This window comes from Mercenaria mercenaria, chromosome 8 (genome assembly GCF_021730395.1).
Source record: "Mercenaria mercenaria strain notata chromosome 8, MADL_Memer_1, whole genome shotgun sequence".
NCBI lineage: Eukaryota > Metazoa > Mollusca > Bivalvia > Venerida > Veneridae > Mercenaria > Mercenaria mercenaria.
Genome location: NC_069368.1, coordinates 76,464,200 through 76,536,288, shown reverse-complemented (window position 1 = coordinate 76,536,288; position 72,089 = coordinate 76,464,200). Strand labels below are relative to the sequence as shown.

At 34.0% G+C, this 72,089-nt stretch overlaps 1 protein-coding gene across 5 annotated transcripts; it reads right to left on the bottom strand.

The window, feature by feature from the left end:
* Positions 1–43,446: 43,446 nt before the first annotated feature.
* Positions 43,447–56,023, bottom strand: LOC123566635 (uncharacterized). Of its 5 annotated transcripts, XM_053550217.1 has the most exons (11): positions 55,427–55,445; positions 54,973–55,090; positions 51,334–51,554; positions 50,621–50,711; positions 49,880–49,951; positions 49,076–49,138; positions 47,406–47,462; positions 46,580–46,660; positions 45,714–45,779; positions 44,126–44,206; positions 43,447–43,561 (listed from the first exon to the last, which is right to left on the bottom strand). In XM_053550217.1, the coding sequence occupies exons 3-11, from the start codon at positions 51,438–51,440 to the stop codon at positions 43,550–43,552; spliced, it is 630 nt and encodes a 209-aa protein (XP_053406192.1). In that variant the 5' UTR covers positions 51,441–51,554; positions 54,973–55,090; positions 55,427–55,445; the 3' UTR covers positions 43,447–43,549. The 5 variants fall into 5 exon arrangements, with proteins under 5 accessions (XP_053406192.1, XP_053406191.1, XP_053406195.1 ...); XM_053550216.1 differs by lacking the exon at positions 55,427–55,445 and having other exon boundaries at positions 54,973–55,416; XM_053550220.1 differs by lacking the exons at positions 50,621–50,711; positions 51,334–51,554 and having other exon boundaries at positions 55,427–56,023.
* Positions 56,024–72,089: the final 16,066 nt, after the last annotated feature.

Here is a 72,089-nt window from a genome sequence, read left to right as displayed (position 1 = left end):
AATAAAAACTATTGATAAACCTAATCAATTACTATACAAAATTCAAATAAAATGTATGCCCATTGAAGACATAAAAGCAGAAACCAAATGGAAAGATGTTTTTGAAAATCGTGACATTAACTGGAAGCGTATATATACAGTACCGCTTACAACTACTTTTGATACAACACTTCGAAGTTTTCAGTATAGCTTCTTAATGCGTTTGTTACCAAGAAACAAATATTTTAATATACATGGAAACTGGTCTCCAGTAATCTATGTGATTTTTGCAATATGAATATTGAAACAACAGAGCATCTGTATTGGGAGTGCCAGCTCGTGCAGGCTTTATGGAATAGACTTAACATTTTTTTCGAAACTAAAAATATCCCCTATACGGTCAATTTTGAAGATGTTTGTTTTGGCTGTATAGGAAATACTAAAATGAAAAGTGCAATAAATTTTGTTATTATATTATGTAAGTTTTTCATTTTTAGAATGAAATATAGGAAGATAATTCCAATTTTTAAACAGTTTCTTGACTATTTATATTTGCGTATTTCCCTGGAAAAAGAAATAGAATAGCTTTAATGAAAGACAGATTAGAGAAACATGAATCCAAATGGTCTTTTTTAACTGAAATTCAGCCAACCCAAAATTGCATTCTTTCTTAACATAAATCGAATGCAAATTTTCAATTTAAATGGAAACGATTCCCCCCTTTTTTTTCTTCTCTTATTTATCCCCTTCCATTTTCATCAATCAGCATCACATCTTTCATTTAAAAAAAATCCTTCTACATACACATGGAATATTATATTTGAATCGATACATATTTGATAAACATGATTGAATAACTGAAATTTATATTTATTCATTGCGTTGTTTGCATTTTATTGCATTGCTTTTGTATACTGGATGATAGCCTGTGTATGTTGTTGTTTCATGTATGTAAAGGAATAAACGGGGTTACCCATATGGGGCCTCCAAAAAAAAAAAAAAAAAAAAAAAATAAATTAAGAATTCACGATTTCAAGAATTGAACTTCAAGAAATCATGAATTGACGAATTCAAAAATTCACGAAATTCGGAATCATGAATTTGCCAAATCGTGAATTATTGAATTTCAAGAAAACATGAATTATCGATTTCTCGATTTCAAGAATTCCCGTTTTTTGCGTGAAATTTGGAACTTGTGAATTATTGACCTTCAAAAATTAATAAATTCAAGAAATCACGAATTTTTGCGTGAAATTTGGAAATCACTGAACTTCGATAATTCACGATTTCATGAAATAGCCAATCAGGAATTTACGGTTTTTGCGTGAAATTTAGAAATCGTGACTTTGAGAAATCGTGAATAATTGACCTTCAAGATTTCACGATTTCAAGAATTCACGATTGAAAAAAATTAACAATTTTTGTGTGAAATTTGGAAATCGTGAATTTGTGATTTATTGAACTTGAAGAACTCATGAATTTACGATTTCTCGATTTCAAGAATTCCCGTTTTATGCGTGAAATTTGGAAATCGTGAATTATTGAATTTCAAAAATTAATAAATTCAAGAATTCACGACTTTTTGCGTGAAATTTTGAAATCATTGAACTTCAAGAATTCACGATTTCAAGAAATGACCAATCAGCAATTTACGATTTTTGCGTGAAATTTGGAAATCGTGAATTATTCACCTTCAAGATTTCACGATTTCAAGAATTCACTATTTCCAAGTTCAGTTTTTCAAAAGTTCTTGTCACCAGCGGTTTTTCATAATAATTCTTGAAATTGAGATTTTTTTTCTTAAAATGTAAATTACTGAAATATTGAATTATTGAATAAGTGAAATATTGAATTTTTGAAATGAGATATGAGAATCCTGAATTGATGAAGTTGTGAATTATTGCAAATCGTAAATTCAAGATTTTTGCTTGAAATTTTGAAATCGTGAACTTGTGAAATCGAGAAATAGTAAATTTTAAGATTTCAAGAATTTACGAATTCAAAATTTCACTGAATACATGATTTCAAGAATTCACGATTTTTGTGTGAAATTTGGATAAAGACAATTTGTGAAATCTTGAATTATTGAACTTCAAAATTTCACGATTTTAAGAATTCACAAATTCCAAAAAAATCACAATTTTTGCGTGAAATTTGGAATTGGTGAATTATTGAACTTCAAGATTTCTAGATTTCATGATTTCTAAATTTTTGGTAAAATTTGGCAATCGTAAATTTGTGAATTATATATTGAACTTCAATAATTCATGAATTCACGATTTTTGCGTGAAAAAATGTACGTTATCTTTATACCGTGTACACGAGGTGCGAACTTGAATGTGCAAACGAGACACTACAAATTGATAAAAGACGCACACTTTACAAAAAGGAGCTTCCCGAGCTGGTCGCGAGATAATATCTAGAGTGAATGAGGTACTACAAGTTGATATCTCGTCACTGCAAGATGAAAAAATACATTAATAACCTCGGAGTATCCTTAAGATGGTATTTAGACATAATTACGTGTCAGTTGTGACATCCAATTTTAGTGAACATGTTAGAATTAGATTTACTTAAACGTTTTGTCTTTATTGAAATTTAGTGAAGAAAAAAGGGCAAAATTTAATGGGTCTGGAAATCGGACTCACGATGAACAAGTTTAATACGAATGCCGTAACTGCACTAGGCTAACGAGAAATCGCTGACTGCATTGTTAACCTTCTAAGTGTACTGACTTCATTTGATGTATGTTTTATTTCAAAACTTCACAATGGTGCGATACCTATACGAGTGCGCTATCTTGAAAATCACGTGATGTTTGCTAACGAAAATCCGTTTTTTTATGAATTGGGAAACCCTTATCAGAAATTGTAGTTTTTGATTTCTTTTGGTTTTTTTATAATGAAAACAACAGAGTGATTTGTCATGTTATCATGTCGGTGCGGCTAACCCACAACAATATCATAGGTGGTAGAACAATATTTTCATATACAACGACACGAGATCTCAAAAAAAAAATATGTGAAATTACCGACCTTTATCCTTTATTTGTCATTTTTTATCGTGCAAAAAATCTGTTGAGCTGCCGTGTTATCGTGCATTCGACACGCCAACACTGCAGCACATCAAAACGACAAAGAGGTGTCGTGCTGTCGAGTCAGCCGGACTTTAACACAGTAATACGAGATTCCTTTTGAAAACTAGTTTCGGAAGGAGGTCACAAGTTGAGCTGAAAGGTAAAATATGACATTTCATGTCAGAAGCGTAAAGGTTAGCATAACTTTCAAAAATATTTAAGGCGTCGACTCGAAACTTGGTTGCAGAAATCACATAGATTACTGGAGACCAGTTTACATGTATATAAATATTTGTTTGTTGGTAACAAACGCATTAAGTGGTTTTGAGACAAATTGCACAGCGCAAGAGCCGGTCGGTATATCAGTGTCACAAATTGAGCTCGTCAAATTGGATTGCTTGTATTGTGTTCGAAGAATACTTCAAACTATCAAGAGTATTGACATAAGATAAAGGACCCGTAATGCCAATCTGCAAAAAAACATATTCTCCATATACGATTTCAGCATTCTTCCATTTTTTTACGGAAAGTATTTATGTCAGTCTTTATTACTATAACGGTCATTAATAAGCAGATACTTATGAAGTTTATCAACTTTGAAGTTATATACTATTTTTAGTCAGTTTTTTTATTCAGAAAGTAGACAAGGTCCATAATAATAACTTTTATTGTTCAAACCTATAAACCAACACAATAATGGCAATATCTATGTAGCTAGATGCTTTGTACATGATAAATCAATTTGAAATTGTTTATTTTTTCCAATAATAATTACTTTGCTAATAGTCATTGTGTTGAGTAGGTTTGATGACATACGCTATTTTCAATTGAGTATCTATTGAACGTAATAACAAAGACGCAATTGCGTATAAATATTTGCTCATTTCATTTATTAAAAAAGGAAGTAAAAACTACTCATTTCCAATGAATTATTAGCATTATCCCATCAATGGTGAGACAATCTGTGGCAAGATTCTATCGCTTATCAATTTAAATGTGCCATCACAAAAACTTAAAATCAATACAGTTCCTGCTAGTTTTGTGTTTCATAATCATCACTAAAATTTATAAAAAAAATAAATAAAAAATAAACTTCCTTTAAAATAATTGCAAAAAAATGCCATGGCAAAATCTTGCCTCGGCAAAGTTGCCATGACAGAACCTTGCCATGTCAGAATATTACCAAATGTAAAAAATGAGTTATTGATATGGAACATTATATTTCTACCTATACACTCGTTTGGAACTCGTTAAAATAATTATTTTTAGAAAATGAATACAACTTGCCATGGCAATTTTGTCATGGCAAAATGATTAATTTTCCATGACAAAAGACCGTTTCGCCATGGCAAATGAAATATTCTCGTACTTATTTACAAAATCTAATAATGACATTATATCAAAACATACTAACTTTAAAATCAGTGAGTTAATGTAACAATTTTCATTTTTGTAAAACGCATATAAGTATGGGCTGAATTTGCCTAATACCGGCGTGACATAAAGAAAACGGCGGCTATCTTTTAGCGAAATATTGTGAAAGATGGAAATTAATAGTTAATGTCAAGAAAACAAAAGTCATAATAATTATTTACAAAAAGGAGGGTGGTTAAACCGAGTTGTTAAATTTCTATGGTAAAGAGTTAGAGATTGTCAATAAATTCAAATATTTTTTGTGTTTTATTCACTAGTGGTGGTTTTGTTAATAGCACAGATATAATGTTAGCAGGCTAAGCCTTAAAAGCAATTTTAAAGATGAACAAAATATCTTTATAAGTTCACTAATATCAAACAAAATCATTCTTTAGACCTTTCGACAAGCTGGTGATGCCGGTATCGATTTTATTTCTATGGAAGTATGGAGATATAATAAAGGGATCCAAGATGAACGCACGTATTAACATTTTTGTAAAAAAGTTATTAGGAAATTAGCAAATAAAACAAAAAACATTAATCCTGTGTATAATTATTTACTAAGATATATTGAATCGCACCCTAGGACAGTGATTGAGTTTTGCAAGTTAAACAATTTTAAACACAGTTTTTATACGAAGTTTGGCTCTCACAAGCAGTAGGTGAGGAGAATCTATTTTAGCAAATTTTAAACGAAAGGTTATAGATATTTTTGTACAATAATTAAACTATGATAGACATGACTCTGACAGAGCATTTTTAGAGACAATTTGTATTTTATCAGCGAATATCTAGACATGTTAAGTTTGCAAAAAAACTGGTTTTCAATTTCGCGACTTATGCATCCTCTCATAAAATGGCTATTGAAATGGGCAGGTGAGGAAAGCCAGTAAGCATCCTTTTGAGGAATGGAAATGTACATCTTATAATGTCCTTGTGGACGAATTTCATTTTGTCATTGGATGATCAATTTACGTAGACAATTTATAAAACATATTTTTGGCATAAGCTGGGTAATTTTAAGTTTTTGCAATTGTTAGTCAAAACGTAACAGAAATCTACATTTATTAAGCTTTTCAAGTGAGAAACAGGTAGTCAGAAGAAAATTAGTGTTACATACAACATAGATATTTACACCAAGCAAATTTGTATTCACGATTCTTGTCATTGCTACAATAATTATAATCTTTACTGTCATTATTTTCTTTACAATGTAAAAGGCAAAGCATTTTCATATAAATTTGTCTCTCCCACAATAAGCCATTTCTGCGTTTTTGAAACAAGGTGATTTTGGATGTATGTACATACTGGATATTAGATCGAAAATGTTTTGCCGTCTTGCCATAGTTTGATATGAAATGGATAACGTATTTATCATGCTATGCTCACAGATCTTGTAAGATTTTATGCACAGTAAAGATTCTTCATCTTCTGTATAACATCGCTTTGGAGGACATTATTTCCAGCAATTATTCAGCAGTCATGCATTTTCTGCCTTTATTCTCCTTTTTTCTGTTAAGCCTCCATATTTATGACCTAATAACTTTTTTCCAGTCGCGTGCCCGGAAAAAGATGTATGGAAAATTCGAATAACTCACTTGTCGCTTTATTTAATTATTTCATGGCGGCCCATATTACCACAAACTATAATGTACCATATTACATATTTGTCATGCCTGTTTCTTTTAAATAACAAACATCATACCATTTCTGTACATTAAGTCCCTATAATAATCTATAACATGTTTTACTTTTTCATTATATATACGTTTTGCATTCAAAATACATCTATGAAAATCACTTTACCTCCTTCATCCTTTATTCTAGCCCGCCCTCTCAGTAAGTAAGAGCGTTGGTCTAAGGATCGCGGGGACGTGAGTTTGATCCTCGGGCGGAGCATATGTTCTCCATGACTATTTGATAAACGATATTGTGTCTGAAATCATTAGTCCTCCACCTCTGATTCAAATAGGGAAGTTTGAGGTTGCTTGCGGAGAACAGGTTTATTTACACTGTCCCGTGTCTTTGGAACATGATAAGGGGTAAGAGTGAGGTTGGGTGCGCACTATAAACCGGTTAAAGCTCCCCAGTGGTGTTTTTGCCATTGACTGTTCTAAGGCGGTGCCCCACTGTGTTCCTTTGTTTATTAGTCCCCTACAGGTTGAAAACCAGTTTCGGGGACTATAGGAATGCACTTTTCCGTCATTCCGTCCGTCCGTCCGTCCGTCCGTCTGTCCGTCCGTCCGTCTGTCCGTCCGTCCGTCCGTCCGTCCGCAATTTCGTGTCCGGTCCATAACTCTGTCATCCATGAAGGGATTTTAATATTACTTGGCACAAATGTTCCCCATGATGAGACGACGTGTCATGCGCAAAACCCGGACCCCTAGCTCAAAGGTCAAGGTCACAATTGGAGGTCAAAGGTCAACAGGGCTTTTTTCCTGTCCGGTCCACAACTCTCTCATCCTTGAAGGGATTTTAGTATTACTTGGCACAAATGTTCCCCATGATGAGATGATGTGTCATGCGCAAATCCCGACCCCTAGCTCAAAGGTCAAGGTCACAATTGGAGGTCAAAAGTCAACAGGGCTTTTTTCCTGTCCGGTCCATACTCTCCCATCCATGAAGAGATTTTAATATTACTTGGCACAAATGTTCCCCATGAGGAACGACGTGTCATGCGCAAAACCTGGACCCCTACTTAAGGTCAAGGTCACAATTGGAGGTCAAAGGTCAACAAGGCTTTTTTCCTGTCCGGTCCATTACTCTCCCATCTATGAAGGGATTTTAATATTACTTGGCAGAAATGTACCTCATAATAAGACAATGTGTCATGCATAACTTTCAGACCCCTAGCTCAAAGGTCAAGGTCAAACTAAACAGTCAAATGTTAACATAGCATGAACAGGGTCTGTTTCGTGTCCGGTCCATAACTCTGACATTCATTAAGGGATTTTAATATCACGTATCACAAGTGTTCCCCATGATGAACGACGTGTCATGCGCAAATCCCGGACCCTAGCTCAAAGGTCAAGGTCACAATTGGGGGTCAAAGGTCAACAGAGTTTTTTTCCTGTCCGTCCATAACTGTGCCATCCATGAAGGGATTTTAATATTACTTGGCACAAATGCTTCCCAGATGAGACGACGTGTCATGCGCAACACCCAGTACCCTAGCTTAAAGGTCAAGTCACACTTTGAGATCAAAGGTCAAGAGGATTTTTTTTCCTGTCCGGTCTATAACTTTGTCATGCAAAGTAGGATTTAGATATCAGTTGGCACAAATATTCCCCTGGATGAGACAACATGTCATGCGCTAGAACCAGTCCCTAGGTCTAAGGTCAAGGTCATATTTAGAGGTCAAATGTCAAATCAAGAATGACTTTGTACGGAACATTCTTCTTCATGCATGGAGGGATTTTGATGTAACTTGGAACAAATGTTCACCACCATGAGGCACCCTTGGTTTAGAATTACGTCCCATGTTGTTACTATAAATAGATTTATTGTAACTTTTTTATTACTGGCGGTAGAGAAAAATCGAGACCACTTTTCTGTGGTACAGCATGCATGTTACATCCAATTTTTAGGTGTATTTTGACCTATCTCTACCTGGTAAAGGGTTTCTTGTGGACTTATATTATATAGATTTTTTTTTTTTTTTTAAAGATTAATTTCCCTTTGTTGTTACTATAAATAACTTACATGATAACATTTTTATAATCAGCCAAAAAATTCAATATGAAAACAACTGTGGTTTTTATATATGCACATTTTAATCCAAGTGTGTTGTTAAACATATTGTATATGTAGTACAATATTGTTTATACATCATTGACAGATATCAGTTCATTATGTTATACTGCAGTAGAGAAAATTAGGTGCCTTCCAGTAGGGGACTTTGTATTGCATGGCAATACTTCATTCACTTGTTCGTTTTGTCCTAATGTGTTGGCTTTGTGTGTGCGCGTGTATGTGTGTGTGTGTTTGTGGTGTATTGGCCTTGTGTGTTTGTAAACATAGTCAACTGGGTAATTTCGTATGAATTCCCCAGTTCAATTTAACAATGCCACGTTAATCCTGACCTTAAAATTAGTCATCTCTCGAAATTTGAGCCTATTCTGAGCGATAGAAATTTATACCCCGGTTTGCAGGTTTTAGTCATACACATATCTCACACACAATTAGAATTTTACCAGAGTGTGTATCCTTCGCAATTTTCTGCAGTTCCCCAGTTGACCTGTATACAACTCGTAGTACATACACACCAAGGTTTAAATCATTATCACTGATCTAACGCATGTTTTCGTCATTTTAAGCTCATGGGAGAAATAATAATGTTGATAATTAATGAATTACCAATTATATATGTTTTCACCTTCACAAGACGATATTGTATATCTGTGTTTCCGAATATCTTGTCCGGCTTATCGTTTCACCATTTCGCTGTTATTGCCATGTTAATTAAATGTTTGATAATAGAAATATTGAATTGAAAATGTTATAATATTCAGGAGCATCACTCAAAAAATATAATTTATTTATGATCTATCAATATATATTCATTTTACAAACTTTCAACTTCAAGCGGTGCTTATATATGCATTGCTTTTCCGGAAATACCTGTCAGTATTAGATCCATAAAGAATTCACAACGGTTAATGCAATATGTTGACAGATGACACCACTACAGCTATATTTAAAAATCTATAGTTGTTAAAAAGATCGTTTGAACCCGCTCAAAGAAAAGCAATATGAATGTATTGAACAAATTTTATTCGAATAAATATACTTTTTCCACTTTATTTGCATTTCGTTACCTCTTCTAAATCCTTGATATCATGTATATCTTTATTTATATTTCGTTAATTCTTCTAAATTATTGATATCATTTATTTCTTCATTTTAAGTTTACTTGTGGTAATTTATTCGGTTTACAAACGGCCTGTTAACTGTAAACTGAAATCTATGACTTGCAACTTAAATCCGGCATGAATACTTTTTTTCAATGAACTTGCTATGTATTATTTATAGGGTGCAGGTATGGGCACCAGAACAGTCACTGGTATTTCAGCGGGATTCACACGGTTCCTGTGCCCTGTTTGGGGATTGTGTGTGATTTCATAATTAAGCCAATTCTTTTTAAATTCTTCAACATTTCAAACCTTCATCTATATATAAAACAATTGAGTGGTATTGACCATATCAATAAAAGCCATCGAATAATCTTAATTATTTCCTGTATAGGTACTGCAGTACTTTAAGATTTTAAGATTTTTTCGATAGAAAATAAACTTTACACTAAATTTCTAGCGAAAACAGGTTTCGCCAATCAGTTCTTTTAATTTTGGACATATAACACTACTGATTGAACACATACTTGTTCATTCACAAAGCCAGTACCTTAGTTTTATTGAAATGCAATTATTCTATTTTTCAGCTATGTTTTATTCATGTATTTGTAAATATTCGCACTAACTTCTTTTTGGGTCTCCGCCAAATTTTTGGGCGGGTTAATTTTTGGGGGGGGGCAAAAATTTGGGGTTTTTTGGCCCCCTTTTGGGGGGGGGCATTTTTTGGGGGGGCATTTTAATATTTTTTTTTAATTTAGGTCGGGGGGTTTTTTCCTCTTTTTTTAAACTTCGCCGACAAGGTGTTTAAATTATTTTTAAAAAGGCCCAAAAGGGGTTGCATGTCTCTCAAGGCCTCTTTTTTCTTTAAAAGGGAAAAAATAATTTTCCCTACCTCTAATTTTCACTCCAACTTTTAGCAATAAAAAAACATTTTTTTTTGGGGTTCCCCCAAAAGGGAAATTTAAATTTAATACTTAAAAAAAAAAAAACCTTTTTTCCCAAAAAATTACTGTGCCTTTTAAAAAGGGCTGCTTTTTAATTTCATTACCTCCAAACATTTTTTAAATAATCACTGTCTCTTTAGTAAGGGGGAAATTATCTAGTCAACTTTAATAAACCCCCTGAAAAGGGCCGAAAATTTTTAAACCAAATTTTTTATCTAGGGAAGTGGGGTTTGTAAATTTTTAGAGACCGGGGGCAAAATTTCATAACACTATAACATTATCAAAGGGATTTTCTTACCAAAATCAAAAAAAGGGTCTAAGGATCTGCCCTCCAAAAGGGTTTTTAATACGGTTTTTAAAAAAGCCTAGATCATAACTAACTCGTGGCAATTATCTTAACAGGGAATTTTCCCAGGGTTTTTCCCCCGGCGGGGGGTTTTTTGGGGTTTTCCAGCGAATGGGCCATGAAATGATTTCCCCACGGCCACTTGGGGTTGGAACCTCCCCCCACATCCCATTTTTCCACGCCCCGGGTTAAGTTTACCCAAATATATTTTGGGGCTTTAAAACCATGTTTTGGAGCATGGTAGGGTCAAAAACCCTTTTTTTGGTTAAATTTTTCCCACGGGGTTTTTAAAAAGGGGGCTTTTTTTTACCATTCAATGCCCCTCAATTTTACAAAAATAGGGAAACCCTTCACAAACCAAGGGGAAAAATGCCATTTTAAAACCTTTTTTTAATGAACCCCTACCAAGGGAATCATTTGGATAATCGCCAATCTTTTAAACCTTTCCCGGAAAATGACCCCGGGTCCCGACAACGGTCTTTTTGTTTTTCCGACGAAAAATTCAAAAAAATAATAAAAAATAATCTTCCAAAATTCAATGGAACATTTCCCTTTTCGATAAAACCCCGCTTTGAACCGCAAAAATCTTTTCCCGGTCCCCAAAAATTGATACCGTATGGACTGATTTACCGGATTTCGTTTCACCCCACTTTTACCCCGGGGTTTTTTTGGTTTAAAAAAAAGGACTGATGATTTTTTTTTAACCCTAGCCGTAAAGTAAAATTTTGGTTCCCGGTTTATGACATGGGGTTTAACACAAAGCGAGGGCCGCGCAACCCAAGTTTTCCCCTTTGTCTAAAATGTTGCTATCTTGTATTTTTGAGAGCATTGTGGAAAAATCTTTTTTTTAAAAACACGCTAAAATGTTACAAAATCTTTTTATGATCGCCCACATATGTTTTTAACAGGGGTTAAATGCTAAAATTTTGGGCTAAATTTAAACCCCGGGGGGAGGAGAATGGGTTTGTGGGGGAGGTCCAGCCCCATGTGTTTTGGGGTAGATACCCGGGTTACAAAAATGTTTCAAAAAAGCTTTGGGATACAAAATTGTTTTTCCAAAACAGGTCCAAAATATTTGTATTTTACGCTTTTCAAATAAAATGATTATGTTTTGGGGGGTTTGCACGGTTTTATTAACGTTTGTAAAAATTATTGAACGTGAGACATAAATTTAAAAACACATAAAAACCCCCCCAAAAAAACAGTTTTAAAAAATCTATTTCTTATGCAAAAAAAAAAAAAAAAAATAAAATACAAAAAAAAAAAAAAATTTAAATAAAATTATAGGGTTTCCCCTTTTACGGACAGATATGTCCTTTTGAAATTTTTCCCGGGGGGTTCTACCGAACCGTCTATAATTTGCTGTATTTTAAAAAACAAAAACCCTTTTGTAAGCTATGGGTTTTTAAAAAATTATACAAAAAAAAATGTTCATGGGGGGGGGCCGGGGGGGAAATTTCCAAAGGTTTGGGGGCCGGGGGTTTCGGACCCCCCCCCCCCCCCCAAAAAACCAAAAAAGGGGAAGAAAGAGGGAAAAGGGAAATTTTGGGTTTTTTTGAAAAATTACTTTAAGGGAAACAAAGGGCATCCTTTTTTCCCCAATTTTTTCCAACAGGGGGCCAAAAAAAGGGGAATCATAAGGGGTATAAATTTAAATTTGGCAGTGGAAAAAGGGGTTTCTTAAAGGCCCCAAAAATCCCCCAATGCAAAAAGGGAAGGCTGTTTCCCAAAAGGTTTTCAAGGGGAGGGGGAGGGGGAGGGGCATGTTCCCGGACCCCTCTTCCCGGGGCCGACGGGGGGGGATTTAGCCGGGGGAAAACAAAGGGACCCCTGTATTGGGGAGCGCCAAACAAACAAACGAATTTTTAAACATTTTTCAAGTAGGGGGTTCGGGTGGCCCCCCCCCTTGAGAAACGGGCGGGATCCGCGCAGGGAAAGGGGGCCCCACCAAAGCGAAATTTTCGGGGGGTTTTTTTTTGGGGGGGGGCCGGGCCATTGTTTTTAAAAGGGTTATCATTCCCGCCCCTCTATATTGTAAAGTATAAAATTCAAAGTTCTGGCTTTCCAAAACCAAAGGGGGAAATTTTACAATAAAATTCCTTTTAACCCCAAAAGGGATTTTTTCCGGCTCTGATACCACCAAACAAAAAATAGGGGCTTAATTTACGCACAATTTTTTTTTCTTGGGGGGAACCGGGGCCCCGGTTTTAAAAACGCCCGTTTTAAAAATTTTTTGGGTTTGATGACATTTTGTACACAAATAAAATCAAAACCGTAGGTAATTGGGGCCCACTTAATGGGTTTTTTTGGGGGGGAACCAAGCCCAAAAAATTTGGGGGGGATTGAACTGCCCAGCGGGTAAAAAGGGAAAACAATAACATTTCCCAAGGGTCAAAAAGACAAAAGGGTTAGGGATTAAATTTAACCGATTTTTCAAATTTTATCAAAACCCCTTCTAATCGTTAATGGAAATTTAAAAAACAAAATTTTTATTGGCCGGGGCGGGGGGAAACCAAAAAGGGGGGGATTTTTTTTTGGGAAATTAAAGCTTTCAAATTTTAAGGGGGTTTATTTATTGTTTCATAAAATTATTTCATCTTTATTCGGGTAACTACCAAAAAATAAGACTTTTTCCCCTTATTCGAGACACAAAACGCTTTTTATTTAAAGGGGTTGGGGGGGGTGAAAAATACTTTTTGGGTTTTACAGGGAAATAGTTGCTTACTGGAAATAGCATTGAAATACTTCTTTTCCCGGGGAACACAAATATACCCAAAAATCATAAAAACTTTTACATAAAAATTTTTAAAATAAAAAAACATACCCAAATGCTTTTACAATACCAGGGGGAATTTATTCTTTTCCCCTTTTTCCTTGACGGGTGTTTTTTTCACGGGGCATTACTACTAAAAGCATTTATGAAAATACAACTACCTTTGTATTGTGGTAAATACGCTGTTTTCTTCTTTTTCTTTCCCCTTTTAAACCTTTGGGTTAATTAACAATAACCTTTTCGGGGATTGCCCTCTAAGTGGGTTTGTTTTAATGTAATTAAAGGGGGTTCTTTTTCCCAAAAGGGGGCCAATCCCAAAGGGAAAAAGTTTTTCCTAATGTTAAATTCAAACCTATGCCCCCTCACAATTCAAAAAGGGAGGACTGGGAAATAACACTAGAAAAGGGCCTTTTTTCTAAAAAAGATCCCAAAAAAAATTTCTTATAAAAGAAGGGCAAAACCAAAAAAGCGGTTTTTTTCTTTAGGTTTTTGGGTTAAAGAAAAATAAACGTTTTGGGCCGGGGGCAAAAAACGTTTTTCACCCAAAAAGGGGGTTTGGCAAATCATTCATAAAAGAACGTTTCCCCCCGAAGGGTTTCGGCCCCACATATAAAACCCCTAAAATAACTTTTCAAAATCGCAAAAGTCTTTTTCAAGAAAAAATTTTGGGTTAGCCTTTTCGGATAAAAAAAATTTTTGGGTCACTTTTTTTTTCCTGTTTTAAAAGGTGACATCACCCTAAAATTTAAATTCCCCTCTATAGCTCTTTGTTTTCGTCTTAATTTTAACAAAATTTTTCCCTTTCACTCCAGCGGGGGTTTCAAGGTTTTTCCTACCCCAAGGGCATTTTTAACCCAAAAATTTGAAACCTTATTTTGAAACAAAATCAGGTTTAAAACAAAGGGCCCAAGATTTTAAACCACAAAGGGGGAAGGGGGAATACATTTAAATAATACAAAAAAAGGGAACAAAACGGGGGCGGGAAAAAAGAAAAAAAAGCAAAGGGGACAGGGGGCACAAAGGGTCAAAAATCAGGTTTTTGTTTTAAAAAAATTTAAAGGAAAAAGGTCGGCTTACACAGTTTTTGGAAAGCCGTTTAAAAAAAGGGGGGGAAAAAAAGAAAAAGGGAACAACAAAATAAAATTTTATTTAAATACGAATTTTCCCAAAATTCTTGAAAGCATGCAATTGACTGAAAAGGAAATTATCAAAAAAAAGGGGGTTTTTGTGTTTCTTTTAAAATGTAAACTCGACATGCCCATTTTTTTGTTTTCCCGAACGATTGATGTACAACATGTATTAAAAGAAAAAAATATCCCTTTTGACTAAAACCCGCCCTATTTTAGGGTTTAGAGCGGGTGACTTAAAACACAAAATTTAAAGGGGGCAGGGATCGATCCCTGAAACCACCGTATCACTTCATGTGGGAAGATACAGTGTTTTAACGGAGGAGGGGTACAAGTAGTGGATTTTTTCCGGGAAACCTTTTTGGGGTACCCCCCCACCTAACATAACTGAATACTTTTAAAAATTGGCTTTAAACCCCCTTCAAACCCAAATTAAAAACCCCCTCGACTGCTTCTCATATATGTTTTAAAAGGTTTTTCCGGGCGTAAAACCATTTTAATGATATTTTACGCCCTTTGGTTAAAAATTTCCCAAAAAAAACCCCCCCTTTGCGGTTTAGAACCCGCATTTTCCCGGGTTTAAAACGAAACCCTTGGGGGTTTTTAAAAACTCAAATCCCCTTTTTTAAAAACCGGGGGGTTTGGGGCTTTTTTAACTTTTAAAAAACCTGTATGCACTTCTTTTTAAAAACCCGCACATGCGGGTTTTTTTTTATCCCCTTTCCCGGGTGATGTTTAAATTTTTAACGATCAGCCAATAAAGAATCCCTTTTAAAAATTTTTATGGCCCCGGGAAAAGCAGGGGGGGCGCCACTTTCGGGGGGGTTATTAACACCACCGGGAGGGTCTTTGCAAAACCGGGGAGTTGGCAAACTTTATTACCTTTCAAAAGTGTTTAAAAAAATTTCTATTTTTTTTGGATGGTAGTCTAAGGCCCATTGAGCAAAAATGAAAAGATTTTTTTAATATTCAAAATTATTTACGTCCCCAAAAAAAAACAAATTTAAAAAATTTTTTTCCGTCGAATAATAAATTTTTTTCGATTGGGGTATTGGTAAACGGGGGCGGAGTTTTTTTAAAAACCAGTCGGACATTTTCCCCCCTATTTCGGGGTGCGGTTTTTTCCGAAATTTTTTTCAAAAAATAAAAAGGGGATATTTAAATAAGTTTTCTGTTTACAGAAAATTTTTCTGGGTTTTGGGGGATTCAGCGTAAAAAAAAAAAATCCCCATTTTAAAAACTGGGAAAAAACCCATTGGACATTTTTAAAAGGGGAAAAAAAACAGTTTAATTTTTTGGGGGTAAAATTTAAAATTTAAAAAAATAAATACTCTTAACCTAAAATGTTTAAATTTTAATTTCTTGTTGCAATTCTTCCGCAAGTATGTTGCATTAAATAAATAAACCCAAAAAAATTTTATCTTTATCCCCTCCCCAACCCCCCCCCCCGCCCCCCCCCCCCAAAATGCCTTTTAAATTTTTCGTTTGGCTACTGCTGGGGGTTATTTTTTGCTAATTCTGCTGGAGGGGTTTTTCCCGCTTTTTTCTATTCCCGACCCTCTGTTGGGTTCGTAATTTTTACAAAAAACCCAAATTCGTCACATTTTTGGGAAAAAGTCTTAAGAATTCCTCCACCCTTAATAATATTTTTTTTAAATTTCGTTGGGACTAAAAGAAAGATTAAAAAAGGGGGGGCCCAAAATTTTAAAAATTCCCCACTTGTTAAATTTTGTACGTATTTGTCACGCAGTGGGTGAGGAATTCGTACGAAATTTTTTACCCGTTTGACGAATTCATTTGTTTGAAAATTACGGGTTTAACCAAGCTTAAAAGGATCCCTGAGATAAAAAGGGCCTTGGGCCCCTTTTTACTTTAATGGCGACTCTCAAAATTGGTCTAAAAAAGTATAAAAGGCGACCCTTTGGGCCTTTAAAACCCCCCTTTATATTTTGTTTTCAAGGTTTTAGGGAAAAATTTGTGATAACAAAAAAAAAAAATGCAGCAGGTCAGAGGGAACTCATACCTTTACATTGATATTTTGTTCGGGTTAATAACTAGATGCTTTTTACAACCGGGACCCATTATCCTTCAAGCTTTCCCCCTTTGGGGGGTCATTCCTAACCTTAAAAAAAAACTACAGTTAGGGAAAATTTCCCCACAGGGGCCCGAAAATTTTTTTTATTTACAAATAAAATTTAAATTTTTTTTTTTTGTTACTACATAATGAAAGTAATTTTTAGATGCTTAAAAAATTTTTTCCCAAAACGTAACCCGTCTTTTTTTATCTTTTCTATTTTTTTATTGGGTAATTTTGTAAAATATCCCCAAATACAAATTTGAAACTAGGCACACAAAAGGGCTACTAGTTTGGGTTTTTAAGGAAATAATTTTGCAAAATTTTGGGAAAAATATATTAACCCTATTACAAAAAACTATTCCCCCTTTCTCATGTTCATGAGGGTTTGGGGGCACAACAAATTTTTAATTCTTTAATGGGCAGAATTTTTAAACCAAATATTTTTTGGTCAAGGTGGGGGGGTAAATTTCAGTGTTTCCTTTCAATTAAACTCCCATTAAGCGGGTTAAAGGGGGGGTTTTAATTTTCATACCTCCCAAAATTAATTTTAAATTAATTTTAAAACGAGTCTGGGATTAATTTTTTTTTTGCTTGCAAAAGGGTTTTCTAAAAAATTTCATTCAACCGGGATTTACGGCAACTATTTTGTTTTTAATTTTTATCAAAAATCTCCCCTTGCGTATACTCGGGTCCATTCATATCCAAACTATTTAGGGTTTGAAAAGTTTGGGAAGACTTTTTGGGTATAAACTGGTAAATTAAATTTAAAAAATAAAATTTTTTTCCGGGTTTGACCATTTGCAAAATAAAGGGTCCTTTTAGCAAATTTTCCGTAAATATAAATATTTCTAAAAAACATACTTTAGTAAAAAATTGTGATTTGTTTAGGGGGAAAAAAATAAAATTGTTTTTTAAAGGTCTTTGGGAACCGAGTGGGTAATGCGTTTTTCAAAAATTTTTCCCTTTTCCAATGAAAACGAAACAAAAAGAATTTGATGATCCCGGATTCTGTTTTTAAAAAAGTGAACAAAAAGAGTTAATGACCCCGGGTACAGATTTTAAAAATTACAATTATCAAAACATTTCCCAAAAAATTGTCGTGGCGGTTAAAAGCTAAAGGGTATATTTATGAGAAAATCCCCCGCGGGTCCCAAATGGGTTTCCCCTGTTTTTATTTTTTAGTCTCACAAAAGTATTTTCCCAAAAAAAATTCAAGTTTTTTACAGGAGACCAGTATTGTTTTGGGCTAGTACTTTTGAAGTGCAAAAAACAAAGAAAAAAAATGAAATTTGAATTGAGACCCATCCGGGGGGGTTAAACAATAAAAAATAAACTTTTTTGGGTTTTTTAAAATTTGCGATTTATTTCTAATGACCGAAGTTATGTTTTTAGATTTGGTTTAATTCCATTTTATTTGTGTATGGTTTTGGGCTTATTTTTTTTATATAAAAATACGGTTAAGAGTTTTCAAAAAATCCTTATACAAAAAAAAATTCTGCCAAAAATTTGATTTCTCTATAGAAATTTGTTTTAACCCAAATTTTTTTTTTAAACCGGGTTCTTGTTTTAACCTTTACGCTTTTTCGCCTAACTTGGATTCGTCCTAAGCCTGTTGATGGAAAAGTGGCAATTAAAAAAACGGGTTAAATCCCTTGGGTTTCTTTCCCCGTGGGGCCCGAATTAAAAAGAATTTTCCAAATGTTTAATTAAAAATTTTAATAAAATCCAAAATTAATTCAGTATCTAAGCGGGAGTCCCGGGATAACCGGTGCCACCACCCAAAACAATATACAATACCTAACAAATAAACCCCCTTAAAGGGACAAAAGGCACGCTGAAAAAGGGAAACGTTTAGAAATGGTCAGAAACCTTGAACAGTGAACAACCTCACACTTTAGGATCTAATATTCAAGAAACACATTAACAAAGCGGTAAACAAAAAATAAAACAAGTGGGCACAAAGAACAAACTAGTTGGGCACCGTCTTGCTTTGCTTTGCGTGTTCGTGCGTGCGTACGTGCATGTATATTTGTAAGCGTGGACCTTTTAGTGCAAGAATTTGTGCAACAATTCTGCACCTCCTGTAAAAAGGATGAAGCCTCGGTGCCAATACACCTTTTAAATTCTGAAGTTAACATTAGCTGTCTCAGCATATAATAAATTAAACAATCTTCTTTAAGGTAATCAAACTATCAAATAAGGGCTGTTTAACTCGGGCAAATTCAGCATGGGTCATTTGGTTCTATTTGCCTCAGGAACACGCTCATGACCTTTCAAGATTACTTCTTTGACATCATAATTTGAGCTTTGAACTACAGACTGCACGGCCTTTGCAAGTGATAACTCTTTGTCATAGAAGACTACGATTTTCCCATTTTCGTATAGGATTTTTAGCTACTTTTTCAAAACGCATAACAGTGAGAGGAAATAAATAACGGTGACTACCGGAAATCGCTGTTAAAATTTCATATTCAATATGTATCGAACTGGAGCGAGAGCTAATCATACATAAAATATTTACAAAAATAAACGTAATAAAGGCAACTTTATGACAACTAATCATAACTTTTAGCAGCAATTACCTTACCAGCAATTAGGTACCTTATACGCTGGTACTGTATTACAGTTTATAATAGTACATGTATATTGATTACCGGACCTCTAGCCTACCCAGTACGTGTTGTTTAGAGGTCCGGAAACTGGACTTGTAGACTCCGGGTCTAGAGGTAGCCACTTGTGGATAGGGATGGGCATTTTTGAGGGGGTTTCTTACTAGTCACCATGTATTCAGTTTGACAGAAAAAAACAATTATAATCTACAAACCTTTTTAACTCTTGTACTACTTCCATGGCTTCTGACAAGTCGGTCAAAATGTTTGCACATCCGGGATTAGTCTAAATAATGAGACCTCGGGTAGACAGATTTTACATTTTAATATTTCACGCTGTCTACCTAGAGGATGGGGATATAGACCAGTCAAAAATGTATAACGATATTCAACTTGCGATTACAATTTATTTGGACTAATCCGGGATAGGCTACTGTCATTCTGTTGACATTTCTAATCAACGCGTCCATCCGGACAATGGCGCTGTCTAAAGCAACTTGAGACTGTGACACTTCTAGTGACCTATTGATCGATCCCATACAACTCGAACCCGCTCAAGGAAGTTTCCGATGTCCATTACTTTAATTTGTCATTATTTGATATAAGCTGGCTGTTTTTTGTTGTTGTTGTTGTTTTTTTTTTTTTGTTCAGTCTTTCGCAAATCGCGCTCAAATGAATAACGAGCTTTCACATTAGTTGATAGAAAAACAATACCCTTCTGTACTATACTGCATCCGATTAAAGCCGGGTAATCCGCATGATGCGGGTTAGTATTTCACGCACAAACGGTGTTACAGCGCAGCTTGCGTTTAAGGCACCGCAAGATGCGCTTTATAAACCGCATGATGCGCTTTTAAACCGCAAGATGCGGTTTTTCTGAGTTTTGGACCAGTTCGTATCCCATATTTACTAGCTAGTTCCTCGTTTCAACTATACACACGCATCCGTTTAGTTATACACGTGTACCTCTTTTAGTCTTTACACTAATTCCCCGTTTTGTTGAAACACACAGTTCCACATTTCGTCGATACACAAACACCCGGTTTGTTACACAGTTGGTTTAAACACAAAATTCCCCGTTTTAAATGTGAAAAAAACTCATTGCTTAACAATTGAAGATAATAAGGAAAATTTAAAAATAATAAGAATAAGAGTTGATAGCTGCAGAAATAAAGAATTTCCCAGTTGGTAGGTTTATAACTTAAATCCCCGATTGGTAGCGTTTACATGTATGTGTGTATGTGCGCGTATATGTGTGTGTGCGGGTGGTGTGCACGTCTGCGTGCTGTAGGTTTCGTTTTTGGGAGGCTGCGTTTTTGGTGCGTAGCATTCCCTGTTTGATATTTGTCTTTGTTTTTTTGTACCGGTACAGAATCCAGGAAAACTAGTTAGGTTAACTGCTCGCCGCTACATGACTGAAATACTGTTGAAAAATGGCGTTAAATACACTAATTCTGGTATGCCAGGTATGTGGCCTATGATAAGGTCTGCGTGTTGGCGGTAAGGGCCGATATACAAGACTGGACCATTGATAGACTTGCTTCTGTTTGTCATTATAAGCTACTGTCTAGCTACTGTGCAGTACAAAAATTACAGACGATATTTCTCACCTTTTTAGCACACCAGTCCTCTCCTTTATAACGAGTTTAGAAAGCCTGATTAAATCAGTGCTAAATAAACAAAGTGATAAGATACAACAGAGCTTTTATTATTTTTTTAATAAAACAAACTTTTTTACAATTATATCTCATCATTGCAGGATTTTTTATTGAAAAAATAAAGAGATTGCATTCAGGAACCTAGCTTTTATAGATAATGAATAATGTGTATTTTGAACAATGATATCTCTTTATTGCTGGATTTTATTATAAAGAAAATAAATTGTATTTAGGCCACACAAGGGGAATTGTATGTTCCCTAATTTTATACTATAATCAGAATTATATGCAATTAAAGACACTGATTCTGGTATGCGAAGTTTGTGGCCTATGGTGATGATAAGGTCTGCGTATTGGCGGTAAGGGCCACTATACAAGACTGGACCATTGATAGACTAGCTTCTGATTATCATAATAAGCTACTGTATAGCTACTGTGCAGTACGTAGACTGCATGTGATATTTCTCACCTTTATAGCAAACCAGTTCTTACCTTTATAATTTAAAGTTTAGAAAGCCTGATTAAATTAGGGCTAAAAGAAACAAAGTGATAAGATACAGCAGTATTTTTTTAATAAGTCAGGTTTAATTACAATAATATCTATTAAAAATGCAACCGAACGCTTCTTTAATTTCTAGTAAAGTCCAGCAATGATCATTTTTTCGGGTTTTATTTTGTTACTTAGATAAAAAGATCATAATAATTGAATAAGAAAAATGCTTGTCATTCTCTTTTTCAGTTTTAGATAATTATTGTATTTTTATTTAATAAAGGTAAGAGGATTGCTTTGCTATAAGAGTTATAATATAATTGGTCTCAACATGACTGAACAATTACAATAATAGTATATTATCAACTAACATAACTTTGTGTATATTCTAAGGAAAGCTGCATTTCAATCAATAAAATGCAAATCACAGGAAATTAACAATTATCTGTACATATCAATAAAATTTATGATCCTCTGACATGGACTACATGTCAAGTCTACAGGGGTTTTATTGACCCTTATCATACTGGACCGGACAGGATCCTGTTTATTAGGGATTAAGATGTCTGGCATTTAGGTGGGGTCATTTATATAGGCGATTTTCTTTGCCTTTAATGAAGTTTTCTTATAATTCAGTTCACATAACACATTTCACAGAGTGTCATTAGAAAGGTTTCAAGCCAAACATTCTGTTCATCCATCGTGCCCATATATTGTTCCTGTAATTATATGTAAATCTGTTAGATCCAACAACGCTTCTTTAATTTCTAATAAGATCCAGCAATGATCAATATTTCTGGTTTTGTTACTAAGACAAAAAAAATATCATAATAAAGGAATAAAAATAAACTTGTCATTTCCCTTATTAAGTTTTAAATAATTATTTTATTTTTTTTAAGAAAAAAGTTAGAGTTTTCTAAAAGGGGTGAGAATTGCTTATCATACTGTAAGAAATTTAATTGGTCAGCACATTAATGATTACACAACATGACTTAGCATTCAAAATAAATGTATTTTCAATTAAAATAAGTTTGTGTATATTCTGTAAAAAAAAAACAACAAAAAAAAAACTGCATTTCAATCAATAAAATGCAAAATACAAGAAATAACCAATTTATCTGTACATATAAAAAAAAATCATTATCCTTTGACAAAAATTAGGTTACATGTCAAGTATACAGGGGTTTTATGGACCCTTATCAGACTGGACCAGACAGGATCCTGTTTGTTGGTGATTAAAACGTCTGGTATTTGGATGGGGGTCACTTATATAGGAGATTTTCTTTGGCTTTAAACTCAAAACAAGCAAGCAAGCATCCTTTATCCTGTTTAGTATCAATGTTTTTTGTTGTCTTTTTAGCTCACCTGTCACATAGTGACAAGGTGAGCTTTTGTGATCACGCAGCGTCCGTCGTCCGTGCGTCCGTCCGTGCGTGCGTGCGTAAACTTTTGCTTGTGACCACTCTAGAGGTCACATTTTTTGTGGGATCTTTACGAAAATTGGTCAGAATGTTCAGCTTGATGATATCTAGGTCAAGTTCGAAACTGGATTACATGCCATTAAAAACTAGGTCAGTAGGTCTAAAAATAGAAAAACCTTGTGACCTCTACAGAGGCCATATATTTCAAAAGATCTTCATGAAAATTAGTCAGAACGTTCACCTTAATGATATCTAGGTCAAGCTCGAAAGTGGGTCACGTGCCGTCATAAACTAGGTCAGTAGGTCAAATAATAGAAAAACCTTGTGACCTCTCTAAAGGCCATATATATCATGAGATCTTCAGGAAAATTGGTCAGAATTTTTACCTTGATGACAGGAACTGTATGAAAATTGGTCTGAATGTTCATCCTGATGGTATCTAGGTCAAGTTTGAAACTGGGTTACGTGCGATCAAAAACTAGGTCACTATGTCTAAAAATGGAAAAACCTTTTGACCTGTCTAGAGGCCATATATTTCATGAGATCTTCATGAAAATTGGTCAGAATTTTTACCTTGATGATATCTAGGTCAAGTTTGAAAGTGGGTCACGTGCCTTCAAAAACTAGGTCAGTAGGTCAAATAATAGAAAAACCTTGTGACCTCTCTAGAGGCAATATTATTCATGGGATCTGTATGAATGTTAGTCTGAATGTACATCTTGATGATATCTAGGTCAAGTTTGAAAGTGGATCACGTGCCATCAAAAACTAGGTCAGTAGGTCAAATAATAGAAAAACCTCGTGACCTCTCTAAAGGCCACATTTTATATGGGATCTATATGAAAGTTGGTCTGAATGTTCATCTTGATGATATCTAGGTCAAGTTTGAAACAGGGTCATGTGCGGTGAAAAACTAGGTCAGTAGGTTTAAAAATAGAAAAACCTTGTGAACTCTCTAGAGGCCATACTTGTGAATGGTTCTCCATAAAAATTTGTCAGAATGTTCATCTTGATGATATCTAGGTAAAGTTTGAAAGTGAGTCACGTGCCGTTAAAAAGTAGGTCAGTAGGTCAAATAATTTAAAAAACGTTGTGACCTCTCTAGAGGCCATATTTTTCATGGAATCTGTATGAAAGTTGGTCTGAATGTTTATCTTGATGATATATAGGTCAAGTTTGAAACTGGGTCATCTGCGATTAAAAACTAGGTCAGTAGGTCTTGAAATAGGAAAACCTTGTGACCTCTCTAGAGGCCATACCCTTGAATGGATCTTCATGAAAAATGGTCAGAATGTTCACCTTAATGACATCTAGATCAAGTTTAAAACTGGGTCACGTGCCATAAAAAACTAGGTCAGTAGGTCAAATAATAAAAAAACCTTGTGACCTCTCTAGAGGCCATACTTTTCATGGGATCTGTATGAAAGTTGGTCTGAATGTTCATCTTGATGATATCTAGATCAAGTTAGTAACTGGGTCATGTGCGGTCAAAAACTAGGTCAGTAGATCTAAAATTATTAAAATTTTTACCTCTCTATAGGCCATATTTTTCAATGGATCTTCATGAACCTTGATCTAAATGTTTACCTTGATGATATCTATGTCTGTTTCGCAACTGGGTCACGTGCGGTTAAAAACTAGGTCAGTAGGTATAAAAATAGAGAAACCTTGTGATCTCTCTAGAGGCCATATTTTTCATGAGATATTCATGAAAATTAGTGAGAATGTTTACCTTGATGATATCTAGGTAAAGTTTAAAACAGGGTCACGTACCTTCGAAATCTAGGTCAATAGGTCACATAATAGAAAAACCTTGTGACCTCTCTAGAGACCACATTTTTCAATGGATCTTCATAAAAATTGGTCAGAATTTTTATCTTGATAATATCTAGGTCAAGTTCAAAACTGGGTCACATGAGCTCAAAAACTAAGTCACTATGTCAAATAATAGAAAAAACGACTTCATACTCAAAACTGGGTCATGTGGGAAGAGGTGAGCGATTCAGGACCATCATGGTCCTCTTGTTTTAAATTAGTATTGCTTGCCATTACAAATAGATTGCAAACAATAGTTACATTATTTCTTTCATTGTCAATCTCGAAATGTTTGCAACTGTAATATGCGATTATATTTATTTGAGCATTATATGAATTTTCCTCCATTTGCTACCACCAAGTCACTCTTTTATGCGGGTAACAGTATTTATAGCAAGTGGAACACATAAAAACAAGGACTAGATTCAAAAGCGAAGAAAAAGGTCCTCAAAAGAATTAAACCTCAGCCACTTTGAGCCAAAACTCTGTAACTATGGTGGTTATTAATTTAAAGCACGTTTTATGTTATCTATCAATTCTGAAACATGCTGGACACATGCAAAAGAGTGTGTATAAATAGAGACCAGACTTTACCAGTTCATAGCGAAGTTTTACCGATCAACTCTTTGAAGTATCGAGTGCTACAATTTATTACTTAAATAAGGCTTAGAATAAGATATCAAAAGATTCAAACAATGGAAACGTTGTAAATACTTGATTTTGTAATACTGAAATCTGAATTGAACATTCTTTTAAAAAGACAAAACAGCTGCATATTAAGGTTCAAAAATATCTAATATAAATTAGAGAAAAGTAGGAACTTCACAGGTCGCTAAACACGAAAAAACGAAAATGTTGCAGGCTCGGTTTGATTGAGCCTGTTCATGGACGGTAGTAGAAATGCATGCTACCGTCCACGCCCTCTAGCCCCGGGTTGAGCAGAACATGCTAAAAGTACAAAAAGCAATTTAGAGACATCCGCAGATGTATTCAAACGGCGGTGAACATGGAACATTCAATGATACACGTGTTGAGGCGTGTAATGCCATGAAGAGCGGCGTTTGGTCCCCAGATAAAGTAAAGGGTTTGCCATAAACGAGAAAACAATGGGCAGAACTATACAAACTGGAATTTAGGAAGGGGATCTGAGGTTATAGAGCCTGCGTATCACAGGAACTGTCAAAAGACAAAATTAAAGAGCAGGCACCATATCCAAGGGGCGATTTAACAATACCCAAGGCTATGAAAGCGGGAGTATTGGAACCACCCAGGCCGAAATGGTCATGTTGAGAAACTAAACAGTACCAATAACACGACATAAAAGTCTTGCTGAACGATCTGAGAAGATCGAAATATAACAGCCCTGATTGAATGTACGGGGAGACTTTTTACGGCCGCCACACGGCACAAACAACGCTGCTGTGATAATAAAATAGAGAAAAGTAGGAACTTCACAGGTCGCTCAACACGAAAAAAAAAAAAACGAAAATGTTGCAGGCTCGGTTTGATTGAGCCCGTTCATGGACGGTAGTGGAAATGCATGCTACCGTCCACGCCCTCTAGCCCAGGGTTGAGTAGAACTCAACATTTACACATGCTAAAAGTACAAAAAGCAATTTACATTAAACGTTATTTAATCGCAAATATGAACGTTTATATTTCACTACTGCCGGTTTAACCTCATATCGTATAGTGATTTATGTCATCTGTTTCAACAGGATAACGATACGCAAAATGAAAAATATGAAAAGGGTGTTTCTAATCTTGTTTCTGTGCTCAGTTGTTCTACATTTTTACATTAACATGCCATTTAATGGCTATATTTTATATTCAAAACGTGCGAATATATACTCAATGAATATAGGGCAAAATAATTTCGTAAAAAGAATATTCAACTATTCGAGTGATATGCTTAATGAAAACAAGCGGTGTTTTCGTCTTTTATGGGATTTTCCTAAAAATGGATATAGACTTGACAATCTAATTACAGACCGATGTAAACGTGTTGTTACAATAGCTAGAAGCTTAGGAAGAACTGGAAATGATATGTTTCAAATAGCTGCCATTTTTGGATTGGCATATAGGCACGATCTTATACCGTTAGTTCCTCTATCCTTTCCATTGCTTAAATATTTTGATTTGCCAAATGTAGTAAATATAACAAGTAAAACATTATACAATAGCATTACCTGTCATAGTAAAGTAGCAATATATGCCAAGTTTAACATCAAATTCGTCTTAGAATCGAACTTCACTATGGATGGAAATTTCCAATCTTGGAGATATTTTGAAAGGGAAAATAACATAATTAGAAAGATTTTGCGCTTGAAATCTAAGCATGTTATGAACGCTAAAAAGTATGTTAGAGAAGTTAATCCTCACGGACATACACAAGTTTGCATTCATATCAGAAGGGGAGATTTTAACTTACCCAACAATCTTAAAATTGGATTTACTGTCGTAGATGAACATTATATTGAAAAAGCAAAGCGTGTGTTTATGCAAAATAATTCAAACGTTTTCTTCCTTGTAGTGACAGACGATAAAGAATGGTGCAAGGAAAATTTAAATAACGTTACAATTAGTCCATTTATTAATCCTGGAGACGACATGGCATTAATGTCAGTGAGTGATCATGTTGTAATGACTAGCGGAACTTTCGGTTGGTGGGGTGCATGGCTTTCTGGTGGTGAAGTTGTATACTTTAAAGGATTTCCTCGACTTAAAAGTAAATTGGCTAAAGTCTTTAATAGATTTGACTATTATCCTGAACGTTGGATGGGAATAACATAATTTCACAAACTGTCTTCATTCAAGTTTGCCGTGCGTGTGACAGCAATAAATATAACACAATAGTTATAGGTGCCAGTATATTCATATATTAGAACGATAAGTACGTTATTTAACATAGAATAGTGTTTAAGATAATAAAAATTGAACAATAAACAATTAAACAATTTCTACAAAAGAAAATTGTCTATGTATATATATTTGATTGAATGAGATTTGTCGTTTGCATGTTGTGTTATTGTGTCCTAATAGGATAAATTTGTTTATTCTGTCTTTTCAAAAGCATTTTCTTAAGAAAGGGATTTAGTGGTGTTTCTGCAGCAAGCGCAAGCATTCACACACACACACACGCACACGCACACACACACACACACACACACACACATGTAAACGCTACCAATCGGGGATTTAAGTTATAAACCTACCAACTGGGAACTTTTTTATTTCTGCAGCTACAGTCATCATATTTCTATCAACTCTTATTCTTGTCATTTTTAAATTATCCGAGGATTTAGATTAAAGCTATCCTCAATTGTTAAGCAATGAGTTTTTTTCACATTCAAAACGGGGAATTTTGTGTTTAAACCAACTGAGGTAAATGTGTAACAAACCGGGTGTTTGTGTATCGACGAAATGTGGAAGTGTGTGTTTCAACAAAACGGGTAAATAATGTAAAGACTAAATGAGGTACAAGTGTATAACTAAACGGGTGCGTGTGTATAGTTGAAACGAGGAACTAGCTATTAAAATGGTGTATGCGGAAGCACCTGTTACATAACATATATATGAGTAAGTCAGTCGAGGGATTTCATTTGATTTGATGGATTTATCGTCATTTTTAAACAGTATTTCAGTTATGTCAAGCGGGCAGGTTACCCAACAATCGTTCCTGGAAAGATCCACTACTTGTACCCATTCTCCGTAAGAAACTGTCATCTTCCCTACATGAAGTGATACGGTCGGTTACAGGGATCGATACAATGCCCCTTAATCAGTGAGAAATTATAGTGATTTTAAGTCAGCGACTCTAACCACCCGAACACAGAGGCGGTCAGTCAATAGAGGAAATTTTATATTCTGTTTGTAAGTACATGTAGTACGTCAATCCTTCGTCATTTAAGCAAAATTGTGTATGTCAGATGTTTACATTAATAGAGCACAAAATAGTATCTGTTTGTATCGATTTCATGTTTCAGTCACTTTGCATTGCTTACAAGAATTGCTGATCTTCGATATTAGGTAATAGTGTATATTGTAGTTCCTTCTTCATGTTTTAACTAAAATTTTCCATTAGGCATTCACAAAGCTGTGCTAAGCAGTCAATTTTACCTTCAATTCTGTCTAAATAAAGTAACTGATTTACAGACACAATATTGTAGACCAACATGCTACCATTTGCAGTTGTATTCTAATCGTTCCAAAGACAGTATTAACAGTCAAAACATATTAGTGGTTCCTAAAAAATCATTCGGATAAAGGAAATCATGAATATTCGAGTACAACAAAAAATAACAAGCAACTTACCACGGAGACTATCTCCCAATCGGGGTAATATTAAACATATTTTTCAGTTGTTGTGTTCCTACCTTCGAAATACTGTATTATTATACATATGTATCTACATTGTATACATTATATGGATTAAAACCCTAGTGCCGTTTGCTATTTAATCATGATACGCTTCAAAAAGTAAAGTATTACAAAATGGTAAAAAATGATGTTCCAAGAGTAGGATATGAACCTATGACCCTCACTGAGAGTTAAGGCAAATTTGTGTTAAAATTAAGATGAAAACAATAGAGTTATCGAGGTAATTAATTTGAATAAGATAGCACATAACCTTAAATCAGGAAGAATAACATTGACAAAACATTTTTTATCCGATAACAGGCTAACGAAAACTTGATTTTCTTACCAAAAGACTTTTGCGCATATTTGCAAAGTATAATTTCAGGTTTGATATGTGGAAACAAGAATCAAATATCGGGGGATCGTTCATTCAACCTCCGCAATGATACGCAGTCCCTGATTTTTTGCATAAAAATCGTTATTTCTTGCTTGAGAAAATCGCTATTAATATTAACAAAGAATTAAAGAAACAGAATTTTTGGTTACCAATATATTTTCCTATAAGAAGCTTTTGTTTCTATCTTATTTTTAGAAAACCAGGCTTCACTAGTACGTTTTCTTTACACAGTTAATCTTTCAGAATTTGTGAGGGTCATAGGTTCGGATCCCTCACTGGCACAATCTTTTTCCAAATTTTTGTGACGATTTTCCTTTTTGAAACTGAACATGATTTAATTGCAAGCAATACTTACTAGAGTTTCAATCACGAAATGTTTATTATAGTATAATTACAAAGGTAGGAGAATGAAAACTGAATTTACCGCAATACAAAATATATTAGTATTTTCTATCAAATGCAGACGTATATAACACTTTCATGTAGTAATGCTCGTGTAAAAATCATTCTGATCAAAGAAGGGTAGAATGAATCAGTCATAGGTATTTTAAATGCATTTGATATTGTTTTTGTTTTATCTAAACTTTTATGTCCTAAGTATTTTCATGATTATATATGCCACTGTCAAAACTAAAATAAATGTACTTGCACCCATAATAAATGCAGCGTTAGTTTGTCACCGAATAGGGAAATGTCTTATTTTGTGTTGGTCAGTTACATGAATAATGTATGAAATAATCTTATATGTAACAATGAATAATGTCGTTATGTATTTGAAAGCTTTCTATTCAATAAAAATCCTTTGTCACAGCCCCGGCAACAAAATTTCTGTTTTCTAGTTTCCATTAACGATTAGTACATGTGTAATAAGTTATGAAGATATCGGATTTCATTCAATGCACAACGTATTGTATTTTCTGACACCTTATGAACTCATCTGTAGATTACTGTTCTTGTTTCTATTTCATCAGCACTGTCAGTTCAATCACCAATCATTTTCGCTCTTCGTTCCCAAAAAATACCACATTAAGTGCTACCGCAATATACATACGGTATGATATATCATTGAATGTACAAAACTGATCATCAAACAAAATTTCTTAAAACGTCGTTTTTCTACGGACCTGAAGTTGAAGAAAATATCATGTGCAGATAATTGTATGCCATATTCATACTTATAATTGAAAGATAGGAATATCAGAGGCAGGAAAAATTCTCCTTTTGGTTAATGAGAATATGTTTTGTAAAAATTACCCTTGGTATGTGTAACGCACTGAGACTTTGAGATTTCATACTTTACAAATAATTATACGAGACCGTCAATGATAACACTTGATATATCAATGGCCTCGACAAACAGAAACTTTCGTTTTTGTGTTACAACTTTTTTGTTTGTATAATTCTAAAAGCGATAGTTTACAAAGGTAAGACGTTTACTAAAACACAGCAAATCATAGACGGTTCTGTAGAGCTATAAGTATTAAAACAATGTGTTTCAGGTTGCAGATTCTGGTAACAATTTTTCTACAGTATGTATTTGTCCGTAACGTGAACATCTAATTTTATTAAGTTTTTTTTTGTGTTGTTTTTTTTTTGCATAAGAATATAAGCTTAATATTGTTTTGTTGTTGTTTTTCATGTGTTTAGTTGATGTCTGAAGATCTCTATATTTTGACAAATGTTAATAATCCCGTGCAGCCGCAGCATTATCATTTTATTAGAACCGTCGTAAACTACAAATATTTCGGACATGTACATAACATTTCGTAGGCTATGCTTTGTTGAAACATTTTTGTAACATGAATTTCTATACATGGCGATCGCTGAACAAAAACCGCGCGAAAATAGCATGGAAATTCCGTGTAAAGATAATTGCACGAGTTAGGTATGATCTAGGTTTGTTTAAACAGTATTAACAACGTACTGGAGTCAGATCCTTGTGACCTTTTCTTTGATGTGTGGTAGATAATATCACTCAGATAATGTAATAGTGCTATGATTTATGTGGTCTCTAAATTTGACAAATACTTCATAAATAAAACTTTGTTAAAATTTCTCGGCTTTGCAGTATTTATTACTGTTGACATAGATAATTGCATTACTAGTAGACAGCTGATTATATAAACATCATAGGAGGTAATGAACATAAAAATGCAGCCGTTTTGCAAATGCAGCATATTAGTATCTACTTTACTTTTGGGAGACCAAACACTCTGTACTTTATTGCTAATTTATTGGAGTGAAGTTAGAGGTATGCAACCTATTTCTTTCCCTAAACATAAAGGAAGCCTTGAGAGACATGCAAACTTTGGCCTTTTAACAATAATAAGCACCTATGTCGGCTGAAGATGAATAAACCCGAGACCCTAAATTAAACGGTATTAAAATGCAACATATGCAATGTAAAAATCAACTTTGTACTCAAAGTAACCGCTATTTGGCGGAGGCAAATATAAGTTAGTGAGAATATTTACAAAATACATGAATAAAACATAGCTGAAAAATATAATTATTGCATTTCGAAAAAACTAAGGTACTGGCTTTGTGAATAAACAAGTATTGTTCAATATTGACCAATAGTGTTATATGGCCAAATTAAAAGAACTGATTTGGCCGACAACATTTATTTTTCGCTAGAGATTTAGTGTAATGTTTATTTTCTATCGATAAACCTTAGAGTACTGCTGTACCTATACAGGAAATAATTAGGATTATTCGATAGCTTTTATTGATATGATTAATACTACTCAATTGTTTTATATATAGATGAAGGTTTGAAATGTTGAAGAATTTAAAAAGAATTGGCTTAAATATGAAATCGCACATAATGCCCAAACAGGACACAGGAACCGTGTGAATCCCGCTGAAATACCAGTGACTGTTCGGGTGCCCATACCTGCACCCTATAAATAATACTTAGCAAGTTCATTGAAAATAAGTATTCATGCCGGATTTAAGTTGCAAGTCATAAATTTCAGTTTACCGGTAATAGGCCGTTTGTATATCGAATGAATTACCAAAAGAAACCTTAAAATGAAGAAATAAATGATATCAATAGTTTAGAAGAATTAATGAAATACAAATAAAGATAAATATGATTTCAAGAATTTAGAAGTGTTAACAAAATGCAAATAAAGTGGAAAAAGTATATTCGAACAAAATTTGTTCTATACATTCATATTGCTTTTCTTTGAGCGAGTTCAAACGGTCTTTTTAACAGCTTTGAAATATAGCTGTAGTGGTGTCATCTGTTAACATATTGCATTAACTGTTGTGAATTCCTTAGTGTTTCCTTTTCCAACATCTTTCTAAGTATTGGATCCAGGTTGTCTTTAATGTTTCTTTGTTGGTTTTTTTGCTGTTTTGGTAGTTGGGTAATCCATACAATGTCCTCTTTTGTTCTCATTGGCATCACTGTATTTATTTTCTCCAAAAAAGCTTTCCACCAAAGATGATTTTCACTGCTTTCTGCACTAAATTAAGGCTAAAACAGTTTGGCTGAAGAAACACTCACATTTTAACACCTTCTACAAACATGACAAACTAATTTTTAGGTTGTTGCCAGTCCATCATTGTTAAAAGATTCTTTTGAGTTACTCCAAACCCAAGGTGTACTAGTATATTATTTCTAGTACTTATAATATACAATGATTCTTTGCATGAAAAAGTAGGCAGTTGCTTACAGACTATGGGGTGCCATGGAAGGATGGTTAGGTGAACTGTTCGATATAACTACGGTATATAACTGAATTATTTTTGAAAATAAATGTAAAGCCGAACAAATACCTCCGTGGATACGCTCTGTTTTTTTCGACTTCTGCTTCCCTCGGCTAGTTTTTAAATTTCGTCTTTTTTCACAGGATAACTGTAAATGTGTTCAGAGAAATTAAAATTAATTTTTGGAAAATATCATTTATCATGTTAATAAAATGTTCTGGTATGATGTTTTAATCTTAAATTTTAACAGTAGCTATTTCATACATGACTGGACCTTTGATCTTCAAATGTGACCTTGACCTTCCATGTATATGTCCAAATCATTCAATATGCTCTAAACAAGGTGAAATTATTTGGTAAAACTGGCTCTTACATTGGTCAGTCAGATGCATAAAAATATATATTATATTTCACTCGTAACTCACCAATTAACACATTACAAATACATAATAAATTATAAATAATACATAGTATTTATATAATTACCACAGGTCTACTTTTAGTGTTTCCTTTTCCAACATCTTTCTAAGTATTGGATCCAGGTTGTCTTTAATGTTTCTTTGTTGGTTTTTTTTTGCTGTTTTGGTAGTTGGGTAATCCATACAATGTCCTCTTTTGTTCTCATTGGCATCACTGTATTTATTTTCTCCAAAAAAGCTTTCCACCAAAGATGATTTTCACTGCTTTCAAACATGTAACTAATTGCACTGATTTGTTTTTTAATTGTCTCAATTTTTTCTGATGACAAAAAAATGACAAAATAATGTTGCTCAAATTGTCGTAAATGCATGAAAGTTGATGCCTAGGTAAGGCACAAACGCTAGAAAAACAGTACAAATCAAAAGGTTAAAGAATGATTTTTTTTTAAATAAAAAGCCCAATTACTTCTTGTGTTAACCTGATGTTTTTATTATGCATGGGCGGTATTATGATGGCACGTTTTATTTCATAAAAGCTATAGTTACAAACAATTCAAGCGTTTGATGTGTTTCAGTATTTTTATTATTATCCAAATGATGTTAACAACCTGGATGCTTTTAAAATGGATGTTGGTACCGTTTCTCCACCATAAAAATATGATTTTGACGGCACATCAGATAAGTTAACGTCAAATGATAAGCTCCAGTTGTTAACTGGTAAATGGAGCAGTGTCCGTTCGTATACTCTCCGGTCTAGGTATACCTGCAGTAAAGCTATAATCAATTTTCTTTGTCACTTCATGAATCTTTATGCTACACAAAAATTGGTAATGAAATTTGTTTTTTAACAAATTCAAATGTTTCTGTAGTCATAAATGAATTTCGTGTATAGACACATTTTATTGTTGATAAAAAACATCGTGTGTACAACATGCAACGTTGTTCACAGCTTCCAAATAATAAATAAAATGGTCATAAGTTGGTAAAATAGTATAAGAATTTACATACTTAGGTTACAGCTGCAGAAGAATATCAGTTGTTTTTATTTCTTAAAGACAACCGATTTCATAACACCAGCTTAAGTGGATTTCTATTATTGCCCATTTCATAAATTTGGCCGAAAAAGTCTTTAGTGGTGTTACATGGATGTTTCGTGTGTCTGAGAAGAAGCGTCATTTTGCAGCCAAAATGTTACACATGTTACAACGCATTTCTTAAATTTTGCCAAAAAGACGTCTTAAGTTGTGTTATATAGATGTAACAAGGATGTTACATGGATGTTACCTATGTTACGTGTGTCTGAGAAGAGGCGTCATTTTGTAGTTAAAATGTTACACATATTACATCTCATTTTTTAAATTCGGCCGAAATACGTCTTTAGTAGTGTTATATAGATGTAACAAGGATGTTACAAGGATGTTACATGGATGTTACTTATGTTATGCGTGTCTCAGAAGAGGCATCATTTTGCAGTCAAAATGTTACACATGTTACACCTCATTTCTTAAGTTCGGCCGAAATACGTCTTTAGTAGTGTTATATAGATGTAACAAGGATGTTACAAGGATGTTACATGGATGTTACTTATGTTACGTGTGTCTCAGAAGAGGCGTCATTTTGTAATTACAATGTTACACATGTTACACCTCATTTCTTAAATTCGGCTGAAATACGTCTTAAGTAGTGTTTTATAGATGTAACAAGGCTGTTACAAGGATGTTACATGGATGTTACTTATGTTACATGTGTCTGAGAAGTGGCGTCTTTATGTTGCAAAAATCTTACACATGTTACACCTCATTTCTTAAATTCGGCCGAAATACGTCCTTAGTAGTGTTACACAGATGTAACAAGGATGTTACAAAGATGTTACATGGATGTTACTTATGTTACGTGTGTCTAAGAAGAGGCTTTTTTATAGTTACAATGTTACACATGTTACACCTCATTTCTTAAATTCGGCCGAAATACGTCTTTAGTAGTGTTATATAGATGTAACAAGGATGTTACAAGGATGTTACATGGATGTTACTTATGTTACGTGTGTCTGAGAAGTGGCGTCTTTATGTAGCAAAAATGTTACACATGTTACACCTCATTTCTTAAATTCGGCCCAAAAAGGCCTTTAGTAGTGTTACATAGATGTAACAAGAGTGTTGCAGGAGCGTTACATGAATATTACTTAAGTTACGTTTGTTTGAGAATAGGTGTCTTTTTGTAGTCCATTTCTTAAATCAGTCAGAAGTGGGGCAGTAAAATATTCATCTTACTTAATGTTACGTTATGTTATTTGGAGTTATGCTTGTAACAAATGCCACGTATGTCATGAAATTGCGCCAATTTTGTGCTCTATGTGTATGACCCTCACAAATTCTGAAAGATTAACTGTGTAAAGTAAACGTACTAGTGAAGCCTGGTTTTCTAAAAATAAGATAGAAACAAAAACTTCTTATACGAAAATATATTGGTAAACAAAAATGCTGTTTCTTTAACTCTTTGTTAATATTAATTGCGATTTTGACAGGCAAGAATTTTCATGCAAACATCAGGGACTGCGTATCATTGCGGAGGTTGAATGAACGATTCCCCGATATTTGATTCTTGTTTCAACATATCAAACCTAAAATTTTACTTTGCAAATATGCGCAAAAGTCTTTTTCTAAGAAAATCAACTTTTCGTTAGCCTGTTATTGGATAAAAAATGTTTTGTCAATGTTATTCTTCCTGATTTAAGGTTATGTGCTATCTTATTCAAATTAATTACCTCGATAACTCTATTGTTTTCGTCTTAATTCGCCTTCACTCTCAGCGAGGGTCAACGGTTCATATCTTACCCTGGGAACGTCATTTTTTACCATTTTGTAATACCTTACTTTTTGAAACGTATCATGATTAGATACCAAACGGCACTAGAGTTTTAATCCATATAATGTATACAATGTATATACAGTTGTATAAAAATACAATATTTCAAAGGTACGAACACAACAACTGAAAAATGTGTTGATTGGGAGATAATCTCAGTGGTAAGTTGTCTGTTATTTTTTGTTGTACTCGAATATACTCGATTTTCTTAATCCGAATGATTTTTATAGGAACCACTAATATGTTTTGACTGTTAATACTGTTCTTGGAACGAGTAGAATACAACTGCAAATGGTAGCATGTTGGTCTACAATATTGTGTCTGTAAATCAGTTCTTTTATTTAGACAGAATCGAAGGAAAAATTGTCTGCCTAGCACAGCTTTGTGAATGCCTAATGGAAAATTTTAGTTAAAACATGAAGAAGGAACTACAATATACAATATTACTTTTGTAAGCATTGCAAAGTGATTGAAACATGAAATTGATACAAACAGATACTGTTTTGTGCTATATTATATCTCTGCATGATGCATCTAGTTCGTTCTTTGATTGTTCTATGTCTTTTCATAAACAGTTATTTTAATGTAAACATCTGACATTTCTTATTGAATGTCGAAAGATTGACGTACTGCATGTACTTACAAATAGAATATAGAATTTCCTCTATTGACTGACCGCCGCTGTGTTCGGGTGGTTAGAGTCGCTGACTTAAAATCATTGTAATCACTCACTGATTAAGGTGCATTGGATCGATCCCTGCAGCCGACCGTATCACTTCATGTAGGGAAGATGACTGTTTCTTACGGAGGATGGGTACAAGTAATGAATCTTTCCAGGAACGATTGTTGGGTAAACTGCCCGCTTGCCATAACTGAAATACTGTTTAAAAATGGCGTTAAACCCACCAAATCAAATGAAATCCCTCGACTGACTTACTCATATATATGTTATGTAACAGGTGCTTCCGCATACACCATTTTAATAGCTAGTTCCTCGTTTCAACTATACACACGCACCCGTTTAGTTATATACTTGTACCTCATTTAGTCTTTACACTAATTCTCCGTTTTGTTGAAACACACATTTCCACATTTCGTCGATACACAAACACCCGGTTTGTTACACATTTACCTCAGTTGGTTTAAACACAATATTCCCCGTTTTGAATGTGACAAAACTCATTGCTTAACAATTGAAGATAGCTTTAATGTATAGCCTCGGATAATTTAAAAATGTTAAGTGTAAGAGTTGATAGAAATATGATGACTGTAGCTGCAGAAATAAAGTAGTTCCAAGTTGGTAGGTTTATAACTTAAATCCCCGATTGGTTGCGTTTACATGTATGTGTGTGTGTGTGTGTGTGTGTGTGTGTGCGTGTGCGTGTGTGTGTGTGTGTGTGTGTGTGAACATAGCCAACTGGGTAATTTCATATGAATACACACCAACAAACCGGGGATACGCCACGAACCGGGGAATTCCCCAGTTCAGTCTAACAATGCACACGTTAATCCTGACCTTGAAATTAGTCATCACTCGAAATTTGAGCCTATTCTGAGCAATAGAAATTTATTCCCCGGTTTGCAGGTTCTAGTCATACACATATCTCACACACAATTAGAATTTTACCAGTGTGTGTATCCTTCGCAATTTTCTGCAGTTCCCCAGTTAACCTGTATACAACTCGTAGTAAATACACACCAAGGTTTAAATCATTATCACTGATTTAACACATGTTTTCGTCATTTTAAGCTCATGGGTGACATAATAATGTTAATAATTAATCAATTACCAATTATATATGTTTTCGCCTTCACAAGACGATATTATATATAACTGGTTGTATTTTAAAAGAGGATTTTATATCGAGATTCCTCTTTTTCAGCCAAAACCTTAAAAAAAAGCGCGCTTTTTTTCCAAATTCTGTTTGTCTTTCTTCGTAAATTTTTTAGCGAAGAAAAAATCAACACGCTTTACTTCACACATTTAACCTCATCACCTAAAAATTTACGTGCTTTTTTCCCAATTTACAACATACTTTCTTCGTAAATTTTTCAACGGAAGTAAAAATCAACACATAAAATGACATGTCATGATACATTTATTTCATATACATATAATACATAATAAAAATGTTATTTGGAAATTTTCAAATATAATAAAGTTCGTAAATTTACGAACAACCGTTTAATGGCATTTCATAAGAAACAAAAACATACTTAAGTTTTAGCGCTAAGATATTATTAATTAAGACAAGTTCGTAAATTTACGAATGGAATAAGTCGTAAAAATTTCATAATACATAAATTGGATTTTGAAAGTCTTCAAAAGAAGTAGTTCGTAAATTTACAAAGTTTGCCAAAAGCGATGTTATTTGGAAATTTTCAAATATAATAAAGTTCGTAAATTTACAAACAACCGTTAAACGGCATTTCATAAGAAATAAAAACATACTTAAGTTTTAGAACTAAGATATTATTAATTAAGACATGTTCGTAAATTTACGAATGGAGTAAGTCGTAAAAATTTCATATAAACTAATACATAAATTGGATTTTAAAAGTGTTCAAAAGAAGTAGTTCGTAAATTTACGAAGTTTGCCAAGGCTAGGCACGAAATAAGGTAACAAAATAAAAATGGAACAATCAGCTTTGTATAAAAAAGAAATGTGCATTTGTCACTGTTCGTAAATTTACGAAGTAGCTTAAACTGATTAAATTTCTCTTTTTTTTGCAAACATTTGAGAAAGTTAAGCAGCTGGACTTTGTAAATTTACAAACAAGCCAAAAAAATGAAAGATATAAGGAATGTAAATTTTGAAAAAATCTGAAAAACTTCAAAAGTTCAACTTCGTAAATTTACGAACAAGATGAAAAAGTGTGAAAAACTTAAAAATGCAAAGAAATGTAAATTTACGCAGTAGCTTGAAGTGACTACAATTTCTATTTTGCAAATATATGAGAAACTTCTAAAGTTCCACTTCGTAAATTTACGAACAAGATGAAAATTGTGGAAAATTTACAAATGTGAAGAAATGTAAATCTGACATAATTTGTTAATTTATGTACAAATAACAGCTCCGTAAATTTACGAAGTAGCTTGAAGTGATTAAAATTTTTTTTTTTTCAAAAACCCGAGAAACTTCAAAAGTTCCACTTCGTAAAATTACTAACTAGATGAAAAAAAAAAACAAAACACAGTTTCTTAAATGGGAAACTTTTACAGTAAAAATGCAAAGTAGAGTTATGGGACCTTCACAGTGCATGTTAGAGCATGACAGTGAACAAGTGTGTGAAGTTTCAATCCATTCCATTAGTGGATACTGAGATTACATACAAAGATTTAACAAAAAACTGCTAAGTTGAAAAAGGGGCATAATTTTAAAAAAAAAAGAGTAGAGTTATGGGACTTGCTTTGAGTGCATGTCAGATCATGACAGTGAACAAGTATGTGAAGTTTCAATCCATTCCCATTAGTAAGTACTGAGATAACAGCTTACAAACAAAACCTTAACCAAAAATTAAGTCGAAAAAAGGGGCATAATTTTGTAAAAAAGCAAAATAGAGTTATGGAACCTGTGCAATGCAAGTCAGTTTATCACAGTGAATAAGTGTGTGAAGTTTCAATCCATTCCCACAAGTGGTTACTGAAATACCAGCTTACATACAAAACCTAAACCAAATCGGGACGCGGACGCCATTGCGGACGCATGGCGAGTCGACTATTCATAGAATAGTAGAGCTAAAAACACAGTGACTTGAATTGGAAACAATGAAAAAACAGAAAATAAATCTACCAAAAAACCCGCAACCATCAGACATTTCAAGGCTTTGATTGAATAAAGTCAGGGAGGTAACTTATATGAAATAAGAACATATACCTTTATGTCAGGAATTAAGTTTTAAAGCAATCACATTGGTAGACAACAAAATCTGCTTATTACTTAAAATTATCAGCAACTGTCAGTTACACAATCTTGATGCGAAACGAAATATCAAGAATGTGATATGAAGTTTTCAGGTGCTGATAGATTAATGACTTCAGATTTAAAAAAATATTTTTAATTTACAAATAAAATGAACTTCATACATTTACAAACAACACTTATTTTCTATTAATGTATAAAAAAATAATAAAATAGTGATTTGTAAATATACAGGTACCATCCATGTTGTATCACAGAAAAGTGGTCTCAGTTTTTCCCTATGGCTAATAATATAAAAAGTTACTAAAAGTAAGCTATTTATAGCAACGTAAAAGGGAAGTAATTAAAAAGAAAAGTATTGTAAGTGAACAAAAGAAGGATCTGCCAATAAATCTGTTGACATAAATGAAATTTCAGATCAGTATCTTCATTAGTTATGGAGATATACCCATTTTAATTTGAAATAAAGGGAGGTAATTTGACATAAAATAAATCCATAGTTATCTACCCTAATTGGCTCAGTCCAACTAATGACAATAATTTGAAATTTCAAATAAGTCCTATAAGTACCTACTGATATAAATCCATTTTGATTACAATCAGGAGAGGTAATCAGATATAAAATAACTCTGAACCTACGCTTGGATCTGATTTGTCATGGAATCCAATAATTTTTGTTGTGAAGTTATTTTGCAGTTTGATCAAATAAAACCATAAATGAAGTCTCTACATGGCTGCAAAAGCCAAAATAGACAATTTTGGACCTTTAAGGGCATAACTCTGGAACCCATGATGAAATCTGGCCAGTTCAAGAAAGGAACCAAGATCTTGTGGTGATACAAGTTTTGTGCAAGTTTGATTAAATTCAAATCATAAATGAAGCTGCTATTGTGCAGACAAGGTCAAAATAGCTAATTTTGGCCCTTTAAGGGGCCATAACTCTGGAACCCATAAAGGGATCTGGCCGGTTCAACTAAGGAATCAAGATCTTATGGTGACACAAGTTTTGTGCAAGTTTGATTAAATTCAAATCATAAATGAAGCTGCTATTGTGCAGACAAGGTCAAAATAGCTAATTCTGGCCCTTTCAGGGGCCATAACTCTGGAACCCATAACGGAATCTCGCCTGTTCAAGAAAGGAACCAAGATCTTATAGTGATACAAGTTGTGTGCAAGTTTGGTTAAAATCAAATCATAAATGAAGCTGCTACAGTGCAGACAAGGTCAAAATAGCTAATTCTGGTCCTTTCAGGGGCCATAACTCTGGAACCCATAAAGGAATCTGGCCAGTTCAGAAAAGGATCCAAGATCTTATGGTGATATAAGTTGTGTGCCAGTTTGGTTAAAATCAAATCATAAATAACGCTGCTATTGTGCAGACAAGGTCAAAATAGCTAATATTGGCCTTTTCAGGGGCCATAACTCTGGAACCCATAACGGGATCTGGCCAGTTCAAGAAAGGAACCGAGATCTTATGGTGATACAAGTTGTGTGCAAGTTTGGTTAAAATAAAATCATAAATGAAACCACTATCGTGCAGACAAGAAATTGTTGACGGACGCACACACGGACCGACGGTCTGAGACGGACAAAGGGTGATCACAAAAGTTTAAAAAAAAGGGTGGGGGATGTTGATGCATTATCGGGGTGCTGGGCAAGACCGAGAGTGAGGTTGGCGAACAGTACAACTTTGCATGCTAATAAATATTCATGGAACGTTTGAAAATAAAATAATAAAAAAAAAATAATAATTTGAGGGTGGATGGGAGGGGCAGGGGGAGGGGATGTGATCAAGGTAAGGTGGTGGCCAGGTTTGGGTTCAAAACTTCAGATGTTTATACTAAATGTTCATGGAAAAGAATGAAAGAAGTTTAATGAAATTCTACCAATGGGTTGGTTTGTTATGTACACATCTGTAGATTTATAAACATTCAATTAAAGGGCAATAACTCTATGGAAAATTGACCAATTGAAAAAAAGACAGGCATCATAGAAGTATGTTTTATATTTATTTCTAGTTTTATGAAATTCTACCAGCTTGTTACTGAGAAATGGCTGCAGACGTGGATTTTTCATTAAATCAAGGGCAAAAACTCTAAGGGAAATTGACCAATCTGATAAAAACCTTGATGGGCATCATCGCAGTATGTTGGTTCATGTTTAATTTAAGTTTCCTGAAATTCTACCTTCTAGTTTACTGAGAAATGGCTGCAGACAGACGGACGGACCAACTGACTGACGGACAAACAATGCCATTTCAATACCCCTCTCCCAATTTCATCGGCGGGGATATTAAAACTTTCAGGGGCCACACGACTTAAACTGATCAGTTCAATAATTAAACCAAGAGCATGATACCAATTATATCATATTTTTAATAAAATGACAATACATGACAGGATAAATGCATACAATTTAAATCCTGTTCATCTTTAATTAAAAACCAAATCAAATGGATGAATTTCATGAACTGGATAAAGTCATAAAATGGTATTACAAAGTAGTTATGAAGCTAGGTCAGTAAACAAGAGGGCCATGCAATATATGCAATATAAAAATAAAGGGAGGTAATTTGTGAACAGTTATCTTTCCTGATTGTCTGAGCCTATCTTCATCATTAATGAATTTCCACATCAGTATCTTCATTAGCTACTGAGATATATCCATTTTAATTTGAAACAAAGGGAGTAATCTGACAAAAATTAGTCCATAGTTATGTACCCTGATTGTCCAAGTCCATCCCAGGGTATAAATCAAATTTCAAAACATCTTTATTACTTACTGAAATAAACCTAGTATTTAATTTGAAACAAAGGAGGTAATGGACGCGACAGACTGCCCCCGTCAATCTACCCAAAGTCACAACCAGTTCAAAAATCAAATAAAACTATGCCTCACAAACTGGATGAAAATTACAAAATGGTATTACAAAGTATAAAAGATGCTAGCACAGAAAACAAGATGGTCATGCATGCAATATATATAAAACATAAAAATAAAGTGAGGTTATTTGTAATAGTAAATTATTCTCCCCTGATAGTTTTCAAATCAGCATCTTCATTAGTTACTGGGACATACCTATTTTAATTTGAAACAGAGGGAGTTAATTTGACATAAAATCAGTTCATAGGATTTTGTAATATGGAATCTGACTGGTTCTCGTAAGGATTGATACAAGTGAAAGTTTGATTAAGATCATAAGATGAAAATTTCTGGTAATTCAGGTAATTCAACCATAAGTAACGAGTCCTTCACCATCCACATCATGGACCACTCCATCTTGAATATACTTCACTCTGTAGGCTGCAATGGAACATATTGAATAACTATTAATATACTGCAAACAATTACTGGCAAAAAGTAACTTTTTAATGCTATTGACATAATGATATAATGTTAATTGATTGTTGGTGAATGATAAAATTAGGTCCTAAGTAACTGCATACTGGGAGGAATGTTTTAATTACTATTACCTTGCTTTTATACTAAGTATCTCGAGCATAACTTCAGAAGTATTAGTGGTATATGTTTGATACTTCACAAAATGATAGCTGCAATTGCGAAGTAGGTCAGCCTATTACGTTTCTTTTTTAATTCTTACTTTTTTCGTATAAAACAATAAAATGCTTGTCCAGAGAATAACTTGAAAAGTATTCAAGACCTTAATGATAGAAGGTGAAAGTTTTGGGAATCATGACTCAGTTGTATTGATTTCTTTCTAAAAAATTCTTCGCTTAGTAATTGCAAGGGAGTTAGTGAGATGTTATAGTAATTGTAAGTGTAGTCAACCCTTGATCACAGATTATACTCTCAGTTACTTATTAAGTCAGTGCCACTATAAATACATGTATAACTAAATATACTTACAATTTTGTTAATCCTTATAATCCTGGCCTTGTAGGAATGTCCATCCTTATACAATGCCCGAACTTTTTCACCAACAGAGAACTGAAAAGACAAACAAATATTCTCATTTATATCTATAGGAACTTGCACAATGTCAAAAGGTAACAGAAAAAGAAAATTTTGAAAAACATGAAAATATTTGTTGTTTTTGTAAAGAGGGCTTGAAATTATTACTTGACACATTAAATGCATTAAAACACTATTTTTGTCTTTTCTTAATCAAATTTCTATTGTGTTGTACTGGGACAGATATAACTAGAAGATGCTTTTGCAAAAAAGCGCATGTCTCCCCCAATGCAAAGTGGTATAGGCAAGAAGTCAATAGGAGTCATGAGCGAAAGTCAAAGAGACACTGATGGTTGGCTGCAATAGGGATCATCTACTTGGCATGTCCAGTCATCCTGCTAAGTTTCAACACTCTTGGCCTAGTGGTTCTCAAGTCAATGTTCAGGCTCCTGTGACATGACCTTTGATCAAGTGCCCCCGAAAATAAATAGGGGTCATCTACTCTGCATGTCCAATCATCCTATTAAGTTTCAACATTCTAGGTCAAGTGGTTATCAAGTTATTTCTGGAAATGATTTCACATGACCAGGCCCCTGTGACCTTGACCTTTAATAGACTGACCCAAAAATAAATAGGGGTCATCTACTCTGCATGTTCAATTATCCTATGAAGTTTCAACATTCTGGATCAAGAGGTTCTCAAGTTATTGATCAGAAATGGTTATCAATGTTCAGGCCCCTGTGACCTTGACCTTTAATGGAGTGACCCCAAAATCAATAGGGGTCATCTACTCTGCATGAGCAATCATCCTATGAAGTTTCAACATTCTGGGTTCAGTGGTTCTCAAGTTACTGACCGGAAATTGTTTTCCATGTTCAGGCCCCTGTGACCTTGACCTTTAATAGAGTGACCCCAAAATTAATTGGGGTCATTTACTCTGTATGTCCAATTATCCTATAAAGTTTTAACATTCTGGGTCAAGAGGTTCTCAAGTTATTGATCAGAAACGGTTTTCCATGTTCAGGCCCCTGTGACCTTGACCTTTAACAGAGTGACCCCAAAAGCGATAGGGGTCATCTACTCTGCATGACCAATCATCCTATTAAGTTTCAACATTCTGGGTCAAGTTGTTCTCAAGTTACTGACCGGAAATGTTTTTCAATGTTCAGGCCCCTGTGACCTTGACCTTTAACAGAATGACCCCAAAATCGATAGGGGTCATCTACTTTGCATGTACAATCATCCTATGAAGTTTCAACATTCTGGGTCAAGTGGTACTCAAGACTTAGTTATTGATTGGAAATGGTTTTCAATGTTCAGGCCCCTGTGACCTTGACCTTTAACAGAGTGACCCCAAAAACAATAGGGGTCATCTACCCATTTTTATGGGATTGCTGAAAATTATATTTTCACTACTCACTCAAAAGCTTTTTGTCTCACCACAGATCATACTTTAATTTACACTGAAATTCTGAAAGTCTAATACACAAGAGCATGAATTACATGCAAAAACTTGATCAATGTAAATTATTATATCTATTACCTTTACTTTCTTGCTTGGTTGCTCACTTTCATCCACCAAGGGCTCCCTTTCATTCTCAAGTGGTCGCTGCAAAGGAAAACATACAAGTAAGAGTTTAATGTCAATTTTGACCTTTAAAATCTATGTGTGACCTTGAACCTGCATCTCTCCAGAGCATATCTACTCATCATAGACAAGAAACCCCTACTGACCTTTGACCTTAAATTGTGACCTTGACCTTTAAGGTAGGGAACCGAGTTTTGCGCATGACACGTTGTCTTATAATTGGAAACATTTGTTCCAAGTAATATTAAAATCCCTTCATGGATGACCGAGTTATGGACTGGACACAAAATTGCGGACGGCCAGCCGGACAGAATGATGGGCGGACAAGTGCTTTCCTCTAGTTCCCGGAACCAGTAGGGGACTAATAAAGATCTACCTTATTACGTCATCTTTGTTTGCATAGTTCTTTAATCCTTTTCAAATATTCTTAAAACAATTAAATTTTTTCTGCAAAATCTATATTTTATCATTGTGTGCAGGTAATTTTCTTCCTACATATCTGAAACTTGTTACCTCCCTGAAATTCCTTGTATTTTACAAATTACTTCATAGTAATTTAATAAGTTGTTGAATAAATCTGATGAATTACCATGATTTTATTTAGTTATATCATGCAGAAACCTATGTTCTGCCACTTGTGATTATAATTTCAGAAAACTACAATTAGACTTTTCTGGAAAGTTTAGACCTACAATTCCAATTCAAAATGTTTAGTGATTTGCCAATTTGACACTTTATTAATATTCTTTTTCTCATTGAGAAGACACATTTTTGCATGGGAAGGCTTGATTCATAAGCAAACAGTTTTATAAATAATTTACCTTAGCAGTCCTACTGGATTTTTTCTGCTGACTTTCGTTCTCACCAGAGTGAGCCTTATGATTAGCGGCCATTACTGCATACTGAAAAGTAATTGTACATGTTAAACATGTGACAAATGTCATAAATTCATTATAACAACAATTAAGTCTTTCTTTCACAATACAATCATCAATCAAACATTCTGCAAATAATCTCTTTGAATTCATCAAACTCATATATAGTTGTCAAATTAGACAATATCATCTTTCAAATCGGAAAATGGATTTTACTTTTGAGTGAAATACTAGGTAATATCATGTCAGATGTGTAGTACAGTTAAACCAGTATTAAGCAGCCAACCCAGTGGAAAAAGGTGGCTTTATAATGCAGGTAATTTATACAATGAGTTTTGGGAAATGAGGCAACTACTTTAGATATGTTGGCTGATTAATAAAGATGACTGCTAAAGCAGGTTTTACAGTAAAGTAATCACAAAGGCCCAAGTGATTAATTACAATGCATTATTTGTAAATTGACTGGTACAACTATAAAAAAGATCTATTTCCATTCTAACGCGATCATTTAGATTAAATCTAACAAATGTGCTAAAATATTTGCTGTGCAATCCTAATCAATTGCTTTTTCAACATCTCATGCAAGCAGGATATACTGGTTTTAGATCATGCTAAAATTCTTGTATCTGTATGAAAGGACAAGCAAACCATGTTCTTTGTGCCGTTACCTTGTTTCACTTTCTACAGGTATACTTTCAATGATACTGTTGCATGCAAAAATAATAATGAAACAAAATGCTTATCATCAAAAGATTAACAACGTTTTACATACCTTTTTTACTTCATCTCTTAGTTTTTCTATTGTTTTAAGGTGATCCTTATTGTCAATCTGCAAAAGAAATATTGTAAATCATTAAAAACAAGGAATCAGTAAAACCATAAGTACTTGCGGTTGTCAGAATGTGGACTAAATCAACAAGACCTTGGTAAAGGGAGATAATTAAATAAATTGGCATTCAACGTTATGGTTCTTAAAATGAACTTGCTGAATTTGCATGCAGTTTGAATAAATAATTGTGATATTTTAGTTATGCCCCAGATAATAATACAAGAGCTGTCACAGGAGACAGCGCGTTCGACTATTTCGATGGTGGATAGTGAAACTGGGCACATCTGAGGAAACTAGAGCTGTCACTGGAGTGTTTAATGACTCCAATTGTGGATGAAGATATTACACAATAGCCTGAGTCTATGTCAAAAATGTCAACTTAAAGTAATAAGACAGGAAAAAATAAAATCTATCAAAACACTATATAAGTATATCCTAAGCAAAAAGGGGCATAATTCATTAAATATTGGTGCCAGAGTTATGCACCTTGTGTGGGTGATGTTGTTGAACAACTATTTTAAGTTTGAATCAAATCCATTCAGTAATAACAGAGACAGAGTGAAAGTGCATTAAAACTTTAACCTAAAATTCTAAGTACAAAGAGGGAGTAATTAATGAAAAATTGGTGCCAGAGTTATGCACCTTGCATCATATGGTGTGGGTGATGATGTTGAACAACTAATTTTAGTCTGAATCAAATCCATTCAGTAATAACAGATGTAGAGTAAAAGTGCACCAAAACTTTAACCTAAAATTCTAAGTAAAAAGGGAAAATAATTCATGAAAGATTGGTCCCAGAGTTATGCAACTTGTGTCATATGATAAGGGTAATGATGTTGAACAGTTGTTTAAGTTCGAATCAGATCCACTCAGTAATAACAGAGATAGAGTGAAAGTGCATAAAACTTTAACCTGAAATTCTAAGTAAAAAGGGGAATAATTCATGAAAAATTGTGCCAGTGTTATGCATCTTGTGTCATATGATGTGGGTGATGATACTGAACAACTATTTTAAGTTTGAATCAAATCAATTCAGTAATAACAGAGATAGAGTGAAAGTGCATCAAAACTTTAACCTTAAAATCTAAGTGCAAAGGGGGGATAATTCATGAAATATTGGTGCCAGAGTTATGGCCCTTACATCAGATGATGTGGATAATGATAAGGAATAAGTATTTTAAGTTTGAATCAAATCCATCAAGTAATTACAGAGATAAGTTGAAAAAAGAGGAAGTGCACCAAAACTTTAACCAAGGTTGGGATGCGGAAAGACGCTGACGCCGGGGCGAGTAGGATAGCTCTTCTTATACTTCGTATACTCGAACTAATAAAAAGTAGGCCATGTAGAGTTGTACTTCTTTGATATTGCATTTTCTATCGGTGGCTTCTTTCATACTGTGATTTTTCAATCAAAAGCCTTTTACAACTTCAAGTCATGTTCCGGACAAGCATTATTAAATACAGGGGGATACTTCAAAAACTTAGTAAAGTAGACTAATGGTTCTTTAAAACTTCATTTCCTTTCATGGCCTATATGATAACAATTTAGACTAGCCAGATTTATTAGACCAGCATGTAAGACTCATGAACTACAATATCTACACATTTATTACCTTTAATTGCTGATTTTCTTCTTGCAACTTTTTCACCATGATATCTTTATTCTTGTTCTCTTCCTACATAGAAACAAATAGTTACATTAATGTCTATGATAATGAGTAACATTCCAAACTTGTGTTAATGGCTACCTATGGTAGCCAGGTCACCTGTGAACAAAGGCCATACTCCAAGATACCTATACTGACACAAAGAATCTTATGACCCTCCATCAGGGACAGCTTTACAGACAACTGAATTCCCTTCCCCACAGACTCTTAGACACTCTGAGATGACCATTTGTCACCTCTTGGTTCACAAGGGTGACTATATACCTATATGTATGACATTTGTGTGCTTCTTTTACATAAAGGTTTTGTAGTGTACCCTTACATTTTTACAAAACTAGACTGGATCTTATAGCTTTCATTCTCGTGATTATATACATGTATATATGTATATATAATATTGTCAGAGTGCACCATGTATGTTTGAGTCATACTGTATAGCAAATGCTAAGCACTCTGGTAATGCTGCCCCTAAAATAACATAAATCATTTAAAGCTGCTACAGATGTCAGTGCTATGAACTATTTTTAATTTGTCCCAAATTGTTACCATTTAATATAAGAGATAATCAATCAAATTGCAAAACAAATTTGAACAGTTGTTTGAAATTACAAGCTGCAAAAAGTAAACCATTCTTTTTGTGGATTACTTAATTCGATGATACAAAGATTTTTGCAGTGGAATCAGTAGCCAAGTAGCTTTAAGCTGGCAAATTCTAATTATTCAAATTCCATCAAAAACGTAGAACCAAACCTTCAATCTGTCAAACTCCTCTTGAGTTAAGCTGTGCGTACGTTCATCTGAACCATTTGTAGCTGTATTGCACTAGAAATAAAAGAAATTAATTTATCAAAACCAGCAGTAACAATCTTACAGAATGTAGAAGTATATATAGATCTTTTAATGCTGATGCTGAAAAGCCTTAAGGATTTAATGGGTTTTTTTGAAGAATTTACGAACAAGATGAAAATTGTGGAAAATTTACAAATGTGAAGAAATGTAAATCTGACATAATTTGTTAATTTATGATGGAATCTATCGCCACGAGGGTATGAGAAGTGGCCAGTTTCCATTTTAATGCTGAGCGCCAAGCATGGGAGTTACTGGTACCATTTTTCACGTCTTTGGTATGACACGGCAGGGGATCGAACCCACGACATCCCACACTCAAAGCGGACGCTCTACCACTAGGCAATCGAGGTGTATTACATTTGTGAAAGCATGTTCGTTTATAAATAATACTTTAGCTTAATTCTATGTTTTTATCAGTAAATCTTTAAAATTCTGCTTCCTGGGAATAACCAGTACTGGTACATGAAAGCATGTTCGAACAACATTGTAAGAAAATAAAAATTGGCTCCCAATGTCATAGGAAAAGTAATAATAATGAAAGTAACTAAGGAATGTTTGATTATGACAGACTTAGTAAACACTAAATGCAGTCTTTGTAGTGTCTCTGTTATATGATAAACATGTACAGAGAAATGTTTTTACATCATCATTCTCATTGTCAGTATTGCCCGTTTTCTCATCTTGTGTGTTTGGTGTTACTGCAGCTTTCATCTTTCTTGCTGTGAGTCTGTTCCTGCAATAATAATTTAATGTACATATACCCAAATTATTTGACTTTCATCTGGTTCATATAGTTACCAAATGGTCTATGAAAGAAATAAACCTGAAAATGAAACAACTATCTCTTTTTACAATTTCACAAAACTATGTTATCAGATCTAAATGTATGATAGAATGTCTACAATATAAAAAAATAATTTGCCACTACTTTTGGTTCGTTTACACTCTTTCTTTGTAATGCTACTGATGTCCTTTGGTAGGACAGTCCCTGTCAAGATGTAGGTGACTACATGAAGTTAATTTTAAAACAGAGACACATCATGGGTTGTTGTGTCTCCAGGTAGGGCCTGGAAATGAAACCTATAAGGCACCTTTTTCCATTAGCATCCTCCATATGATAACCTTGGACCAGACACCATCGGGATAGGGAATTAATAACTGATACAATGTCATGGTTGATTTCAACCAGCAATAACCCATGTTATAAGGTTAACTGATAAATTCCCAATCTAAATCATGCTGGATTTAAAGTGTCATAATCTTCCGTCAAAACTACTTTGAGCTTCGTTTAGTTTAAAAGAGTTCCTAACCAAACAATCATTCAAAACATTTCTAAAGAACAAACCATAACTTACAGCTCTTTCTGATAACTTTTGACTCCTAATTCCTCCCATACCGTCAGCAACCTCCCCTTATTGTTGTCATCCAAGGTAACGAAGTGTGTGAAGGCAGTCTGCTTCATCGGCTTCACGTCTGTCCACTGGCTGGCAAGTGCCTCTATTCATGCCCACATTACCTCATTGAGGTCAGCCACGGCAGCCATAGTCCTTAGTTTAGCTCTTGCCTCAGCATTTGACTGAAATATTAATTAGCATTCTAAACACTAAAAACCTCCATTCTGGAAGTAAATATAACACAAAAATATACATATATAAACACATGTATAAAAAAAAAGTTAAATAGATATATATGTTGAGACCCAACTTTTCATTTCAAGGTTTAACATGTAAATTGATTTATTCAGTCCTAAAAAATGATGCATTTTTAGATGATGTATTTTTGAAAATTTGATATATAGTTTGCCTTACAGTGTGTGGAAAAATCTTTGATCATTTACATGAAATAGGAAAAACTGATTCTTGCCATAACAATTTTCTCATGATGTTTTTAAATATAGAAGGTTTACTCGGGAACACGGACATATATGTATTGAGAATTGGATAAAAGTCAAAGGGACTAATTAACTCTCAATTCAACTACAAATCTGACATGTGAATCAGAAAATTGATATTAAACAATTAAAAGAAATTTAAAAACAGTTTTAAAGCACAGCTGAATATTAAAAGAAATTCAAACATGACATATTCCTAAGCACTGTGGAGTTATTAGCTTCTCTAGTGCTAAAGGTCACAGCGACCTTGACCTTTGACATAATTTCAACTATCTTAATAGAGGACCACTAGGCAATGCAACATACCAAATATCAAAGGCCTATTCTTTGTGGTTTCAGACGGAAAAAAGATTTTTTATTGTAAGTCTTTGTTAAACTTTCACCCCAGGAGTATAATTTGAAAAATCTTGGTACAGGACCAATAGGCAATTCTATACACCAAATATCAAAAGCCTAGTGCTTGTGGTTTCAGCCAAAAGATTTTTGAATTTCTCAGCTAAAACATCTATTTTCAGCTCCCGTGACCTAGTTGTGCAATGGACCTGAACCATTCAAACACCTTTGAAAGAGGACTCCCGAAGGATTATTCCTGTGAAGTTTTATCAAAATCAATCCGTGGTTTAGGAGGAAATGTCCAGAGATGGTTGACAAATACACACACGGATGTACTGACAAATGCATCCACATATAACAGACATTGACCGATCACAATAGCTAACCCTTATAAAAAAGTGCTCAGATGAGCTAAAGAGGAAAAGTTTTTGACCTTGGAGGTCACCTTGAAGGTAAAGGTCATATATCTATTATCAATGTGAAGGTACTGTGTCAATGAGTAATGTTTGTGAGCTTAAAAAAATCCATATATTTAATGCAATTATGTCCAAAATATGATGTTTGACCTTACATTGCTCACACTGAAGTACCAGTTTTTGTGTACGTATGTACGTACATAAGGATGGACAGACTGACATAAAATATGCCACCAATCCAAAGGATACAGGGGAATATACATAAAACAAACACCCTTTTTACAAATTATTAAGTAAATCATAAAACCCTACCTTATATTATTAAGTAACTTTATTATTATTGGCCTTAGGAAAAACCGAGATCACTACGTGACCGTGAGCTAAAAAGAATATTACATTTGTGACTTTTCACACTGAAAATTTATTAAACCTGATGAATAAAATTGATAAAATGCTCGGCAGAGCCTCGCATTTTATTATTATATTCAACTTGTTTGATAAATTCAATATGAAAAGACACATATGCAATATCCTCTATGTAAATAAGAAGTGCCTATGGTTTTGTTAGGGTGTATACTGTTTGGGTGTACACTGCTGTTTGTGAAAAGACTAAATGAAAGCAAGACAGCTATTTTCGGCAGAGCCTCGCATTTTATTATTATATTCAACTTGTTTGATAAATTCAATATGAAAAGACACATATGCAATATCCTCTATGTAAATAAGAAGTGCCTATGGTTTTGTTAGGGTGTATACTGTTTGGGTGTACACTGCTGTTTGTGAACAGACTAAATGAAAGCAAGACAGCTATTTTCCTGTTGGCCGTCCGACTGACAAAATTTTAAAGCATGCCCTGTGCCTAATTATGACGAACACTTCAGTGGTTTGAAAAAAAAATGCAGCACAAACTGTACAAGTAGTGTGCTCCAAAAGGAAACTAAAAACAAGAGGGCCATGATGGCCCTATATCGCTCACCTGTTATCATTGCACTTGAGGACAAGAAAGTCCTCAGAAAAAATATCTAAGGACAGGAACAACAAAGGGAAAAAATTTAACCAAAAAGAAAAAAAATTGGAGGTACCATCCATACCAACCACAGAAAACTAGTCTCGTGTTTTCCCTACGGCCAATAATAAAAAAGTTACTAAAAATAAGCTATATATAGTAACGTAAAAGGGAAGTAATTAAAAAAAATAAATATTGTAAATGGACAAAAGGATCTGCCAAATAAATCTGTTGACATAAATGAAATTTCAGATCAGTATCTTCATTAGTTATGGAGATATACCCATTTTAATTTGAAATAAAGGGAGGTAATTTGACATAAAATCAGTCCATAGTTATCTGTGACCCGGATTGTCTCAGTCCAACTAATAACAATAATGAAATTTCAAATAAGTCCTGTAAGTATATATGAGGGTACCCAGGCAGCTGACTTCAGTTTACTTGCATTTCACTGCATACTATTTAACAATAAAATATCATACACATAAAATAATGATATTACATTCCTTTCATGAAGAAAAATGTGTACCTTCAAAACAATTAAACTCTGAAGACATTTGCTTGTTATATAATATTAATGAATAGCTGAGATTAGCTAGTACATTCCAAACCCACTAGCTATTTTAAAAAATCAGGGTTTTTTCTAGCTAATTTGGGAACATAGCCTATACCCCCAGAATTGGGAATATTGACATGTAAATGTTCCAAATTGAGAAATATTTAGTCCCATAGTCTTTAACATACTTCCATAACTTGGTCATTTTTTATGCAATTTTGATGAATTTTTTTTTCAGAAACTAGATCTAGATTGGAAATTTTTGCATTAATTTTTGGAAAAATACATACTTTTTGGCATTGGGAATATAGCCGAATAACAGCTATATAAATGGCTGAAAAAAAAACAACCTGAAAATCTACTAGCATTAGCTTGAATGCTTGTTTAAATTTGAACCCTTGTGATTTTAACCATTTTGTTGCCATTTTTACTTGATGATATTTTCACCAAATTGCATCACATCTCCAGTTTTCAGAAGCATGTATCTCAAAAACTAATGGGAATATTTTTAAGATCTATACCTCATTTCTTACCCGAGGATCTATGTACTTTCAAACTTATAAAATAAAATATCAATTTGTGAAAGTTAAAAAACAGAATCCCCTAATATATATACAAAGATCTATATTATATGTTTTTGACAGTTTGAACTTTGTTTAAAAAAGGCAGAAGGCCTAGATCTACCTGCAAGATAAATAGATCTACACTTTTAACAATCTGCAGTACCCGAGATCGATATAAATATATAAATTCTAACATTTAAAGATCTGAAAAAGTGAAAACATGTCTTACCGTAAGCAAATGTTTGGCCGGTCCCTTCTTTAAACCTGTTACTATCATGGATTTCTCCTTGGACCCAAGATCAAACACTCGCAGGAAAGAATCTTCTTCACTGAAGCACCAAGCCATCCTTCTCGATATTAAATAATTAATATTTAATGTTGTTGAAAATAATTTATAACGTAAGTTTGAAATATCTTAGATATAGACAATTCGCACTGCTGAAACAGATGGATCTCGAATGTTCAATGGCTGCCTTATTTACACTTAAGGCGAGTCCATTTTAAATTACTGCAAATCTGTTAATATTTGTTTGATTTAATTTTTATTTTAATAGATCTATAATCAATGTTAATGGTAACTGCATAATTAGTTTTACATCATTTTAATAATTTCATAATAAATATCATAAACTTTTTTGTATAAAAACGTTAGTAAATAAAATAAGTATTTAAACTTGATTTACCTATTTTTAAAATGGAATGAAACCGTCCATGATGCTGAATTTGCACGTCACAGCGGGTGGCACGCGCTGCTTATCGGCACGCGCTTGATGACAGGGAGTATCGCTGAAACATCAAAGGTGAGCTGATATTGTCCACCGACACGGGTGACGAATAGTATATCGAAGGACCAATTATTGGCAATTAGGCGCCGCTAATGAATTATTATCATTTAACTTAGAAATCATCATGGAGATCAGACGTGTGCTTGTTTTGCTGATTTGTTCGACCTTCTGTCTTGCTTATTTTCCACAGGAAGAGGTAAGTAAATAAATATATTTACGGCTACTTTAAAAGTTCTATAGATCTACAATCAATAATTGTAATTTTATTCAAAAATATTCATTTTTCATCATACCAATATTACCTAGAGTATAACTGTTTCATTACAGAACTACATTCAATTATTCAAAATAGATATGAATTATAGATTCTTAAATGCATATGATGAATGTTGGCAGCCTACTTCAAATACTTGATTACCTAGTAGAAAAAAAAGAGTACCAGAGTGTTTTTGCTCTTATGCAATACTTGTCTTTTTTCTAATAATTTTCAGGTAGAAATTTGTTTCTGTTATTTCATGTACTCATATAGGTACTACATGTCCTGGTTCATTATATTTTTGGATTATGGAGGCTGTACTTGTATACATAAGATTTCAGATTTTCACAAAACAAGCTGTTTAAAGTCATCTCTTGCTAAAAAAGAATTAAATTATCAGAAGTAAACTAACTTTTACGTCTAATTTGCAACATGTCAGTTTTAATAAGTATATACCCCTCACAAGAATTGGTATTATAATATAATAAATATATTACTTTCTCAGAAAATATCTTTGACCTGAGGGCATTTTAGCAACTTGAAAGCTACTATTTAATTCATACTTAAAATTCGGTTTGTCTGCAGAATAATGGTTTGCATGATAAGTATCATTTTTATGCCCCCACTTTTGGGGGGGGGGGGGGGGGGGCATATAGATTTGCTCTTGTCCGTCCGTCCTTCCGAAAATGTTATGTCGCGCGTAGCTCTGAAAGTATTTGACGTAGAGTCACAAAACTTTACAGGAATGTTGGTCAGCATGTGTAGTTGTGCACCTGGGGTTTCGTGTCCGGATTCATTCATTCATGTAGAAGTTATGGCCCCTGACTTTGTAAAAATTGGTCATTTTAATGTTGTGTCGCGCCTAGCTCCAAAAGTATATGACCTAGAGTCACAAAACTTTACAGAAATGTTGGTCAGCATGTGTAGTTGTGCACCTGGGGTTTCGCGTCCGGATTCATTCAGTCATGTATAAGTTATGGCCCCTGACTTAGTAAAATAATGGTCATTTTAATGTTGTGTCGCGCATGGCTCCAAAAGTATTTGACCTACAGTCACCAAAGTTAACAGGAATGTTGGTCAGCATATGCAGTTATGCACCTGGGGTTTCGCGTCCGGATTCATTCAGTCGTGTAGGAGTTATAGCCACTGACTTAGTTAAAATGGGTAATTTTAATGTTGTGTCGTGCGTAGCTCCAAAAGTATTTGACCTAGAGTCACCAAAGTTTACAGGAATGTTGGTCAGCATGTGCATTTGTGCACCTGGGGTTTCGCATCCGGATTCATTCAGTATTGTAGGAGTTCTGGCCCCTGACCTGGGAAAAAATTGTCATTTTTGGCCCCTGACCTGGGAAAAAATTATCATTTTAATGTCATGTAGTTGGGGCATCTGTGTCCCATGGACACATTTCTAGTTTTGTTTAGGTCACCTTTTCTCAAAAAGTGTAAGAGCTACAGCTTTGAAACTGTGCACACTTAAGTTTATCATTATTAATGTACTATTTTATTAGGCCAAGAACCATTAACTCGAACCTGCATTTTGCCCATTTTAAACTTAGAAATCTGAACTGTATACTCTTTTCTTACATATTTCCAGGGATGCCACCTGTAAGTGGTGCTGTTGTTAAAATATTTGTTATTATGCCGCAAGTTTTAACCACATATATTCTAATGCTCTGATGTGCTGCAAAGTTGATGAAAAAAAATGTAGCATATGATGGTAAATTTTTTTAAGTCTCCAGGAAGGCATAATTTATTTTATAACGAAAGTATGATTCATTAAAGTTAAGGATTTCTTCATTGTTGTCTTTAAACCTTCTGTAGACTTACAAAGTCTGTTGAGATCAAATTATCTGTAATAATATTAATTTCTTCATTCTGACACTGATATTTTCTCAGAAAAACATTTTTTCTCTAGGCTCATCTCTATAAAATAAGAGACAGAGGCAAGAGATAGTGTACATTTTTTTTCAGAAAATGGTATCAGAGAGGATTGATTTTATGGCCAATTGGTTTACATTTAATGACTCTAACGACTGATGCCAGTCTATACCTTCTGCTGTATTTCTTTAATTTGGAAACGAAAGTAATTATCAGAGACCATTTTCTTTTTGTAAACATTGTACTGATGATTCTCAATTGCATATTATAATACAATTTATATATATTGAAAGTTTTGTGGTTTTAGAACATATTTAAAACTAAATCTAGAAGAATTTCAGACAGGTAGGATCACTTCCATTTTTTCTCATTTTTCCGAACTTTAATGGCATCAATTTAGTTACAGAAAAACACATATAACCTTCATTCATGCATGCAGTCTTAATAAAAATAAATGCGGTTTTGATATTGATTGTAATTTTAAAAGATTCAGTTTACCAAGTCTGTAAGTTTATAGAGTGAAAATATTTATATCTATGGATTATCATCTGGATAGTCTGAGGGTTGGGTATTGGTGAACTGTTTATAAATAGTTAACACACAAGATGACTTTGTTTATTTAAAAAAATAATCAAACAGGCTTTTCACATTTTAAGGTCAAAATAGAATTCTGCTGTGCTGTGAAAAAGTTGAGTGTATCATTATTATTATTTTTTTTTTTTCAAATTAAAATATTTGTACTATAACAAAGGAATCTTTGTGTGGTGTAAGTAAGTTTTATCATAGCTGATATTTATTTAAGTGTTCAAGAACTGAACTGTACTTGAACTAGTCTTGAGGTGTGCAAGAATAATTCATGTTAAACTGGACAAATTTTCAACAACAATTCCTAAAAATGTTACAGTTTCAGTTCAAAAACAGTTCAAGAACTTTGTTTTTAGCTCGACTTTTCGAAGAAAAAGTAGAGCTATTGTACTCGCCCCGGCGTCGGTGTCGACGTTGGCGTCGGCGTTGGTTAAAGTTTCTGATCAAGTCAAATATCTCTCTTACTATCAAAGCTATTGACTTGAAACTTAAAATAGTTATTTACTATCAAAGTCTACACCAGGAGAAACAATCCCCATAACTCGGATTGGAAGTTTGACAGAATTATGTCCCTTTTTAACTTAGATTTTTTTGTTAAAATTTTTGTTAAAGTCAAATATCTCTGTTACTATTAAAGCTTTTGACTTGAAACTCAAAATAGTTATTTACTGTCAAAGTCTACACCAGGAGACACAATTCCCATAACTCTGATTTGAATTTTGACAGCGTTATGTCCCTTTTAAACTTGGATATTTTTTTTACTTGCAAAGCTCTAATTCAGAGTCAAGCACTGAGAAAAGTCGAGCGCGCTGTCTTACGGACAGCTGTTGTTTTTTTGGACAATTCTCCTGGATTTCTTCCTTAAATAAAGTTCTTAATTGTTCTTGAACTGACACTGTAACATTTTGAAGAACAATTGTTCTTGAAAATTTGTCCAAAAATTTACTTGAATTGTTCTGGCACACTTGAAGACAAGTTTCATTCACAGGTAGCAGTAGCGTACCTAGAATACAGAATGTATGATGTTTTGGTCAGCTGACGTTTTGGCCTAGGATCTTTTGGCCTATGATGTTTAGGCCAAAATTAAATTTTATTTTCATATTATGCAAAACATGGTCTTGGATAATTATTAGAAACAGTGAAAATGTAATATGAGGAAGAAGTTAATAGTGGATCATTTAAATGGAAATTTTGAAAAAGGTATATATGAATATGTGCTTCCAAAACAATAATGTGCTTTTTAAAATGGCAAATATTTTCACAAACATATGTACATGTGATGTATATGTCGTAGGTAAAACTGGAATCTAGGCAAATCCGTATGAAATTGGTCTACACCGAACTAGAATTCTAATTTTGTCTTGACTGATTCAAGTTCAGCCTAGACCAAAACTAGAATTCTAGTTTGGCCAGACCAATTTCAAATCTGCCAAGGCCAAACTGGAATTTTTCTTATGAACTTAAAAAATATGTGTAAAAGATGAAAATCAATGTTTTGGTTTATATTTTTTGCATTAAAGCATTAAAGAATAAGAAAAAGAGCTCTATTCACAAGGGATACTTAATTGTCTTTTAATACAAAATTATGTAATAAATCCAAAATATCTCCCCCTAAAATATTATCATCAATTTCTTTTGAAAATAATCTTGTTTTTGTTGAGCCCGCTTGCGGAAGCGAAGACATAGTTGTCCAAATGGCTGTTCGGTGTATGTGCTTGCGTGCGTGCGTGCGCCCGTCCGGATTTGTTTGTCATGCATGGAGCAATCTCGTTTATATTTAGCATGAATGTTAACCCAGGTGAGACGGAGTGTCATGCTCAAACCGCAGGTTCCTATCTCAAAGGTCAAGGTCATACTAGGCCTAGGCAGATCCAGAAACGTCTTAGCCAAACTAGAATTCTGTCTAGACCAAACTAGAATTCTAACACGACATACTTAAGTATCAACCGTGTCCATTTTTAGTGTATGTAGAGATTTTTGTATTTACCTCATCCCTCATCCTGGTGCATAAACTAGTATTACTTGCATGTGCCACAGAAGCCCGCCAAAGTAAACTTCTTTTTTAAAGTATTAAGTTTTTTTAGGTTTTATATTTTTCTAAGTATTTTTAAAATTTCTTATGGTAGCCATTCTGCTGTGGCAAGACTTTATAGTGGGGGTGTAAGTCACTGCTGTGACAGTTCTAGTTATAATTACCTTACGATGCGAAGTAATATGATGTCAATTAACTGTGACCTTGGCCTGCTGTCCTACTTTTTTGTTCTTTAAGGTACAGCCTCTAAATTTGGACGACATACACAGTTTTGCACATTGATTGTAACACTGAATTGCATTGACCATGAATGTGACCTACTGACTTTCTTAATATTTTAGCATCAGTTTGTAATTTGAAACATGTAGCTCAGGTGAGCGATCCAGCGTCTTCATGACCCTCTTGTTTTTAACTTTTTTATTATATGCCCAAAGGGACATATCATGATATACCCCGGTGTCTGTCAGTCCATCTGATTCTTGAACCCCTTGAAGGATTTCCTATGTTGACACCACAGAAGTCCTGGACTAGGTCTCCAAGCCCTACTAGGTCAGGAGTAGTAGAGCATTCCACACCAGGACTTCCAAAGACACCAAAAAAGTCTTTTTTGAATAGAGCATCAAGTCCCACAAATACACCAAAAAGAGGACCCGAAGAGGAGTTAGATTTGCCAGTTAAAAAGGTGCAAAGAACTGTTGACAATTTTACCATTTTTAAAGACAGTGTAAAAATGTAGAAATTTGTACAAGATCAGAAATGAGAATGCCATAGAAGCAAAATGTATTGCTAAATATGGACTTGAGTTATATCTTTGTGCTTCAAATGCAGTTAAGCATGTTACCAATAATGTTCAAAGATAAGATGAAATACATTTCAAATATAATAAGAGAGGTGAATGGGCAGATGAAAGACAGTGAAATTATTGACATAATTAATGCTGTCAACTGCATTAAATCAGATATGAGTGTGGGGGGAGAAAATTTCAAGAATGTCCTGTGGAGGACCTCGTTCAAACACAAAGAGCCTTACTTGAACTTTCTTGTGCCACAAGTATCACAGTGTTTAGTGAATGAGTGTGGTGGAAACCTCTCTCCTGCATACATTTCAAATGTGACCCTGTATAAGTTGACCGGTCCTGAGCCTGGATTAAAGTATATATTGCGCTGCAGGTCATGTTCATCACTTTACAATATTGATTTCTATACTATTCCCAACATTGGAAGGAAGTTGTACACAGGAGACAAGACATGTCATCTGAAGAGTTCTTCCTCATGGTCATACTTTTGTCAAGATACATTTGAGTTTATGTGTGAATCTGGGTATGTATAAGTCAGCTAAGAGGTTTTTTGTTGCATATAGAACACAGTCCGGAATGTAGCCTCTTCCCAAGTTGATTAGGCCTAAAATATTCTCTTTTTTTACCAGAAAAGTTACAATATACAAAAATATTTGAGTTTCAACAGTAATATGATGTATCCCCTTTAAGGTTTAAAACGTAGGCACATTAGGTACATTTTCAGTTTGGTTTTGTCAGTTTTGTAACACATATATAAATGTGCCGTGCCATGGGAAAACCAACATAGTGGCTTTGCGACCAGCATGGATTCAGTCTAGCCTGCGCATCCGCGCAGTCTGGTCAGGATCCATGCTGTTCGCAAACAGATTCTCTAATTGCAATAGGCTTTGAAAGCGAACAGCATGGATCCTAACCAGACTGCGCGGATGCGCAAACTGGACTGAATCTATGCTGGTCGCAAAGCCACTATGCTGGTTTTCTCATGGCACGGCTCAAATAATCATAAAATTTTAAGTTAGCCTTAAATTTTATTCTCTTCAGCTGTAAAAATAGCCTTTAACTTTTCATATGAACTGCCTGAAAGTTTGTAATAGTTGTTAAAAATGCTCCCTTTCTTTCAGAAACCATGCATTTGTGTCACATAAGGCATATGCAGACATTTACAACAGTGTTTCAATGAAGAAAGAGACCATGAATTTTACAAGTGGCAGAACTTGTATTCTAAAGGTATAAATTTAAACTCCTCATGTAGTATTCAAACAAATGGTTCCTTTTCAGCCGACATTCACAGAAGGCAGGGCTCTGTCTCATGATAAGTTTTGAGTCCAATAGTTTTACCCAGGTAGTGGAATTAGGTCAAAGTACAATTTATTCAAACAAAGCAAACATTTATTAAGAAGTTTTATTAAAACATTTTCTTTAAAAGAATTTTTCTGTATTTAGCGAAAATGCTATCAGAATAGAGATTTTCATTTAGATTCTCATTCTGATTACTTGAGCAAGGGCAAATATTTATTTCTAATCAGTCTAGCCAAAAATCACGGACTTTATGATATCTTTATTACTTTGCAAATTTTCTAAAGAGATTCTATATTCTGAAGTTTTAAAAATCAGGATTTATTCAGTCAGGGTTTATTCAAATTCTACATTATTAAAAAAGATAGAAAACATTCAGATTGTACATTAAAAATTCAAATTCGTCTTTACATGTTCTTTAGTATGAAATGTTAGCTATGTGAGGACTGAGGTAGCATTTCTTAAGGCAATGATTCTACCAAGGTGCCTGTCCATGATGAAGTAATGCATTTAAGAGGCTCCTGGGGTCTTCCTCCACCATTAAAAGCTGAAATGTTATTATATAATCTAAAATGTTTCGGTGCCACATTAAACCCAACAAAACAAACAAACAAAAACAAGGATTTTGAATAAATTATGACCACTTTTAACTACAAATCATTGTTTAGTTTTTTTCGTACAAGTTCATATTTTGTGTAATATGTTTGACTTGTGGAATTGAAATTTTTGTTTACTACAGCAGCCACGCTGCCTGTATCTGTGTGCAATGATACATAACTCTGTCAACTATTTTTGCAGAATTATAGTCATTTTTGGACTTTGAAATTGGTCCAGTTTTTGCACAAGTCCATGTTTTGTCAAAACTATATGACATTTTGCTTTGAAACTTTGAACACATATTAATTGTCATGACCTATATCTGTATGAAAGAGTACTTAATAACTTTTTAGCTCGACTTTATGAAAAATTCGTAGATATGTCCTACTTTCCATGTTGTTTGCATCACACATTGGTTAAGTTCTTCATACCAGTCCAAATTTTGGCAATACTTCAGAACTTCAAATAATATACACTTCTTTTAATAAAAATAAATAGCAACACAGACAGTGAATAATGCAATTGCAATTTTTACTTCATTTTCTTTTTGTGGAACATATTATATTTATACTGAAGTTAAAATTTTAGAATTTTTTGGATGTTGATCATTTATAATTGATTAGCCCTTTCCCTGCTAAATTTCTATAATGAACTTGTCTATCTTTCAATTTGGACAATAACTATTAACTGTCAAAATTTGTACCAAAAGGAAACAGACTAAATGGCGAACAGTGCAGATCATGATCAGACTGCACATCATTGATCATGATCCACACTGGTTGCAAAGGCAGAATCATTTGTGTCGAACATGGTAAGAGTTAAAGCCTAATTTCGGAGAAGAGGGAGGGAGAATACTCTAATTACTTCTCAGTTCCCACTATCTCCCTTCATCCACCCTAGACACTCAGCGTGTGAACTGTCCAGCATGTAGAAACCAGATGTTAATTTATATTACTGTCTTGAAATGAAATGATTTTGAGTATATTAATTTGTCACTTTCTGATAATTAAGATATTAAATAAAGATAATTACATAAATTGTATATTTACAGGGCCTGGTCGCAATGATGTGGCTACTGAATCAGATGACCAAGGTAAGACAATATTTTAGTCTCTCTTTTTATCTCGCATGAGCACAAAGTGCTCATGGTACGTTATTGTTTGTTTCAGGTTTAATGCCGTTTTTAGCTCGACTTTTCGGAGAAAAAGTAGAGCTATTGTACTCGCCCCGGCGTCGGCGTCGCCGTTGGTTAAAGTTTTTGATAAAGTCAAATATCTCTGTTACTATCAAAGCTATTGACTTGAAACTTAAAATCGTTATTTACTATCAAAGTCTACACCAGGAGAAACAATCCCCATAACTCTGGTTTGAATTTTGACAGAATTATGCCCCTTTTTAACTTTTAATTTTTGGTTGAAGTTTGTGATAAAGTCAAATATCTATGTTACTATCAAAGCTATTGACTGGAAACTTAAAATACTTGTTTACCATCAAAGTCTACACAAGGAGAAACAATCCCCATAACTCTGATTTGAATTTTGACAGAATTATGCCCTTTCTTAACTTAGAATTTTTTGTTAAATTGTTTGATAAAGTCATGTATCTCTGTTACTATTAAAGCTTTTGACTTGAAACTCAAAATACCGTCGAGTCCACTTAATACGAACTCGCTTGATACGAATTTTCGGCAATAACGAACAAAACCCGGATTCCCCGGCTGAGTCCTTCTATTTCTTTGTAAAATTATTTCGGTAATAGCGAACTCGCTTCATACGAATTTTCGGGAGATACGAACACATTTTGGAAGTCCCAATGAGCTAAAATGTTACAAGTTTCCATTTTTTATACGAACTAATTTTAGATGTCGGCGGCCATTTTTTTGCTTTGCTTGATCTTTTAACAGTTTGAATCTGTACAGTGCAGATATTTAGTCGAAGTGATTATCACCTGTAATCGATAAATACATAGTAAAGAGATTAACACTATGTATGCAGTTATTTTATTCATCACAATCGAGTTCAAGTAATAATGTCCATGAAAATATAATTTCATTGTACGTTTTAGGGCCTTGTAGTGTACTTTAAATATCAAAAATGGCTACGCCTAAGTCTGGCATAAAAAGAAAAGCAATTTCTTTGGACACAAAAATTGAGATAATAAATGCTGTTGATGCTGGGATTTTAACCAAAGCTAGAATCGCAGAGAAATTTGACATAAAAAGGAATACCTTAAGCACTATTCTCAAAAATAGGAGTGCAATTTGTGACAGTTACGAATCGGATACATTAAGTCCTGCTAGAAAAAAAACTTCGTTTTGGAAAGTATGAGGACATAGAAGAGGCGCTATTGAAATGGTTTAGAGGGGCACGTAGCGATAATATCCCATTAAGTGAAGAATTTCTGAAGGAAAAGGCCAATGAGTTTGCGAAACTGTTAGGTCATACTGACTTTATTGCTACAATCGGATTTATTGACAGGTTTAAAAAGCGACACAATATTGTTTCTAGGCGAATTTGTGGAGAGAGTGCAGCCGTAGATGACGAGATTACTGAAAAATTCAAAACACACACATTGCCCCAAATCCTCGAAAACTATGAGCCCAAAAATGTATTTAATGCAGACGAAACGGGATTGTTTTACCGCTTATTGCCGGACAAGACTTTACAGTTTAAAGGTGAAAAATGTCATGGTGGTAAAAAAGGCAAGGAACGAATAACAGCAATGACTGCATCGAACATGGATGGCTCTGAGAAGTTGAAACTTTTAGTCATAGGAATATTTAAAAATCCACGTTGTTTCAAGGGAGTTAAATCTCTTCCTGTTGAGTACGATTATAATACAACATCTTGGATGACGTCAGAGTTGTTTATCAAGTGGGTCGGCTCTTTGGACAAATCAATGGCAAAACAAAAGCGTAAAATTGTATTTTCGTTGACAACTGTCCGGCACACCCAAAGATACAGGATTTGAATAACATTCGCCTAGAATTTTTCCCGGCCAATACAACATCTGTTCTTCAGCCGATGGACCAAGGTGTAATACGGTGTTTGAAGCAACTGTACCGACGTAACGTCATTTCCTATCTGCTACGGTTAGTTTTTTTTTTATTAATAATCAATATTATATTTTAACTTTTTAAACCTCTAGTAATAATCTCTCAATTAATTTCAGGTGAACGTGTTTACCTGTGCAATACATATTTGATAATAAAATCGATGTTTGTTTGATTCTATTGTATTACCGACAAATATCACAATAGCAGGATTATAAGGTTAAACCACCAATTGTCATAAACTGTTAAATGCACGTTAAATGTGAAAATTGTCCGATTACATGACTCCTAAACTGTTGTCCAAACACTATACCGTCTCAATGTTTATTCAACTGCGATCTGTCAGTTAATCGCTTAAAGTTAATATCACGTTGCACGAGCTTTTCATTATTTATGCATGTTAAGTACTGGCATCTGCAAATTAAAATTTTGTACCAGACAGTCAATTAAATATTTGTATTTTTACAGATGCTATGACACAAAACAAGATCCAAAGATTGATCTGAGAATGGGCATAAATTTTTTGAGTTCAGCATGGGATAGACTGTCTCAGACAACAATCGCAAATTGTTATAGAAAGGCAGGCTTTATAGATGTGGATGATCCGGATGATGATGTTCCATTGGCCGAACTTATTGAGGCTGAAATGTCTTTGTCTGCATTACGATCTACTTGGCAGAAACTGAAAGATGACGATGTTATTCCGAGTGACGTAACTCTTGACGATTACACCGACGTTGATGCAGACATATTTACAAAGTCATGTCCTTCCGAAAGTGACATTGTAAACGAAATTTTAAGCTCAGACCAGGGCAGTGATGAAGAAACTAAAAAGGAAAAATAATTCATGAAAAACCTGTGTCTGTGTCTGATTTCTTTCTATCGGTAGAATAGCATTAGAAAGTTTCCGGAGGATAAAGGTTCAAATGAAAAATTATTCAAATATTGTTCAGAACTAGAGGAATTTGGCATTCAGGAACTAAATAATAATAAAATACAACCAAAAATTACCAGTTTTTTTTCAAGTAAAAGTTTGAAATACCATAAAGTACCTGTTTCAAAAATGCATTGACGTGTATCTATAATTGTGCTAGATCTATATGTGCTATAAACACTTGATGATTCAATACATTTATACATTAAAATTTATTTTTCATACATTTTTACGTGTTTAAGTATGAATTTTGTTGACTTATTTCACTGTTAAACTGAATGCACTCACTAGATCAGTTACAACTACTAATGAACGGTATGTATTCACTACTGTATTTTTATTTATCGGAAGCTATTCACCGGCGATATCGGTGATACTGCCCAACTTGCTCGGACAAATTATCCGGGAGTCATACATTCGTTAATACGAATTTCGTTTGATACGAGCATATTTCCCAGGTCCCGAAGAGTTCGTATAAAGCGAGTTTGACTGTAGTTATTTACTATCAAAATCTTTACCAGGAGACACAATTCACATAACTCTGGTTTGAATTTTGACAGAATTATGCCCCTTTTTTAACTTAGAATTTTTGGTTAAAGTTTTTGATAAAGTCAAATATCTCTGTTACTATCAAAGCTTTTGGCTTGAAACTTAAAATACTTGTTTACCATCAAAATCTACACCAGGAGAAACAGTCCCCATAACTCTTATTTGAATTTTGACAGAATTATGCCCCTTTTTAACTAAGATTATTTTTGTTAATTGTTTTTGATAAAGTCAAATGTCTCTGTTACTATTAAAGCTTTTGACTTGAAACTCAAAATAATTATTTACTTTCAAAGTCTACACCAGGAGACACAATTCCCATAACTTTGAATTGAATTTTGACAGAGTTATGTCCCTTTTTAACTTGGATTATTTTTACTGGCAAAGCTCTAATTCAGAGTCAAGCACTGAGAAAAGTCGAGCGCGCTGTCTTACGGACAGCTCTTGTTCAACTGAGTATTTTATTTACGTAACAGTGGGCAGTTAACCCAACGGACAATACAGGATTTTGTACCAAGTAACTGCCTATGTAACTGCAAACTTCCCCACATGTATCAGAGGTGGAGGAAAAATGATTTCAGGTGCAAAGTCTTTAATCAAATCATCACAGAGAATGTATGCCTCACCCTGGGCTCAAATTTATGACCCATAATCCAAAGATCTTTACTCTCCCTGTTGAGCTATGCAGGCGGCCTGGATCACGATGTGCTGTTGCGCGTGTTTGAGCATCTGTCCTTTATCTACTATTTTTATAAATGCTATCTACAAATGGATTTAAATGAACCACAAATGATCTCTTGGTTGTTTCTTTCTAAATAGTTTCAAGTATTTTTCAGTTCATTGAACAAAATGATTCATTAGATTAGAAATAGGTTTTCAGCTATAAAAACTTGAAAAGTCCTCTTCTCTGAAGAGATGTAGCTAGAACCTTAATATTTGGCTTGTGATATCAGGGTTTGACTCTCTACCATAACTGTTAAATATTGCCCGAGGATCTAAATGGCAATGCCAAGTGTAAGGTATATACTTAATTTCTTATAAAAAAAACTGTGAAAGTTTCAAGTTCTGAAGCCATCAAGCTGGATACTGGATTTTAAAATGATATGTAATATTGGGGGATTAACTCAATAATTAATGTTGTAATTTTTGCCCTAGAGTAAAAAAGGCCATCCCCGTTTGAGGCATTATTTCTATAAGCTTATGTATAAGAAACTTGAAATCTCTGAATCAATAAAAGCTAGCTCCTTGATATTTTGCATGTGATATCAGGATTTTACAGTCTACTGTAATTGTTCTAAAAGAACAATTGCTCTTAGGTTCAAAAATGCACATGCCCAGTGTGCGACATGTATACGATATTGTCAATGAATGACTGAGTTTTTGAAATGATGGAAGCCCTATTGATAGGTGATATTATTTAAAGAATGTGAAACAGACATGACCAATTTGTTTCACTTTGAATTTATTTGATATTGCAGTTTTCCAAACTGGAATAGAAGTTTGACAGTTGTAACAGTTTACTTAATGGTCTGCATTATTGATAACCAGTGTATCCTTTCCTTTCATGATGTGATGTATGAATCATTTTCAGTGACAGTTGTAGATGAAAAGAAGTCCCAACACACAAGTTTTGTTCATTGCAGACTTCCTGTATAGCTGTATGTCTGGGAAGATAGCCATTAATACCTTCATCACAGGAGAACTGGAAAATGAATTGGTTGAGAGAAATCAAACTGAAAAGTTACACAACAAAGACTCATACAAACGAAATGGTTTAAAAGAGATAGATAAATCTGCGTGTGAAGGAGTTGTACCAGCAGAAGGGTTCAAATTTGTGTGAAAGTAAAGGGTAATCAGTTATATCAGTTGATATAGAGTGGGGGGACCATGCTTGCGGTATCTCGATTAATACGTTGTTTTGTAAAGCACAATGAAAATATTTTATCATGCTATGTTCTGCACCAACCATGATCATATGCCTTTATAACAAATGTAGCGATAGCCGCGCATGCGGCTTACGTGACGTATACCGGAGTCAATACATTTTACGCGATCTGTTTTCGTTGCACAAATCTCAGACAAAATAGTCAAAATCACATAGCAGAAGATAGTATATTAGAAATCATGCATTACTTTTAAATTTTAAAAATATAATTTAAAGAGAAACTCTGATAAAAAGAATTGAATTTAAAACCCAAATGAGAATTATAATGAATTTTCATGAATCCCCACACTCCAACTTTCAAGTTTGACACATCGCGCAAAATGGCGGTATTTTATAAATATTTCAGTACATTTCTGTTTTTGCATTAGTTTGATAAAAACAGAATCATTATTCTTTTAAAATGAAGTTAAAAGAGTTATATTTAAAAAATATATATAAAACAAAACAGTTTACTGCCGAAATATATGTAAGAGAAATATACACATAGAGGCACATACTATTAAAATATCATGCTCATTTCTTTTGATTTTCACAAATAATGTGTAGTGTTCTTAATTTCATACTCGCATATACAGTGGCGCCCGCGGTTGGTTCCCCGGCACACGATTAAACCCTTGCGGGGCACCATTCATAAACTTTCACGTTACACGTTAATAACGGCACCAATCAAATTAGTTTTTAAACCGTGTAAGCGTGCGAAAGCGGGAGACGATTTTTTTTGCATTATACGCATGCGCAGCGTGTAGATTGGAGATGGTAAAGCGCACGCGCAGCATGCGTCGTCTGCAGAGCCTGTGTAAGATCACAAGTGGATTTTTTAACTTTGTTGCTTCCATTTCAAAGTTTAAAGGAATCAAACATATTTACTAATTGGTCCCCTTTAATTACAATTAAAACTTTGTCTTTAAAACAAATAAAAAGTTGTTTTTTTTTATGTCATATCGTTTCGTTCTAAACAAGTGTTAAAAATACATTTTTAATTCCATTTCAAGTGAACTTCTCTATTATTTTAAAACACAGACTGAACATACAAGCGCACAACAAAAATGAAATCAAAGAAACATACGTATATGAACAGATAAAAAAAAGAAGTACAAGATGAAATTATCCATATATTTTCAAATGCCTCGGTGATGATTTAAATACATTTTTAATGGATTTTGCTGCGTTTTTAATCCGCTGATGAGTGTATACCTAGTTATCAAAATTATTCTTGTAGGGAAATATTTAAATAACTTTTGGGGCTGAATAATTTAAATATTTAATTACGCTGAGACTAAACTCTGTCACAAATACAGGCTAGATTATTCACATTAGGGGAAAATACAGTTTTTATACGGGAGCTAGATACATTTTTTCTTCCTAGTATGTACATAAACTCTCATCTGTCAAAAATCAATCAAAAAGAACGGGAGAAATGCGAACTTTAATTATAATATGAAAATTTATTATTCAACTATAATATTCAACGAAAATCAAAAAATTTATCATAAGGCATGTCCTAAAAAATATCGTAATAAAAAGAAGAAACATAAGTTCTTTTCGCAAATTGTACATACCTATCATAGTTACTAAAAACTTATACACATTTAAACATGCGCAGAATGCTACTCCCGCTTAAAAATGAATGAAAACCGGATGACACAATATCCCATCCTGCCAGTCAGAGGATCAAAGTGAAATACCGCCATTGGCGAAACGTTATGGGGTTTTTTTTTATCTACCTAACCCGAAATGAGAGTCTCACAAATAGTACATTTTAGTCTCGAATAGCTTCGGGCAATATCTCTATATTGCAAATATGGGTAAATAGAAAGAACAGCTGTTTAAAAATATCTTCATGCAGTTAAAACCGAACCTTTCTAATAGAATAAACGCACTAAGTCTATGTACAATTAAAAAAAAAAAAAAAAAAAAAACTCTTTTTGTAATTAAACACCCTAGTGTTCGTGCGGGTGCACTTTGTCATATATTGGGGAAAAGGGAATTCAAATTATGTGAAAGAATGGAAAATTTTGCGATAAGTAATGTCAAAACGGCCCAAATATTTTGACATGTGTTCGTATTATGGGACCCTTTTTCATTCTCGTGTAGGGATAAATTTTATAAAATATCCCCTTTATTTAAGTCGTCGGTCCACAGTTTATCTATTAACTGGTCAAAAGTACAAACGGTATATTTTCCTGTACTGAACTCGTAACTTGAAGGAAATTTATTTCTGACCTGATGCAATTTAAACTTGATGGATCGCTTGCCGGAAAAAAGGGGGAAAAATATTCCCCGAGGTCCGAAAAAGTCATCCATTAAACTTTAACAAAAATGTGTTTTAGTGTGTTTAACATAATTAAAAAGTTTCAATTTTACTGTCAAATCGAAATTACTTTCAAACATTAGAAAAACGGGGGTTGGGGGATGATTTTCTCGCAGACAAAAGCTTTACGGGCTAATAATATATAAACGTATAGTAAGACTATTACATACCTGACTTATAATTTCCAAAAAATTTTCAAACAGTTGTAGCCCTATTTCTGAAATACAGAGTAATGTGTTTTTTCATTGATACAAAAAAAAAAATGGGGGGGAACCGTAAATAATTCGGCCACAGCAAATTTCCCATTTGTTTTTCCATCTAAATTGCTTTTCC

Excerpts from the sequence above, each read along its gene's own strand:
- LOC123566635 (XM_053550217.1), bottom strand. The coding sequence starts at position 51,440 with ATGAAGCAGACTGCCTTCACACACTTCGTTACCTTGGATGACAACAAT. Across the intron at positions 49,139-49,879 it reads AGGAGTTTGACAGATTGAAG|GAAGAGAACAAGAATAAAGA; the intron begins GTTTGGTTCTAC and ends GTTTCTATGTAG. Across the intron at positions 44,207-45,713 it reads AACCAAGCAAGAAAGTAAAG|TTCTCTGTTGGTGAAAAAGT; the intron begins GTAATAGATATA and ends TTGTCTTTTCAG.